General features: G+C 44.0%; 1 protein-coding gene across 1 annotated transcript; it reads right to left on the reverse strand.

Annotated features, from left to right (window-relative positions):
- Positions 1-15104: 15104 nt before the first annotated feature.
- LOC123447951 (O-fucosyltransferase 9-like) lies at positions 15105-33012 on the reverse strand. Its single transcript, XM_045124691.1, has 10 exons — positions 32671-33012; positions 31801-31873; positions 31603-31670; positions 31045-31133; positions 18742-18939; positions 18437-18641; positions 18178-18345; positions 16121-16288; positions 15746-15936; positions 15105-15481 (listed from the first exon to the last, which is right to left on the reverse strand). Exons 1-10 carry the CDS (start codon positions 32995-32997, stop codon positions 15346-15348), a joined length of 1623 nt encoding a protein of 540 aa, XP_044980626.1. The 5' UTR covers positions 32998-33012; the 3' UTR covers positions 15105-15345.
- Between the last annotated feature and the right edge of the window lie 39077 nt (positions 33013-72089).

The following is a 72089-nucleotide window of genomic DNA, read 5'->3' on the forward strand; positions in this document are numbered from 1 at the left end:
CAGAGAAACTATGCTACTGCGGAGAAGGAGTTTTTAGCAGTCGTGTTTGCGTGTGAAAAATTCAGGTCTTACATAGTTGATTCCAAAGTCACTATTCACACTGATCATGCTGCTATTAAGTACCTCATGGAGAAGAAAGATGCTAAACCTAGACTTATCAGATGGGTTCTCTTGCTACAAGAATTTGATTTGCACGTTGTCGACAGAAAGGGTGCTGATAACCCTGTAGCACATAACTTGTCTAGGTTGGAGAACGTTCTTGATGACCCACAACCTATTGATGATAGCTTTCCTGATGAGCAATTGAATGTCACCAATGCTTCACGTAGTGCATCGTGGTATGCTGATTATGCAAACTATATCGTTGCCAAATTTATACCACCTAGTTTCACGTACTAGCAAAAGAAGAAATTCTTCTTTGACTTGATACATTACTTTTGGGATGATCCTCACCTTTATAAGGAAGGAGTAGATGGTGTTATTAGACGTTGTGTACCTGAAAATGAACAGGGACAGATCCTACAGAAGTGTCACTCCGAGGCCTAGGGAGGACACCATGCGGGAGATAGAACTGCACACAAGGTATTGCAATCAGGTTTCTATTGGCCCACTCTCTTCAAGGATGCCCGTATGTTTGTCTTGTCTTGTGACGAATGTCAAAGAATAGGTAATATTAGCAAACGTCAGGAAATGCCTATGAACTATTCACTTTCCATTGAACCATTTGATGTCTGGGGCTTTGATTATATGGGACCTTTTCCAAAATCCAACGGGTATACTCATATCCTAGTTGCTGTTGATTACGTCACTAAGTGGGTAGAAGCTATGCCCACTAGTAGTGCTGATCACAACACCTCTATCAGGATGCTGAAAGAAGTTATCTTCCCTAGATTTGGAGTCCCTAGATATCTAATGACGGACGGTGGTTCACACTTCATTCATGGTGCTTTCCATAAAACGCTTGCTAAGGACGATGTCAACCATAGAATTGCGTCTCCCAATCACCCTCAGTCCAGTGGTCAAGTAGAGCTAAGCTATAGAGAGATTAAACTAATTCTGCAAAAGACTGTCAACAGGTCTAGAAAGAATTGGTCTAAGAAGCTCGATGATGCACTGTGGGCTTATAGAACTGCCTATAAGAATCCCATGGGCATGTCTCCGTACAAAATGGTGTATGGGAAAGCATGTCACTTACCTCTTGAGCTAGAGCACAAAGCTTATTGGGCAATCAAAGAGCTCAACTTTGATTTCAAACTTGCCGGTGAGAAGAGGTTATTTGACATTAGCTCGCTTGATGAGTGGAGAACTCAGGCATATGAGAATGCCAAGCTGTTCAAAGAGAAGGTTAAGAGGTGGCATGATAAGAGGATACAAAAGCGTGAGTTCAATGTAGGTGATTATGTCTTGCTATATAACTCTCGTTTAAGATTCTTTGCAGGCAAGCTTCTCCCGAAATGGGAAGGTCCCTATGTTGTTGAGGAAGTATATCGTTCCGGCGCTATCAAGATCAACAACACGGAAGGTAATTGTCCGAGAGTGGTAAATGGGCAAAGAATCAAGCATTATATCTCAGGTACTCCCATAAATGTTGAAAGCAATATTATCAATACCATAACTCCGGAAGAATACCTAAGGGACATTTATCAGCCTGTTTCAGACTCCGAAAACGAAGAGGTATGTGATTCGGTAAGAAAACAGAGTCCAAAACTTTTCCAGTAAGAAATTTTTTGCGTTTTGGAATATTTGAAAAAATACAAAAATTGGAAGTAGTCCGAAAAGTGCGCGAGGAGGCGACAAGCCTGCACGGCGCGGGCCCACCCCCTGGCCGCGCCGTGAGGGCTTGTGGCCACCTCGTGCGCCTCTCGGACTCCCTTTTCGTGCAGGGTACTCCTTTTGGTCTGAAAAAAATCATTATATATACTTCCGTTTGGTCTGACCCCTGCATCACGCAGATTTCCTCTGTTTTTCATTTCGAGCCTGTTTCTATTGCAGATCTAGATCGCTATGACTTCCCCAAAATCTCCAAAGGACAAGATCTTCGAGAAGGTCATCAATCCCTACCTCACAGAAGTGCTGCAACACCCTCAATCTATCGAGATGCGTGAGGGGATGTTGCACATCCGTGATGTTGAGGGGCCTAAGAAGACCGGAAGCATGGAGACGAGGCTCGAAGCAATGGAGCAACAAGTCTTCAAGTGACAGGGGATGGTGGAGCGTGGACTCAACGCCAACCACATGATGATCACGGAGTTCACCAACAAGCACAGGATTGATGCCAATGACATTGGGAAGCACCTCTCCAGGCTCTATGACAGGGTTGATCAACTCCAGGGCCAGATCTATGACCTGCAGAACCAAAACTGTGAGTATGAGTATAGATTTAAATCAATAAGGTTGGCTGCAAATTTGAGGATTCTGGAGACTCGTTCATCTTTCCATGGTGGAGCACCTATGCCTTGGAAGGCGGATGATCAAATTCATGTTGCAACAACTCCACCATCACCACCAAAGGAAGACAACTGAGCATTGGTATGGGCAATCCCCTTGGCTTGTGCCAAGCTTGGGGGAGTTGCCCTGGTATCGTATCACCATCACATCTTTTGCCTTTACCTTTGTTTTAAGTTTTCCTTTTCAGTTTTCTTTTTCTCTAGTAGTTTAAAAGTCTTAGTGTTTTAGTTTTGAGTTTTGCTTTGTGTCACCCCCGATGTATTCTTACTCGTGAGCCATATAATAAAGAGTGTCTTAGTTGAAGGGCTCTGCCTCTTGCCATGATCAAAAGAGTGAGAATAGAACAAAAGCATGAAAGATCATGTAATGATCTTATGGGAAGTGATGGCTTCACATATAAAAAGAATGAGGATTGAAAATTGTTGAGGGTAGGCAAACGTAGACCTTGGTCATGGTTGCAATTAATAGGAAGTGATAAAGAAGGAGAGGTTCACATATAAATATATCATCTCTGACACCATCTATGATTGTGAACACTCACTAAACTATTGCATGCCTAGAAGTAGATGTTGGACAAGGAAGACAACGTAATGAATTGTGTTTGCTTGGCTCCGAACAATGTTATATGATTAGAGATCCCTTAGCATGTGACGATTGCTTCCACCTCATATTAGCCAAAACTCCCGCACTAAGTAGAGATACTACTTGTGCATCCATAAACCTTCAAACCAGTTTTGCCATGAGTGTCCACCATACCTACCTATGCATTGAATAAGATCCCTCAAGTAAGTTGTTATCGGTGCAAGCAATAAAAATTGATCTCCAATATGTATGATCTATTAGTGTGTGGAAAATAAGCTTTATACGAACCTGTGATGAGGAAGACATAAAAGCGACACACTCCATAATAAAGTTCTTTATCACAGGAGGCAATATAAAGTGACGTTCCTCCGCACTGAGAGGACACGCATCCAAACCTCAAAAGCGCATGACAACCTCTGCTTCCCTCCGCAAAGGGCCTATCTTGTACCTTTACTTTTTTCCCTTGAAAGATTCATGGTGATCTTCACCAATTCCCTATTTCGCCTTTATCTTGGCTAACGTCATATGATTGGGAAAGATCTATATTCATATGTCAACTTGGAGGTAAGTATTCATGAATTATTATTGTTGGCATTACCCTTGAAGTAAGCAGTTGCGAGGCAAAACTGTAAGCCCCTATCTTTCTCTGTGTCCAGCTGAAACTTTGATCTCATGAGTACCACGTGAGTTGTAGCAATTGTAGAGAACGAAAGAATGATTGAGTATGTGGATTTGCCTTACAAGCTCTTATTTGACTCTTTCTGATGTTGTGATAAATTGCAATTGCTTCAATGACTAAAGGCTATCGGTTGTTACTTCTCGGTAAGGTTCTTGACCCATGCTTTACTTTGTGAAGGAATTATCACTTTAGCATGAGAGATTATATGTTGGTATTGCTGTTCTGATCTTGATCATGATGCATGCATGTTCGTATCTTGTTCTGTCGACACCTCTCTCCCTAAACATGTGGACATATTTATTGAGCTCGGCTTTCGCTTGAGGACAAGTGGGGTCTAAGCTTGGGGGAGTTGATACGTCCATTTTGCATCATGTTTTCATGTTGATATTTATCGCTTCTTTGGCTGTTATTTCACTTCATGGTACAATTCTTATGCTTTTTCTCTCTTATTTTGCAAGGTTTACATGAAGAGGGATTATGCCGGCAACTGGAATTCTGGCCTGAAAGTGGAGCAAAGTTGAGATACCTATTCTGCGCAACTCCAAACGCCATAAAAATCAACGAGGGTTGTTTTCCCGATTTATCAAAAATACTGGGCCGAAGAAGTGCCAGAGGGGGCGTGCAGGTGGCCACAAGCCTGCACGGCGCGGCCACCCCCCAGGTCGCGCCATGAGGGCTTGTGGGCACCCTGCAGGACCACTTGCACCCCTCTTTTTCTATATGAAGGGTTTCGTCGAGAAAAAAATTAGGGAGGAGCTTTTTTGTGGTTTCGCCGCCGCCACGAGGCGGAACTTGAGCACAACCAATCTAGAGCTCCGGCAGGACAATCCTGCCGGGGAAACTTCCCTCCCGGAGGGGGAAATTGTCGCCATCGTCATCACCAACACTCCTCTCATTGGAGGGGACTCGTCACCATCAACATCTTCATCAGCACCATCTCATCTCCAAACCCTAGTTCATCACTTGTAACCAATCTCCGTCTCGCGACTCCGATTGGTACTTGTAAGGTTGCTACTAGTGTTGATTACTCTTTGTAGTTGATGCTAGTTGGGTTATTTGGTGGAAGAGTTTATGTTCAGATCCTTGATGCTACTCATTACCTCTCTGGTCATGAATATGATTATGCTTTCTGAGTAGTTACTTTTGTTCCTGAGGACATGGGCTAAGTCATGCTAATAGTAGTCATGTGAATTTGGTATTCGTTCGGTAATTTGATATGTTGTATATTGTTTTTCCTCTAGTGGTGTTATGTGAACGTCGACTACATAACACTTCACCATTATTTGGGCCTAGAGGAAGACATTGGGAAGTAGTAAGTAAATGATGGGTTGCTAGAGTGACAGAAGCTTATACCCTAGTTTATGCGTTGCTTCGTAAGGGGCTGATTTGGATCCACTAGTTTAATGCTATGGTTAGACTTTGTCTTAATTCTTCTTTCGTAGTTGCAGATGCTTGCGAGAGGGGTTAATCATAAGTGGGATGCTTGTCCAAGTAAGGGTAGTACCCAAGCGCTGGTCCACCCACATATCAAACTATCAAAGTAACGAACGCGAATCATATGAACATGATGAAACTAGCATGACAGAAATTCCCGTGTGTCATCGGGAGCGTTTTTCCTCCTATAAGACTTTGTCCAGGCTTGTCCCTTGCTACAAAAAGTATTGGGCCACTTTGCTGCACCATTGCTACTTTTGTTACTTGTTGCTTGCTACGAATCATCTCACCACACAATCACTTGTTACCGACAATTTCAGTGCTTGCAGATATTTCCTTGCTGAAAACCACTTGTCAGATCCTTCTGCTCCTCGTTGGGTTCGACACTCTTACTTATCGAAAGGACTACGATTGATCCCCTATACTTGTGATTCATCAGGGCACTCCGCCTCCTCCCCCTCCTCCTCCTCCGGCGAGTGATCAGGGCACTCTGCCTCCTTCTCTGGCTCCTCCGACGCATGAGGGCACTTCGCCTACTCCGGCGCGTCAGAGCAGTCCGCCTCCTCCTTCGCCTCATCGGCAACGACGGAAGACAAATGTCGCCGCTCTGGCTCCTCTAGCGCGTTAGAGCAGTCCGCCTCCTTCTCTGCCTCGTCAGCAATGATAGAATAGAGACGCCGCCGCTCCCGCGGCTAGCAGTACAAGCAGAGGTGAGAGGTAATTCAGATATGGTCCATCTCTCAAGCCTCTAGAAAAGTTGTCATATGAGAGGACCAAGCAAGAAAATGAGGAAATATTTCATGCCCAATTGAGGGACCATTTTGCAAAGAAAAATCCACCTCCGAAGGAGAAGCTAGATCCGGTGAAAGTGACCTGCACTATCAATGCCCTGAAGTGACCACCACCGGCTCCGCTGGATTCCAACTATGATCGCATTCTTAAAAAGACACACGCAGCAGTGTGGCGATCGGGAACTACTTCCAGTGATGCAAGGTTAGCAAAACGAAGAAGTGGGAAAACAATTCCCCAGCTCGGCAAACAGGAGAAGTAATCATGCCCCCCCCCGCTCAAGGTGTCTAGCGATATCGTCGCTAATCCTCCGGGGATGGTGCCCGGTACCAATCCTGGTGATTACTTGGGGGATGATGTGATTTTTCAAACGGCTGAGGTAACAAAAGAACAATATAAATACGTGCACGGGAAGCCTCTCGTCCCCGTGATCATCCTCCTCTAACAACGATGATGCACAAATTGCATGAGTGGTACATGAAAACCTGCAGGGAGTCTGGGAAAGACACTTTGTATGTGGTAGTGAAACCAGAGCACGAATTCATTGGACTTCCCGTGATGCCTATTAAATTTGTGGAGTTATTTCAGTTATACAATCAACTGGACCTCGATAAACAACTCATGACTTCCTACTGTCTGTAAGTATTACTTCTATAGTTAAGTCTCTAGCTCAGCTCATTCATTGCATGTATATATAATTATCCTCACTATATTATGCAGATTGAAGATCGTCGAATGCAAAAAAACAGGAATCTTCGACGTTGGGTTCATTAGCCCAGATGTCGTAAATGAATGGTCGGTACGAAATACAATCAAAGAGACCCAGAAGAACTTGCTAAAGTCGTTACTTATACATCAAAACAAAAAGGAAATACTCTTTCCTTACAACTTCAAGTGAGTCTTGTTGTCTTCTCTGTATACTCGGTTTCGCTTACTCGAGGTTAAGTAATGTAATTGATGAGTTATATATGCGTGCGCAGTTTCCACTTTATTCCGCTATCCATTAAGCTTGACGAGGCATTAGTAATTGTCTTAGACTTGAGACGTAAAAAACCAGAGGATTATGCGGACATGACTGCAATGCTCAAGAAGTAAGTTCAGTCAATACCGGGACCATATCGGCATGCAACTTTCATTAATTTCCTGATATCAAGTAATCATTTTCTTTGCTTGGCAGGTTTTGAAAGAAGTTCACCAAAAAGGCTCCCGGTATACCCAAAGATTTCTGATTTAAGATCCCCAACGTAAGTAGTACTAGCTAGTTCCGTGCATCTCTAATTGATTCAAATTTTCATCAATATATCATTACCATGCTTGTTTATCAGTTTGATTGAACTCTATTCTCGTAAAGTGCATGTACCGGGAAGGTGGGCATGTTTTATGTGCATAATATGTATGCGAGTTCATTCGCCTCTCGACCTCTGAGAGGGACTTATCTGAGAAACAATACGTAAATAATATTCACAATTTTATTTTATATATTACCATCAATTGTGTTGAGTTTTATTCATATATATGCATGTATTGACCCCTTCTTTAAATTAGATCTGGCAGATGCGGGATGAACTCCTACCACATGATCGCATACGAGCAATTCAAGAGGAATTGGCGGGATTCTTTCTTAACCATGTCATACCTAAAGACGGAGAATACCATGTGGATTTATGATTGGATCTTAGGTAGATGATGTTAGGGATTGTAAAAGATGTTATATTGTATATATGTAGTAGCGTCGGATAGATATACGAAAACTTGTTGTTCGACCAAGCACGGAGAAAGAGATGTCACTTCTATTTATATATATGTTCAGCATGACGATCTTGTGTAATTAATGGTTTCTTTCATTTTCTTATTAGCTAGCGTCGAGTTCTCTCTATATGTATAGTAGCTACTGTTGACCAGACACGGAGAAAGAGATGACACTTCTCTCTATTACCTAGCTAACACAATATGAGACCCCTAAATTAACCCTCCAAAACCCCCAACCCCCCCCCCCTACCACCACCCATTCAAAAAAAACCAGCTCTTGTCAGATGCTGACGCGTGGATGCCCTTTGGTCCCGGCTGGTGTGACCAACCGGGACTAAAGGCCCTCCTGCCTGGGCTCCCCGCAGAGGCCACGTGGAGGCCCTTCTGTCCCGGTTGGTAAGGGAACCGGGACTAAAGGTTTTGGGCTTTAGTCCCGACCCTTTAGTCCCGGTTCCAGAACCGGGGCTAATGGACCTCTGGAACCGGGACAAATGGGCCATTTTCTACTAGTGGTTCTTTCACGAGCGTCTTTTCGACTTTTGTCAACATACCTGTTGGTGAACAGTTTTATGGTGTTCTCAAAACTGGACTATCTGGGTTCGTCCCGTGAGTGACGGCCGGTTTCCCTCGGTGGCGATTCGTTGGGTGACCGCATCGGAGCTAGGTTTTCCGTGCGCCGCCGCCGTTCGCTCCTCCGGCAAGGTCCTCGGGCGTCCCGGCTCCCAGCCGTCCTCGATAGCGAGCCCTCCCCTCCCCACCACCATAAGCCTTCCGTGTTTCTAGGGCACACGGTCGAACACCACCAAACCAAATCCCTAGTCCTCATCTGCGTTTTGGCCGGTGGCGGTGGACAGGATGGAAGGTCTGATGAAGAACCTGAAGTTGTCAGAGATGGAGAGCAAGGGCAGGAAGATTATTTGGGAGGAGGGGGAAAAGTGGGGATGGTGGAACCGCAAGCAATAGCGAAGCTGATGTCTGAGAAGCCGGCACATGCGGAAGCAGTGGAGAATGCCCCTGCCAGAGCTTGGTGCCCATTAAAGGGGCTGGATTGCAAGGACATGGGCGAGAACACCTTCTTGTTCACCTTTCATCAACCCTCTGGAAAGAGGAAGGCAATTGAGGACGGACCGTGGGAATTTGGTAAATCTCTGCTGGTAGTGGAGGAGTTTGTCCCTAGTAAAACTCTGAAGGAATATGAATTTAGATGGATTCCAGTATGGGTAAGGATCTTCAACCTCCCGCTTGGAATGATGTGTCGTGAGGCGGGAGAGGCCATAGGAGGCTTCATGGGGGAAACTCTGGAGGTGGATGTCGGGCCGGATGGAATGGTAATAGGGAGCTATCTGCGAGTGAAAGTGAAGTTGGATATACAGGAGCCACTTATGAGAGGGTTTACTAGAGAAGAGGATGAAGAGGAGAAGAAAAGGAGGAGGAATAAAAATGATGGAGACAATCGAGTGGAATTATGGTGCAGATTTGAATATGAATTCTTACCTGACTTTTGTTATACATGTGGGAGGCTGGGCCATATTGACAAGGAGTGCGGAATTAAGCTAAAGAAGGGGGAGGACGCTCAATACGGGGCATGGATGAAAGCCTTTATCCCACGAATTAGTAGTGACGGATACCGCTCTATTCGGAATGAGGAGAGGAGTGTTTGGGGTGGCAGAAGTGGTAGGGGCGGTGGGAATATGAGCAGTGGGGCATACAGGAGTAACTCTAGAAGCGACAGTGGATCATGGAGGAAGAATGTAACATTGGCAGTTAAGGATGGAGGACAGAAGAATCATGTAGAGGAGGAGGTGACTAGTCCTTTTGAAGGAGGTGCCATCAGGAGAGAAGGGTACAGGAAACCACGATTCTAGTAGAAAGCAGTTGTCCTTTAGTACTACTACAGAGATCGATGGCGAGACAAAAGATAGCAAGAATGGTGAGGCGGCTGGGGAGAAGGTGGATGAAACTGACATTGTTATGCTTGAGCAGGGGGGCGATAGTGGGAAGACACAAGTAGAGGAGCTGCGTGTAGAGGGTCAGGATAAGAAGGAGGCGGACGAAAGTATTCCAAATAATAATCTAACAGGGAAGCAGGGCAGCAAGTTTAAGAGGCAGAGGAGGGATGGAGTGAAGGGTAACCAACAGAAAATGGACGTCCATGTGGGAAGGAAGAGACAAGGGGAGGATATGGAGGTGGAGGGAGGGGTGATGGAGAGTTTGAAGAAGAGCAAGGTAGAGGAAGCAGCAATGAAAAGCAACGAGGCGGGGATGTCGGAACAGCCCTGCAAGCACCAATGAAGCTCACGGCTTGGAACTACCGGGGGCTTGGGAACCCCACAGCGGTTCGTAATCTTCTGGAGCTGCAGAAGGTAGAAGATCCCGATGTGCTCTTTCTCTCGGAAACAAAGCTCTATGAGAGGGAGATTGAGCATTTGAGGTGGAAACTGGGTCTGCCTAACATGGTGGTGAAGGAGCCGGGGCGGGCTTGCGCTCTTTTGGCGGAGAGGGGTTGATGTGAAATTGAGATGGAAAGACAAGTATTACATAGATGCAGTGGTGGTGGAGAACAACGGAGTGCAGTGGAGGTTGACGGGCATATACGGGGAGTCCAAAGCAGGTGAGAAGGGGAAGACTTGGGAGGCTTTGAGATCTTTGCAAGGTCTGGTAGATCTTCCATGGATTTGCCTTGGGGACTTTAATGAAATTCTGTTTGCGAATGAGAAGGAGGGTGGACCAGCTCGAAGTCAAGGTTGTATGGATGCGTTCCGAGATACTTTGGAGGTGTGTGGTCTGGAGGATTTAGGCTTTGAAGGTGACCCATTTACCTGGCGCAACAACTGGCATCAAGTGCAGGGCTACACGAGGGAGCGCCTTGACCGAGCAGTGGCGTGCAACCATTGGAGGGGGGTCTTCCCTCTGTACAAGGTGATAAATGGGGACCCTCGTCACTCTGATCATCAACCGATAATAGTTATGGCTGACGGTATGGGAAAGGAGGCTGGAGTGAAACAGGGAGGTGGTGTGTTTCAGTTCAAAGCAAAATGGTTGCTGGAGGAGGATTGTGCGCGGGTGGTTGAGGAGGCATGGAATGCAGCTTTCGAGGAGGGGAGCGGTTCGGTTCAGGAGCGTTTAAACAAGGTGGGTGGCGAGCTGACAAAGTGGGACCGGGAAGTCCTTGGAGAACTGAAGGAACATATTAAAAAAGCAAGGAGAGAACTTGAGCAGTGCAGGCGTGGCCGTCTGGACCAGCAGCAAATTAATCGTGAGCATCTTCTACGCTATAAACTTAACAGATTGGAGGATCAGCACAATTTATATTGGCGCCAAAGGTCTCACGTGAACTGGTTGGAAAAGGGTGACAAGAACACAAATTTTTTCCATGCGCAGGCGAATGAGAGGAAGAAAGTTAACATGATAAAGAAGTTAAGGAAGGATGGAGGAGAAGTAGTGGAGGGAGAAGTGGAGATAGGGAATTTTATTACTAACCACTACAAAAGTTTGTTCACTTCTTCTGCAGGTCTCGCAAATGATGATGTCTTATCATATGTTCCCTAGTCGGTCACTCCAGATATGAAGTCTCGTCTCACAAGCGAGTTCAATGAGCGGGAAGTTAAAGAGGCTTTGGACTCTATTGGCGACTTGAAAGCACCAGGACCTGACGGGATGCCGGCTATCTTCTATAAAAAGTTCTGGGAGCTTGTTGGAACGAAGGTGAAAGAGGAGGTTCTTGAGGTGCTGAATGGTGGACCGATGCCTGTGGGATGGAATGAGACCACGATTGTGCTTATACCGAAGGTGAAGAACCCGGAAAGAGTGACTGAGTTTAGACCTATAAGCCTCTGCAACGTACTATACAAGCTGATCTCAAAGGTACTAGCAAACCAGCTCAAGGAGATCCTACCGGAAATTATCTCGCCAACACAATCAGCGTTTGTCCCGGGGAGAATGATCACTGACAATATTCTGCTAGCGTATGAGATCACACATTTGATGCACAAAAAGAAGGGTGGCAGAGAAGGATTGGTGGCGGTAAAACTCGACATGAGCAAGGCCTATGACCGGGTTGAATGGTGTTTTTTGGAAAGAATGATGATCAAGATGGGCTTTGCGGAACAGTGGGTGAGCACTATCATGAAATGTGTTCGGTCTGTCTCTTACCGGGTGAAGTACAACTGTAGCCTATCGGAGGTGATCCTTCCGCAGAGAGGGCTCCGTCAAGGGGATCCTCTATCGCCATATCTATTTATCATGTGTGCAGAAGCTTTCTCTTCTTTGCTAAAGCACGCAGAAGTTGAGGGTACTATTCAAGGGGTTCAGATCTGTAGGGAGGCACCGAAGATTAACCACCTCTTCTTTGCCGACGACTCTCTAATTGTTATGAAAGCGACGGTTCAAGGTGCTGCAAAGCTCCAACAGATTCTGGCGCTTTATGAAGAGCAGTCCGGGCAGATGATCAATAAGGAGAAGTCCACAGCAATGTTTGGCAAAGGTACAAAGGCAGCCACAAAAGCGGCGGTCCTCGCTGGGTTGGGCATTGCAACAGAATCGTTTAATCAACGATACTTGGGACTGCCAGTACACATTGGGGCCTGCAGGCGAAAGGAGTTTGAATATCTCAAGCAAAAAAATTGGCAACGCATACAAGGGTGGAAGGAAAAGCTATTGTCCAAAGCCGGAAAAGAGGTGTTGATAAAGGCAGTAGCACATGCAATACCTACATACGCTATGTCGTGCTTTGATCTCACTAAGCAACTTTGCGAAGAGATCAGTGCGCTCATTGCGAGGTAGTGGTGGAGCCAACAGGATAAGACCAACAAGTGCCATTGGGTGAGCTGGGAGCGGATGACAAGATCCAAGAAGGATGGCGGATTGGGCTTTAGAGACCTCCATATTTTCAACCTCGCTATGTTATCTCGACAGGGCTGGAGGCTCATTGAAGCACCGGACACGCTGTGCGCGCAGGTGCTTAAAGCACGCTACTTTCCGAACTGTTCACTTCTTGAAGCCACAGAGAAGGACGGCATTTCATATACATGGCGCAGTATCCTAAAGGGAGTTGCACTTCTAAAGGAGGGAATTATTTGGCGTGTCGGTTCGGGTGAAAATTTAAACATCTGGGAAGACCCATGGATTCCACGAGGTGATACTCGTCGTCCAACGTCCTTGAGAGGCAACACGATCATCACTAGGGTCTCTGACCTGATCGATCCTGTCACCGAAGGCTGGGATGAGCAACTACTGCAAGATCTTTTCAATGTGGCAGATGTGGCTGCAATTCTGAAAATTCCGATAAGAGCTGAGATGGAGGACCATGTTGCGTGGCATTTTGATCCTAAGGGCAAGTTCTCAGTGAAATCTGCGTACCAAGTGGGAGCCAGGTTACGGGATACGAAGCTGTGTCGCGATGCGGGGACCTCCATGACAAGTGGAAAGGGAAAGGATGAATGGCAGCGGCTGTGGACTTCCAACATGCCGGGCAAGATCCAGATTTTCTTATGGCGATTTGCTCTTAACAGCCTTCCTCTCCGTATGAACATCAAGCGGAAGAATGTTGAGCTTGACACGAGATGCCCGGTTTGTAACCGCTTTGATGAAGACGGCGGCCATCTCTTTTTGAAATGCAAAGCAGTGAGGCAGATTTGGCGCTCTCTTGATCTGGAGGACACAAGGATTGCTATGCTAAGCTGTACTAGCCCAAGGCAAGTGTTCGATCATCTATGGAATTTACAGAGCACAAGGCGGGACACTAGTCTCATCTTGCTTTGGGAGTGGTGGAATGCTAGAAACAAGGTGAATGCAGGTGATAAACTGAGGTCCACAGATGATATTTTACACAATATCCAGAGACACCTACAGGATTACAAGGGAGAGAACAAGGTACAACCTGGGAGAGTGAATGTTCAGAAAGACTGGCAACCACCCCCAACAGATTCAGTTAAGGTAAATTTTGATGCAGCTTTTTATGAGGAGTCAGGAAGGGGTGCCTGGGGCTGTGTGATTCGTGATGACCAGGGTGTTTTCTTGGCAGCAAAAGCGGGCACCCTTGAGCATCTCTCCAGTCCTTTACATGCGGAGGCGCTGGCGTGTGTCAAGGCTACAGAAGCGAGCGCCGAACTGGGCGTCCATAGGCTGGTGCTGGAGTCCGATTGCCAAGTTTTGGTGAAGGCGCTGCACACTGATGAGTATGAGCGAGCGATGGTTGGTGTTCTTCTACGGGAGACACGCAGTTTGTGCCATGCAAATTTTGAGTCTTTTAAATTCTGTTTTTGTAGTCGAGATTGTAATAAGGCTGCCCATGAACTAGCTGCTTACAGCTTCAGGGTAGGAGCTGTTGATCTCTCATGGATTGATCAAGCTCCAGACTTTATTTCTGCCATGGTCGTCAGCGATATGGCTGTGCGGGTCTAGGTTTGGAATGAATTGTTCCAGGTTCAAAAAAAAAAACTGGACTATTTGCACAGAAAAGGTTGGCCATGGGTGTACCGTGCCCGGTGCAAACGTCTTCTCCAGTGTTCCACTTCCTGCTTTGGTCATATTGTTGCTCAAGGGCCCGGTTGGGGTTGGCTGGATGGATCTCGTTAGGTTCTTTAGATGTCTAGGATGATGTAGCATGTGTGAGGGACCTTTGTGGCGGTTATCCCGATCATGTGGCGATGGAGGTAAAAAGGGTGGTAAGGTCGAGTAAGGCTTCTAAAGAGGGATGAATAGCCGGCATTTGATCTAGCAGTGCGAGGTTTGGAACCTCACCCGCGTCACAAGCATGTTGGTATAGAATTCTCGTCCTTGGCAAATTCATTGTCAAGAAAATATGGTATTCTTGTGTTTGGGCCAAAATAATAAACACACAAATTTATTGATGGGGGATGGGATGTGGAGTGTGAGTCGAATGTAGTGATCTACGACGCTTGGCACTGAATTGACTTCTGCCTAGGTGGTACATGAGGCATGGGGGAGGGCATGGACCAAATACTACGGAAAACCAAGCGTGGGGGTTGCGAATTCGTGGAGTGACGCGCTAGTGTTGCGAAAACTTGTTCGATACTTAGGTTGGATTCCAGGCGCAAATACCTTCACTATCCAAACAGCAGCTTCCAGGCTAGACAGATGCCAGATACCAATTTCAAACCCGAATGTCTACATCGGAACGGGCTGTAAGGTTGCTTCCGTAAGTATGTTATATTGTCCAACATATGAAAAAATCTAGTCCATGGATTTTTCATCTAATGGCCCAAAAGCCATTGGAGCACCTGGTGCACAGGATACGTTCCCCGGGCGCAAGAGAGGACGGAGCCATGTCCCTTCGTTTTCCTTTTTTGTAGAGGGGAACATTGAGTAGTTCATTTGTTTGGCACAGTAATCATACCAAGCTACATACTCTACTGTATTAGTTTAGGCAGCATATTGTTTATCTCCATTAACACCAGGCAAATAATTCACAACTCAAAGTTAAGTTTGGGTATTATAGTCAATATAGGCTGTGACATATTCTGAAAAAAAAAAGGCTCTCTTTCATTTCAGACAGCATAACTGCATCTCTGGGCTGGATTTCATATCAACAACCACACGATTTGGCATCTCTATAGCCTACTCTCTTTACTACAGACAAGAAATGTAACGAATTTCTATGCGTAACTGCTACTTACAAGTACATAAATCGGTACTCTAGATCATCATGCTTCAGCTTGCTGACACATGCAGTCGGGCATCGGGAGATTGTATATCGATCCACTCTGTTTCCTGAACTCGAAACCTTTTGATTCACTGTGGCGACGAATATCCTGCATGAGGTGCCTGAACCGATCCCATCTGCAGTCAAAGTAAACAAGTTGGATATCAAAGGTTCCGTTGCAGCCTTACATTCGGCTAAAATGTATTTCAGTGTTTACATATCAAATAATATGGACACTAGTTAAATTCACATTGTTTTCTATAATAATTTATCACTAAAATTGACTGTCCAAATGGAATCTAGCTAAATGTTGATATCCATATTTGATGTGGCAGAATTAAGGCCTTCTCCATCTTCGTCATACACTTAGACATATCGGACAACGGTTACTGAGAGCTGACCTGATATCCGGGTTGTCAAAGAGTAGCACCATTTTCCGTTTATCCGGTTTTATTGTCTTTGCATGCCCGTCATACAAATAACGCCTGTGTCCCATCAGGAAATGAGGGAAATTGCTTCCTTGAGTCGTTACAAAGGCTTCGCTCCGTAGACAGACTGTGTAGTCTAATGCTGCCAGTCTAGATGAATGCCCCTGGATATAGGAATGTGAGTCAAAGGTAGTCTGTCATGGAGATAAGAAATGGCTCCTATCCAACTGTTACCCTCCCTCGAAACTGAACAAGGGTTCTGGATTCTTGTTATGAAATAATGAAAGAATGCATCCTTCCTAACATTTATATGATATAAATGGAGTAACTAAGGGAGGGGGGAAATACCTCGAACTGTGCAAGCTCCTCAGGTGAAGTGAGCGTTTCCTTTGTTTGTAAAAGTGGAAACAACTCGCGAAGAGGATTCATATACTTCTCAGCATTGTATATTTTACCGGAGGCAACATAGAGTGAGGTAGTATTATCAAATCCCATGCCGCGCAGCATCATTCCAACCTGCATAAACCAAACTAGTGAGGAAAAGGTAAAGTTGTACGATGATATCACGTAAATAAGATCTCCTTTTGGCAGCTTGCAGCAAGGCCTATTGGAATGCATCTGAAAATTGTGGTGGCAGGATACATTTACCAAAGCTTTAACTCCAGTTTAACTAATCAGTCCAACAACAACAACAAAGCCTTTGGTCCCAAACAAGTCGGGGTAGGCTAGAGCTGAAACCCATAAGATCTCGAAAACAACTCATGGTTCTGGCATGTGGATAGCTATCTTCCACGCATCCCTGTCCATGGCTAGTTCTTTGGTGATATTCCAATCATTCAGGTCTCTCTTAACGGACTCCTACCATCTCAAGTTTGGTCTACCCCGATCTCTCTTGACATTTTCAGCACGCTTTAACCATCCGCTATGCACTGGAGCTTCTGGTGGTTGCGTTGTATGTGCCTAAACCATCTCAGATGATGTTGGACAAGTTTAGCTAATCAATCCACTGAAAAATAAAGAACTATGATAAGGAATTCTAGAAATGGTCTGAAAACATGACGTCCAGCACTACTTACTGTACTCTGCAATGCAAATGCCTACAAGATGCTTTTGCACTGATGCACAACACCATAGATGCTATTTGGAGTGTCCAGCTGTATTCTTTAACAGTAGATAGCCTGAGGAGTAATTAACATGATGTGAACTAAGGAAAAAATCAGAGTAAGGCTCCGTTTAATACTGCAGTAGCAATTTAAAAGCACATATTATTATTCTTGGATGTGACAGTTAAGAACATCTTTATAGAGCTGTAACAAAAAAATCTTACTAAAATAGTAAAGTTAGTAAATGCGCCCCTAACTGGCCCTAAGTGTTGCAATAGGCAGGGGCGGCGCCACCGTGGGGTCATGTAGGGGCGGCCGCCCCGGGTAAATTTTGGAAACCTAGGTACTCCTACTGCCTTTGGCCAGCGGCCATCATGGGAGGCGAGAAAGATTCAGTCAGAGGTGTGAGTTGAGGTCGACCATGAGGAGAGAAGGAAAGAAACGGTTCGCTGGGAGATAGGCCAGTAAACAATTCGCTTCGAGATGGGCCAGTCAAGTAAGGCCCAGTGGAAGATAGATGCACCCATTATTTTTCGTAGCCGAGCCTGACCTTTTTTTTGAAATTACCCCAGCCTCACCTTGATGCTCCCAGTTCCTATCCAAAACTGACCAGTTTCACTTTCACACGACCACGTTGCATACAGGCGCCTCGCCCTCTTGATCTGACGCCCTCCACTGTTATTCATGCGTCGGCGCTGTTCAGGACCGACCGATAGTGCTGGGTGGAGAAGGAGAAGGGAGTCCACCTTTTCCTCGTGCCATCCGCATGGGAGCAGAACTCCTTGCTAAAAACTGCAAAGTAAATCAGCAAGGAGCAGGTTTGTATGCTCTCCCCTAATCTTCCTCTCTTCAATTATGTCATTCTCTAATTTGTTGTCACACTAATTCTTGAAAGTTAAATAGGAGTACCAAAATTTTAGCTACAAAATCGATATTATCATGAACCAAAAAAGATGAAGTAGATTGATTTCCAGTAAATCAGCCCGGACATTGAGTTTGTGAATCCGAAGAAAATAGAACCATTCTAGAAGCGGGAGTCCAAATTCGACTTTATATGAATCTTCATGTTATATATTTTCTGGTTAGTTATTTAGAATGAAACTACTTTGATCTTGTTGATTGTCTTGCCTAAATGCATACCACTTGGCGAACTAATAATATTGATTGTGTTATTTAATTGTATCATGGCATTCATTTTTTATCTCTATTATTAAAAATTCGCCCCGGGTAACTTTAAATCCTAGATCCGCCACTGGCAATAGGAACATACACAAAACAATTGCGGGGAACTAACATTTCAACCTCTATAGGAGCTAAAGGACATCTCCCATTCCTCCGGTTGGCCTCGGGATTTATCACTCGACCTGGTCGGCGAAACTTCCCTCTCCAGCTCCTTTCGCGAGCATTCTCCATTGCAATATTCTCCTTCCAGTCACCGTCATATATACAGCATGAGAAAGCTACCATATCCTAAAATGCAGCACACGAAATCATCATAAAACTTGGTCTTATTGAAAAGATATCATTACAGGCACCAAGTAGCATGACATTGTGTTTGAACCTCTTCAAAGCGAAGATGAACTGACATGTACTTCCCACCAGTCAAAGAACTCTTCTTGATCATTCGGGCAACCATGATATCTGCAAGAATTCTTATGGGTTCAGAAAATCTCAATGCCTCATAGTTTGCCAAACATCTCAACGCATGGATATTTGATGGAACTGAATTAGCCAATCTATTTGAGAAAGGAGCAATACGCACAGCCCTGTGTCATAGAACAGAAAATGAGCAAAGATATGGTAGTACAGAACGCTTTTAGTCACAAGAACTTGACGCTACATCAAAGGAGCAACAAGAGCACATACCCTAACTCCAACAGTTGCGGAAGCACCTTTTCTAGGTAGTAACTGTGAGACGAGAAGGCTTTGGTTCTCATATTCGGTATACTGCTGATATTATGGTCAAACTGCACAGAAACATTTTCAGGAAGTTCTTTGACAACCCTTACATGTTTACGGAGTGTCTCAATAAAATGGTCTTCATCAAAGATATCACCAAATTTGCTGAAAGAAATCATGCATGAACAAAGAAGAATTATCCTTCTGGAAAAGTGATGAGAAAATCAAAAACTTATAGACGACACGCGCATGAGGGAAATATACTGAAAACATAATAACATATGAAAGAAAACCAAAGCTACATAAAAAATAACAATTCTTTATTCAATCAATTATTTTCATAGGGATACAACTTATAAAATGGCAAATGCAAAGATCGATGTGATACTTTCGACATTATTGAGGTACATTCTTAACAAGGAACAAAACAAGAGTGTTGAAAAATGCATTGTTTTTTTGACGGTGCTACGGCGGGCTTACGCCGGCCTGAACCATACCATTAATAAATCAGAACACATTTACACAGGAAGGGAGGTGTAGAGGAGGGAGGGGGTGTGTGTGTGTGTGGGGGGGGGGGGGGGGGGGGTTACAATGCTCCAAGTTACAATCTCTCAGATAAGTGAAACAACATGGTACACCAGTCCCGCAGAATGAGCATGGGCTGTTCACTCGAGCACCTATTCGACCAGAGCATGACGTCATCGGCCGCCGAGCGAGCGATGAGGTGAATAGGTTGCAGTTCCCCTCTGAAAACCTTGGCATTTCTTCTTTTCCAGATATTCCATAGGATAGCAATGATAATCATGGAGCGAGTCTTGTTGGTGAGGTGTGGTCCCCATAGATGCCAGAAATCCGTTGGCGGAGAAGCAGACAGAGAGGTCAACTCATGCCAAAGGGGGCGAAGGTGACTACAATGAAGGAAAAGGTGACTAGTTGATTCCGGAGCTGGGCAGAACGGGCAGCTGCTGGAGTCTGTTAGCCCTCTGTTGAAGCGTCTTTCGTTGGTGAAGAGGCGATTTTTACATGCCAGCCAGAGGAAAATTCTGCATCTATTGGGCGCATAATTCTTCCAGATGGCTGGGGTGAACTGATCCACGGGTTTGTTGAGCCAGATGGCCTTGTATGCGGAGTTGCAAGTCAGAGGCTTACCATCGATACGCCCCATCCATTTGTCCTGTACCTGCATATTCAAGGAGACAGCAGCCAGCAAAGAACGCAGGTTTTCCAGTTCAAGGTCAGCAGCATGAGAGAGTCTCGAGGCCAAGTCAAGCTGCAGCTCCGGAGTGCTGAGAGCGCGGGCAACGTTGGCCGAAGGCCGAAGAGAGTGGGAGAAGAGAGCGGGGAAAGTTGCTGCAAGGTTTTGAGCGAGGCTGGGGACCCAAAGGTCAAGCCAGAAGGCCGTTGTTTTACCATTGCCAACTTGCACCTTGGTTATGGATTGGAAGAAACTTATCCCCTTGATGTCCCTCCAGACATAGGATTCAGAAGGGTGAGTAGTGTCTAGGTCACGCGAATCTGACCAACTATATTTGGCCGCAAGGTGAGAACTGGATGAAAGAGGGGCAGCAGAGTGTAATTTATTCAAATGAGAAAGGAGTAAACAAGAGTTTAAGTGATGCAGAGAAGAAAATCCTAGACCCCCACGTGCGAACGGCGCACAAAAAAAGTCCCAGGCCACTTTACACTGACCTCCCGACACTTTGTCCTGACCCGCCCAGAAAAAGGCCCTACAGCGTTTATCAACTTCCTGGACAATGCCCAAAGGCAACAGAAGAGCAGTCATGGCATAGATGGGCAAAGCTCTAAGAACTGCCCGAACCAGGATTGCGCGGCCGGCAATGGTTAGAAGCACTCCTCGCCAGCCTGCCAGCCACCGGTCAATCTTGTCAATAATGAATAAGTCTTTAATGTTTAGCTTATGGGTGGAGAGAGGAAGACCAAGGTATGATTGAGGAAAGGAAGCTACCGAACACCCTAAGATAGAAACAAGATTTGAGGCCAGGCCCTGTTCGACATGAATAGAAGTGCTCTTATGAAAGTTGATCACCAGACCAGTGGTGTTTGAGAACTCAAGCAATAAAGATTTTAGCGTTCAAAGTTGATCAAGGTCCGCAGGCAGAATAATCAGAGTGTCATCTGTGTATTGAAGAACTGGGCACGGAATGGTCGAGTCTAATGGGTGGGAGAGAAGGCCATTTGAGGATTTCTGCAGAATAAGGCGCTACAGGACGTCGGCGACGATAATGAAAAGATAAGGAGAGGTCGGGTCTCCTTGGCGAAGCCCCTTTTTGCACTTAATCCATGAACCCGGGTTACCATTTAGAAGCACAGCAGACTGACTGATCTGATTTAGATTTTGAATCCAATCGCCCCAGACCGAAGGGAAACCTTTGGCTTTTAAAATGGCCGTCAAGGCTGTCCAGGAAACAGAATCGAAAGCTTTTCGGAAGTCTAACTTAAGGACAATTGCTGCTTTTTTACGCTTGAAACATGTTTGAACAATATCAGTCGCCTAAGCAAAATTCTCAGCAATACCTCTGCCCTTAATAAAACCAGACTGGTCATGATGAACAATTAAAGGGATTAGAGGTTGTGCTCTCGTGGCCAGACATTTAGAAGCAATCTTAATAAGACAATTTTGCAGAGAAACGGGACGAAAGTTGTCAAGAGTCATGGCACCAATTGTTTTTGGGAGAAGCACAATGAAGGCTTAGTTAATCCTATTTAGGTCGGCAGACCCGTTGTGAAAGTCAAACATGAGGTCAAATAGGTCCTGTTTAAGAAGATCCCAATTAACCTTAAAGAAGTCTGGGCCGAACCCATCTGGTCCCGGACTTGCATTAACGTTCATGCTTAGGATAGCCGATTTAATCTCTTCCATCGAGAAGGGCTTAATGAGCGAGAGGGCTTGAGAAGGGGTGATAGAGGATCCTATCATGAGGTGTTCAAGATCAAAATTGATGACAAGTCCAGATTGAGTTCCTAGAAGAGCTTTGAAAAAGTCATGAAGAACTGCGGCCTTACCGCTATGGGAGGCCGCGTCCGTTCCATTGACAAGCAAACAAGGGATTTGATTTTTGCGAAAACGGACAGAGGCGCACGCATGCATGTAGCTAGAATTTTCGTCTCCGAGAGTGCATTCTTGGAATTTTGCTCGTTGGCGCCAGTAAGCAGCCAACAGCTTGTTATGATGATGCAAGGCAACTTTAGCAGCAATGCGAAGGTTAAGCTCAAGGGAAGAGAGAGGGCGGCTTTCCTCCATTTTGTCCAGAACAAAAATAACAGTAGAGCAGTTGGAGGCCAACCGCCGAGGTGCTTTAGAGTTAATCGACCACTTTTTAGCCATACACCGCACACGCTTAAGTTTTAGACATAAGCGGCCAGCAGAACCCAGCGCCCGATGGCGGTGGCCGACACTATTCCAGTTGGATTCGATTTGCTGGATAAAGTTGGGGTTTGAAAGCAAAAGATTGTTAAGCCAAAAAATGGCTGGTTTTGGGACGTCCGTGGAGGCCGAAAGGACAATGGGAACGTGGTCTGAGGTAGTGAGTGTAAGGGACGTGAGAGTTGAGTCGGGGAAAACAGAAGACCAATCCATGTTAGTAAAAGCTCTGTCCAGGCGAACAAGAGTTGGGGTATCTTGTTGGTTCGACCAAGTGAAAAGCCTGTCTAACAGAGAGATCTCCTGGAGCTGAAGAGAGTTGATCGTCGAGGCGAATAAGATGGCTTCGGCGGAGTTCAAATTAGGCGACGATTTATCGGACGGCCTTAAGATATGGTTGAAGTCCCCCATAATCATCCAAGGCAGCTTAACCACCCTAGACAGCGAAGATAACGAGTCGAGGAAAACTGGTTTCCTGATGTGATCGCAAGGCCCATAGACGTTGGTCACGACAAAAGAAATGCCATTAGCGCGGAGAGAAAACCAGCATGAGATAGCGAAACAGTCCAGCTGCACCTTTGTGCAATCCAAGGTTGCATCGTCCCAAGCCATGAGGATCCCGCCGGAGGCACCCAAAGAAGGAAGAAAGTGGAAAGAGCGGATGTTAGGGGGAAGAAAGGAGCTGGCCTTAAAACTTGAGATTTGGGGAAGCTTTGTTTCCTGCAAGCAAAGGATAGAAGCGGTGGCAGATTGAAGAGCTTTTTTAACATCAATACACTTGTTTGGTCTCCCCAGTCCCCTAACATTCCAAGAAGCGATTTTTAAGTGTCTATTCATGGGACACTAGCGGGACCGTCGGCGGGAAGGAAAAGTGAAGCGGAATAATAGAACAAACACGTTTACATAGAATAACAAGAACGAGGGGAGAGGTATAGCCATAGAAGACACGGTTACAGAAAGTAGCGATGATCGCCCTAGGTAAAATTAAAATGCAGGTAGGAAAAAAAGAAGAGGAAACCGCCAGCATGCAGTAGCGGGCAGGGGCAAAAAATAGGAAGCCAAAAAAGCAACATCCTGAGCCGCAGTTGCACAGAATAGAGGGCTTCGAATACGGTCGCCGCCGGCGACAGAGCAACAGGCCGTCACACATCGGAAACCTCCGGAGCAACCTTGTTGAGGTCGATCTCCGGAGCAACGGGGCGAGCGTCGAGAGGCACAGCGACAACCAGGGGCTTGTGGTTTGCCATCATGGTCCTCCCACCAGGTAGCTGCACCACACGGTCAGGGTGGTGAAGATCGGAGGCAAGCGGCGGTGACGGAGCCAAGTCCGCGTCCATCCCGGCCGAGAAGTCACCACCCCCACCGCCGAAGTGGTCGTCATCACCACCACCACCATTGGAGTTGTCGTCGTCGTCGGTGGTGACTGGGAAAGACGGATCCGAAGGAAGCTCCTCGGACCGTACAACCATGACCGAGGCGATAGCCCCAAGGCCAAAGAAGCCATGCACAGGATGGTGTGAGGGACATCAAAGAGAGATCGGCTTTTGATAGAGATCAAAACGGCCGAGTAATCAACCCCTGTAAGGCACACCTGGTCAATCTGGATAGGAGAGGCGAAAGGAACGACGGAGTTTGTAATGGTGTCAGGGAACCAGTATTCAATAGGAAAATCCTCTAGGTTCAAGGCTGAGATCGAGCCAAGGTGAAACAGGAAGCGATTGTCCGTGTCATCGTGTCGAATCAAGTGCACGGAGTTTAGAGGACAGTGGAAAGGGCTAGAAAGCACAGAGATTTCCCTCTCATAGGCCGAGCCGAAAACAACCAGGCCCGCACCTTGAGAGGATGCCCTAATGGCCACCTGCGGGTTCCCGGCCCCGGAAAGCAAGGCCCGACGGATCATGGCTTGGGGAGAGGGGTGAGGCGGGTTCACATTGTTAGGAAAGCAACTTATCTTTGCTGAAGGCCCAAGGGGCATATATATATTACACAAGACTTGAGATGCAATGAAAGTAAACATAGACTAATAAGGACTCCTAAACCAATACTAATACTTCCTAACACCCCACCTCAAATGCGAAGCGTATGCAATAGCATTGCATTTGAAGAAGTGTAATACTAAAAAAATGATAATCCAAATCCGCGTCTTGAGAGTGTCGTCGTAGCATGAAGAGTCTTCAAAACCTGTCAAGTCGGCGAAGGGGATAACGAAGAGATAGCGCATCAGAGGAAGACACCGCATCACTTGAAGATACAACATAAGTATCAAGAGAAGATGTGTTGTCAAAAGAAGATGGCACATCAAGAGAATAGAGCATTGCACAGAAAATCATAGTCCATGACAACCGACGGCGAAAGAAGCTCGACGGTTAAGGCACGATGGACATAGATCGACAATGCAAAAGAAGTCCAGAAAATCCTATAGAAAACAACAAGGGCAAATAGGCCACAAAAGTTGTATAGAAAGGATCAGGACCAAAGAAAAGGCCGACGGACAAAGGTATGGTGGACTCGCATGACGTGAGAAACACAAAATAGCAACGGATTTGGTGGACACAGCGGAAAACAAAGAAAACTAGAAAACACACACTAGACTAGGGATGATGGCAGCGGAAGAGAAAAAAAATATCATGGCGGCAAAGGCCAAAACCAAGCTCCTAGCTGTGAAGAGGGTTGTCTCTCTGAGCTAGACGAGTCAACAACAAGACCAACAGAACCTGTTGAAGAAGAAACTGAAGCTGCAAGCAGATGCTTAAGTCGCACAATATCCTCCTCAGTCAGACACACTGCCGAAGGAGTCGGGGTAGAAGTGCGAGTCCCTGAAGTCTCTGAACGTGCCTGGCGTATATGTCCTTTCTTCAAGTAGCAATCAGGCTCAGGGTGACCATCCGTGTTGCAGTAGCCACAATGAGTACGAGAGCGATCCTTACCACCACCAGAAGAAGTGGGGAGGACTGGCGGGCTAGAGCGAAAAGTTGGTGTAGCAAACGACGTAGCAGGAGCACGAGCAGCGAGAATCGAGGGGACTTCAAGTAAACCAGCACCACGAAGGCGAGTCTCCTCAGCTCGAATCTTATAAAGTGCCTCCATAAGAGTAATACGGCCACGAGCAAACAACTGAGCGCGTCGTGGCTCAAATTTCGGACGAAGTCAAAACAAGAACTCATAGACGCGATGAAACTCCAAGTCAGCCCGCACAGCCTGACAACACTTGCAAGTACGACAACCAGCAGTGCGAAGAAAGTCGAGCTGACGCCTAATGGCAGAACTCTGGGTATAGAAATCGTCAACGGTGGATTCACCCTGCTGAAGAGCATGCTCCTGACGAACCACGGATAAATATAAGGCATCACCAGAGGGCTGATAGCGCTGGCAAAAACATGTCCACATGGCAAAGGCGGTAGCGCATAAACTCAGAGGCAAACTGAGGCAAAACACTGGATGTGAGAACAGCCGCAGCACAAGCATCATCATCACCCCACTGAGTGTAAGTAGATAGAGCATCACGATAAAAGTGAAGAGACTCCTCATAGATCAAAACTTGTTGCTCATAAGCACGAGCTGCAGACTTATCAGCAAGCTTAGCTGCATCCTTAGCAGTCTGAGGAGCATCCGCAGCAAGAGACGAAGACTTAGGCGGAATAGGAGCCACAGGAGAAACCGGGCACGACGGACAGGAAACCTCGCTAGATAGAACACCCCAGAGACGAATACCACACATATGAATGCGAAAGAAACCAACAAACTCACTGTAGTTTGTACCATCAAAAGTCACCTGACAACGAGGAACAAGGACATAGTCTGACGACATTGGACCTGCTTTTTTTTCCGGATGAGGTAGCCACGATCCAGTCCAGCCAAAGGAACAAAACACAGCCGAACAGTTGCAGACTTGCAGTCAACCGTATCCAGAAGGCCAACGAAAACTAGTCAAGGAATAACCAGCCAAAACGTAGACATGGGCTGCTCACGAGGACGTGCACGCGAGAATCAGCAGGCTGGTGTGCATGTGAGCGAACAGATCTGGCAAGATCCATGCACGGGAATCGGCTGGGAGGACGGGCGGACGCGCAGTCAACATAGAGGGATCGGGCGGCGGGCTTGACGAACATGGTGGTGGGGTGGGAGGGCAGCAGCGAGCCGACCAGAGGAGAGGGTCGGTCGCGCAGGATAACAACGCCAGCCGAGAGAAAACGGCGGCGGCGTGGGATTGGATCAGAACGAGTTGCGCGTGCGAAAAAATAACCTAGGGCTCTAATACCATGTTAGGAAAGCAACTTATCTTTATTGAAGGCCCAAGGGGCATATATATATTACACAAGACTTGAGGTGCAAGGAAAGTAAACATAGACTAATAAGGACTCCTAAACAAATACTAATACTTCCTAACACACATAAGCAAAGGCCAGGTATTGGAAGTGCTCCAGAGGAACGAAAGGCATGAACACATTGGTGTGGCTCCTACGATGCGTCGGTGGGGACGGAGGAAGCATGTAGGGGGTTGAATCCGAATCTGTTGATTCCTCCCCAGATTCAAACTCAATCTCCTCAGGATCCTCCTCCTCATCATTGTCAGCCTCAGCGGCATCCACTTGCTCAGGGAAAGCAAAAACACACTCAGGTGGAGAGTTGGGTGTGGGGGAGAGGGGTTGTTCCTCCTTGGATGAGGAAAGCTCGATCGGCACAGGGATAAAATTGGCCATGGGAACGGGCTGCGGGGCAGGCAAAGGAGTCGAGGGGAGGGGATGAAGGCGCTCTGGAGAAGGAGTTTGAGAGATGTGAGAATGGTTGGGGGAGATCTTGGGGCTTGGGGTGTTTAAAATAGCCAAGCAATGGCGTTGAGTGTGGCCCGAGTGCCAGCAGCGACGGCAGGGAATGGAGTAGCGATATTGCTTGGCCTGGTGGTCTAGAGCTAGGCATCTGTGACAACGATTCATGAAGTTAGGGTTTTTTGGGGGAGAGATGGCTTGAGTAGGCGGTCAAGGTGGTTCCTGCATGCTAAAAGGAGAAGAGGAGAGGGCACGGGCGTAAGAAACCCTTGGTTGACCCGAGGAGAGAGGAGGGGAGCCGCTGCAAAGCCGAGACGCCAGCAGCGAAAGAGGCAGAAAGTTTTTGGGGGCCGCGTTGGGACAAAATCACTGTTCTGACCTTATAACTGAAGATGTGCACAAAATGAACTCGTCAGGAAACTATTTCACGATCTAACCCTTTTTAGAAACGCCGGAGTCTGCGGCGTTGTAGGTAAACTATGAAACGTCGTTCAACTGTGGTGTTTATTGCCACAACTACAACGCAGTCTAATGTGGCGTTTCCGGCCACGAACTCGTCAGGAAACTATTTCACGATCTAACCCCTTTTAGAAACGCTAGAGTCTGCGGTGTTGTAGGTAAACTATGAAACACCATTCAACTGTGGCGTTTACTGCCACAACTACAACGCCAGTCTAATGTGGCGTTTCCGGCCACGACCGCAACGCCAAGCACCCTGGCGTTTCTACGGCCAATATCTGCCTCGGGCCGCCCCATCGCCCACCACCCACCCGTTCTTCCTCCTCTCTTCCCTGCGAGCAGAGGCGAAAAACTCCTCTCTCCTCCTCCCGATCCCCCTCCTCCCTCAACCATTTTCTCAGATCTTTGGGGCAAATCGAAGAGGCCGGTAAGCTCTTCCAATCCCTCCAATTACTTTTTGTAATAACTTTGTATTTGTGGAGCTTTTTTTGGCACGAGGTGTAACCTAGGTTATGATGTAAAACCAAATTTGTGATGGTGAATGCCTAGGTTTTCAAGTAAAAGAAAATTTGTGATGGTGAATGCCTAGGTTTTTGGCACTAGGTGTAACCTAGGTTTTTGGCACTAGGTGTATCCTAGGTTTTCAAGTGTGATGGTGAATGCCTAGGTTTTTGGCACTAGGTGTAACCTAGGTTTTCAAGTGTGATGGTGAATGCCTAGGTTTTGGGCACTAGGTGTAACCTAGGTTTTTGGCACTAGGTGTAACCTAGGTTTTCAAGTGTGATGGTGAATGCATGTCCTAAAAGTATTTGTTCATATTATTTAGGATCTTTCAGCCGGATAAATATCTGGGCCTTGATGATTTCTACGAGCAGAAGAATCGTGTGGTGCTAGTGGAAAGAGGGGAGGTAATTATCAGGGCCTTGATGATTATCTTTCTATATTGGTTGATTTTCATATTGTGACAAGTTGACAGAAGTAACAAATTATGCGTTTGTTTGTTTAGGTTCCTCCACTACTGCGGTTGAGGGGCACAACCCGAATGAATCTCTCTTATATGACCCTCGGTACGAGCCTTATTTTAGAAGAATGGATCTTCTTCAGTTTGTGCTCAACTTTAAAGGCACACCACCATGGTTGAACTCCACGGCCCTTACCGCCCTTACGGACCGTTGGAGGCCGGAGACGCACTCTTTTCACCTTCCTCTTGGTGAGATGAACATAACTTTGGTGGATATTGCTATGATCACCGGGCTTCCGATCGAGGGCAGGGCTCTTAGAGGGAAGGTTAGGTCTAATGGGTGGCGACAACGGGTTGCAGCATTGGTTGGTGTTGAACCTGAGCCGTGGACTCATGAAACCAGGAAGGATCCTAGGCCATCCGGCGTGTTGTTCTCGTGGATACAGAAACATTTTCGCAAGTGCCCAAAGGATGCTAGTCCGGATGTTGTGGAGAGGTACGCCAGGGCTTACCTATGGAATCTTTTGACCCAAGTGGTGTTTCCGGATGGCACGGGGGACACAGCCTCGTGGATGTTCTTGGATCCTCTCCGTGACTGGGATGTTAAGTGGAATTGGGTTCCGCGGCACTAGCCTTCTTATACCGTCAGGTACTGCTTAATATTATGCATTTTCATTTTATTAAATGGGTATATGATGCATTTTCATTTTATTAAATCTGCAATTGGATGGAGCATGTATGAGGAGTAAGCCGACGTCCACTCTTAGAGGTTTCGATTGGGCGCCGCCCCATCATTTTGTGCACATCTTCAATTATAAGGTCAGAACAGTGATTTTGTCCGCCGCATTGTCAAATCTCGTGAACAGCAGCGCAGTTGGTTGTAGCGGCTGGTCTTCGCCAGTCACCGAGCGGGTGACGAAAGTTGACTAGGGCAAAGGGCCCACAGGCCTTGGTAGAATTCCAGCGCTTAGTAAATTTAAAATGGTAGCCGGCCTCCGCCGATATGGCTTGGACTAGTGTCCGAGCATGGCTGGATGCATGTCCGAAACCATGCAGCACCCAACATCGGATGGGCCGGACGCACAGGGAGACCCGGGCAGCGGACTTGCTGGCCTCGGGGGAAGGGAGACACTACAGACATCCAGTACGGGGGCACGCCTAGCAGGAATCTCTGAACTGATCAGGCACGCCGAATCGCGATCTGCAGCGATTAAATGGCCTTGGACAAGCGGGCTGTCACCGGGACGGGGGGGCAACAGCTAAAAATGAACTAGCAGCCGTGCGCTCCACGAGAAGAGAGGAGGCCACAAAAAAACCGGGGATGCTAGCCGAGCCAAGATGAGCAGATAACGCAGCAGCAAAGTGTGGCAGCATGGCATTTGCAGAAGCAGGGACAACATCAGCACAATGAGGTGAGACAAAGGGCGTGGAAATTTGAAAAGGCGCGCTGCAGAAGAGCTTTCGCACCGATGGCCGGAGGAGCAAGGTGAAAGGAAATCGCAATTCCTTTGTAGTTAATACCTTCAAGAGAGACAATGAACTGGGCGACCTGCTTACTAGCAACTGAAACTGAGAATAAGCAAGAACTAAGCTGGCGAATGTAAGGAGTTTCAAAAGCAGAGCCAAGCCAAGACTTAATCAACGCAGCGATAGCAGATGCATTAGGCGCCGGCGACGGCAGCAGCACCTGAATCCAAACCACAACCGAAGTCGCCAGGGCAAACGTCGGGGTTATGGGAGAACATACCGGCGACGAGAAGAAGTTGAGGGTGTAGTGAAGCAGCGCATCACTAGGCGTCTTCAAGAACGAGGTGAAAGGCCCCACTTTAAACCGGCGAAGCATCTCCGGCGTGGATGCAACAAGAAAACCCGCTCTGATGGTGGTTGCCAGCCGGAGGTCCTCGGCCACCGCAAACGAGATTTTCGGCGGCCCAGAGCCGCACAGCTGAGGCCGCCCCACAACCAGCGTCCAGAGGACGTTGCAAGACGGCGTGGGAGAACCGGCGGCAGCTGCGGCAGCCGCCAAGGCGGTAGCAGGCGGGGGGTGGAGCGCCAAAACCAGAGCCGGTGGTGGAGGAAGAGGAGAAGACGATATCAGGTGCTCCGCCAAGGCCATAGGCGGCGGCAACGCGGAGCTGGCAGATGGGAGGATGAGTGTGGCAGCCGCGCTCGGGAGGGACCGCAAGGGGTCTGCCGCCGCCGTCGAAGAGCTCCTCATGGAGAGGGCGACGCCCACCTCCGACGGCGAGGCGCCTGGCAATGGCAACGAGGTCGTCACCGCGGCCGGAGCGGCCGGCGGTGCGGAGTTCGCCATCCTGTGCCGCCTATCCCACTGCATGTATCATGGATTGAAAAATGCATTGTTAAATCGGAAGCACAAGATAAATGACACAACAGAAAATAGTGACTTGATAGTACCAAAGAAAAACTGCAAGAAAGGCTTGAAAAGACATAATGAGATTTCTCTTTTCCAGAAAAGAAAAGGATACTGATCTATTACTTATCGAGAGCAGATACAACAATGGGCAAAGAAAGAATCTTCACTAATATAATATACAGAAAATCCTAACTGAAGTAAATTTGTAACTTAATTATGCAAACGACGTTTTTACAGCAATAGTTCTCAAGAAAGTGACCCAGGGACGCATCTGCTGTATACCTGTTTCTCCAAACACATTTCTACAAATAAGCAAAATAGTTACCTAGAATCACGCCAAACACTATTCAGATGAAAAGCTGGGCTGACAAGAGTTGCATTAAGTAAGCTTGCCACAGCAACAGCATCACAAATCTGTATTGGGACATCTCTGTTAGACTCAGATAAGCACTAAAGATCAAACATGTTGTGAAGTTTGAAATTCAAGCTGGCAGTTGAGACACTAGAGAAAATAAAGAATTCTACATATAAAGATCAGTGCAATGCGTAATGACTTTTGAACGTGATGAGAATTTAGTGGGAGATAAAAGGGTAACCTGCAACAAAACATGAAATAGCATGTTCAGGTAAGAAATAAGTTCAAAACAAATCAAAGGGAGACTGCGAACCAGGAATCCAGGTACCATAAAGGGTTTGGACTTTGGATAGCTATAATATGGATCCATGTCTCATTATACTTTTAATGTTTAGAATATACCATTAAAGAAAGGTATTTCGGTACCAACAGTGAGTTTTGCTTCAGCAGGTATGTAAAATGAACATGACTCTGAGGGAATATATCTAGTTGGTCCACGTTCAGTAAGAAATTGATCATGCAACTTACAGAAATGCGCTGCTGATTCAGACCACCATTTGCTTCAATTACGAGAAAACCATTTGAAGGTGGTAATGCTGGAAAGTGTACATCAATAAAAACTACTTAGCTATGTCGCCTGTTACTGCTTATACTAAAGCTGATTCTAACTGGGCGATCTTGGTACGGTTAGTATAGACATTCATAAAGAGCATTTCAAATTTGCACCTGATTGTGTCAGCCTCTTCCTGATGCAAGGTACCCATCTCTTTCCAGACTTTTTAGAATGGGATGCCATTAACTGCAATTACACAGCACAATCATGTTACATATGTGCGAAGAGTGTATGTAAACTAAAAGAAAAAAATGTTGTTGGCCACACACAGTGATCATAGGCATTGAACATGTGTTGTGATTGGATAATTGGCACTATAATACTAAAAATGATGATCACCATGACACCATTGTTAGATTGTTACAATCAACAACTGACAGAAAAAACCTCTTTCACCTTTACAAACCTCCTAATGCCAAGCATCTCCCAAGTTGCAGAACATATTATAGGCCTGCTCCATGAAGAGCTATCACCTTTTTGGCATATGAACATGAAGCAGAATTCACATGCTAGAGTCTTACAAGTACATTATTTATGTCATATGTATTGCCATCTCAAGGTGCCAAGTATCTTCATTGGCCTGCAATGGTGTATTATGTCGTATAAACAAATGATTCAATGACTGTCTCTTCCTACAAGCAGCCAAAATGCCAAATTCAGTGTTACCAGTGTCACCACCAGTTTCACTAGAGAATAGTATAGTGAGCTATGTAGCATTGGACAAGTATTTGTATCACAAACAGCCAACAAGAAACTAGCATGCAATGTGTGGTGGAGCTACAAACAATTTTGGGACGATTTGTAATCAAACTATGAGCATTGAATGGCAAATCAAAGAGTAGACGAGAAAAAAATCATCCGACGCACATGACGGGAAGAAATTTCCCACCAGTCTTTTTAAGCCAATCGACTCATTCCGCCAAGAATAGATCGGATAACACAAGTCCCTCGGACACAGGCCAAGAAACATCTCAGGCACTCACCAGACTTGGACGAGAGGCGGAGACGCGCATTTCCGGCAGGAGCCGCTCGAACAGGAGGTGGCTGCGGTACAATGACCCGGGCGGAGCGGGCGCCAGCGCCCCCCGGCGAAGTGCGCCTGCCACAAGGCCGCCACCGCTGGTGCCCAGGCCCGCGCCGCCACCGCCCAGGAAGAGCACGGTCACCGCCGCAGCGTAGGCTAGAGCGAGGATCAACACGGCAGCTCGCCGCCGGCGCCCGGCCAGCAAGCGTCCTGGGCGCCGCGCCGCGGCCTTCGCGCCTTCGCCGCCGCGCATCGACGCTGACGCCACGGCCACTGACGGCGGCATCACCGGAGCACTCCCGTGGGATCATGCGACGCATAGAGGAGGAAGTGATGGAGGCGAGCACACGAAAGGAGGGCGAGATCAGGAACTAACGGGCCGGGCCTGGCATGCCGCCTCAGGGGGGCACGCCGGCACGCCACGTGACGGGCCTGACCCGGCACGCTTTAATCGCACGTCTTGGGTCGTGTTTGAATCTGAAGGTTGGCACACGGGACTGTGCGACACGGCCTGTTTATATTTTTTAATTTATACTCTTAGGGTGCTGAATAAATTACTCTTCATTTGAGATAATCTTACATCAATTTATTAGTAAATTAGATTCAGAATACAAATAGTTACGTTTTCTGTATTTTCTCTCCTAGGGGGCCGGCCTTGGTCCATGTTTTCTGTATTTTCTTTTTATCCTTGATCCCAGGATCACCCATCATACAATGTATTTTTTCCACCTTGCTACCTGCTTCGAAATATATGCCAGCCATCAGTTGGATCTTTTAAAAAATAAATAGTTACATTTATATTGATTCACTACGTAAAATTTAATATAAGAAAAAATATAGGATATAAGAACAGAAAAAATGAATTTATTATACATTTTACATTATTTTTTATGTTTGTAAATTTATGTGACATAAATTATTTTTACGGTGATTATATATTTTCTTACGGTCTCTTTTTTACATATGAAACAAGACAAAATTTAAGAAATATAAATTACGATGTATTGATGTTAAAATAAAGAAAGTGAAGAATAATTATTTCTCACATAAAATGACGAATAGCGCGAGCCATATAAATGTGTATATATATATATAGAGAGAGAGAGATAATGACTATTCATCATACAAGGTGTACAGTAAATTATTCTTTATCCACGATAATTCTATGATCATTTCATAAATAAATTATGTTTGGAATACAAATAGTTACATTCATATTGATTTACTATGTAAAATTTGAGATAAAAAACAAAAAAATTAGGTCATAAGACTACAAAAAATGCATTATATATATTACACTATGTTTTTACCTTTGCAACTTTACGTAACACGATGATTGTATATTTTATTACAGTCTCTTTTTACGTATAAAATAAGACAAAATTTACGAAACGTAAAATTATGATGCATCGATGTAAAAATAGGGGGGTGAAGAATAACTATTTCTATATATGGATTGACTATTTTGTTACCCTGTGTGACGAATAGTTATTCTTTAACATCCCCCCCCGCCCTATTTTAATATCAGCGACCGTATTTTTACGTTTCATAAATTTTATCTTATTTTACATGTAAAAGGGAACGTAAAAAAATATAATCTTTGTAAAAATATTGTATGCTACGTAAATTATAAATGTAAAATTGTACTGCAAAATATACATAAAAAGCTTTTTTCTGATGTTGTGATCTATAAATTTGTTTTCTTATGTCAAATTTTACGTCGTGAATCAATATGAATGTAACTATTTATATATCAAATGCAATTTACGTCGGATGATGAATAACTTATTTTGCATCCTGGATGATGAATAGACATAAAAAACAGCCGAATAGGCCAAAATTGATCCAAAAAACAGCATTCAAGGCTAACAGCCTAACAGGCCAACGGGCCGGCCCACATACCTCCTGGGACATGTGTGGGCTGGAGGAGTCAGCACGCGGGTTGGCACGGCATGGCCCGGTTAATAATCGTGCCATGGCAGGTCGGGTCAGGCCAGTCACGATTATGATGGCCCGGGCCGTGTTGTGTCGGGATGGCCAGCTCTAATCAAGAATGGCAAATGCCGAGAGGCGAATAGGTGTGTGAGAGCCCGTCATTAAGTGCGGGTGGAAATCATGGAGAAAATTTTCGATCTTGGTATTTTACATTTTTCGTTGATGCACGAGCAAAGGGTCACTCGTAGTTTGGGCCACCAGATCGTGGCTAAAAAATTATAAAGAAATTACGAACACGACGAGTAATATTTTAGGTGAGGAAACGAGGATAACCATAAGAGGATGCATCGTAGGCTTTTCATGAAAAATATGTGTCTCAAAGAATAAAATAGGCATGATTTTTTGGTGCATTCATTATTTTAAGTTGACGATGTTGGCAAAAGAGGCTTCGAAGAATCCTACTCTTTATGTACTGCTATTTGAGAGTCAATTAATGATGCCGATTTAATGAACACGAAGTAAAAAAAATCCTCGTTTACGTGACAAATAATTATGACAAACGTGAATTCTTTGAAACATAGTTACATTGGACGAGTTGGAAATAATCTGAATATTAATATTTGGAGTGGCGTGTGGATCCCAAATAGTGCTTCCAAAAAAATTACTCTCAAGGCTAGTCGTAATGCGAGTATCATGTAGTAGTATCATATACATACTAGTGTATGATACTATCTTCATAATGCATAGTATCATAACAATGTATCATAATAGTTTTATTTATTGTCATGCGAGACACATAGTAGTACATCATTTAATATAATATGATATCATATTATGATACTTAATTCCCTCTCTTCTAATTTAATTGTGCGACACATAAGAAAAAATATCTAATTAACATGCATGATATTATCTATAATACTCCTATTGTGACCAGCCTAAAGGGAAGCTTTTATTATATCGGGTTGCAGACTTTATTGATCTGACTTCTATTGAGTGGGATGAAAATGAAGTTAAACAAACATTGTGTCTATTCACAAAGGGTCCTTACTATCCCTCTCCCTCAACACGACATGCAGGATTTTATCACGTGGAATTTTACAGAAAATGGTTTGTTTTTTATCTGATCTGCCTATTTTCTATAATGGATTCATCAACACGAAACGAAACTAAGACATACCAATGGAATGGGACAACCCATTGTTAACTAGATTTGGTGTAAGATGTGGAAGCTTTCGTGTCTCGCAACGGTTAAAAAATATATTTGGCGCATGTTGCATGGTACACTGAGAGGTCGTCTTGCGCTTGCCAATAAACACTTGAAAGTCTCACTGCAATGTATGTGTTGTTTATCTGGTTTGAAGACACAAAACACATGATGTTTCTATGAAAGAAAGCAAAAGAAGTTTGGAGGAGACTGGGCTTATACGAAATCATAACATGCCCTAAGAAGTTGATCGCGTTGGCCATGCGGTTCTGGAATTCCAACTTCTTTTGCCTGAGTAGAGTCTGTTCACAGTGGATATTCATAATATTAGGGATATGTTTGCCATTACTGCCTGGTATTTGTGGTACGAGGCGTAAGATGATCCATGGGGAGAGATTCAGAATAATGTGCTCCGGATCTCTATGGGAATCAATGTGCTCATGGCTAGCTTCGTAATTGCTTCTTCTCCTAATTCTACTATGAAAAAAGGGGTGGTCCAGTCCGCGTGGTGGTTTTGTCAAACTTAATGTTGATGCATCTTTTGATCAAGACCTGCTCAAAAGCACTATGGGTATGGTACTGAGGGATGGCAAATGGAACTTCATTGTGGGGGCTGATCGATTGGTGTGCTAATGTCTTAACGGATGAAGCTTTAGCCTTTAGATTCAGTCTATCTCTTGCACAATGTGCCGGATACGATGGTCTCATCATTATCTCGAAAAAATTGGAGCTTATTGATACCAGGAAGAAAGTACGGCTATCTACGAGCGCGGCAAGAACAATCTTTGATGATTGTTATCATTTTCCTTGTGATTTCTCTATTTATAAGTTTGAGAACTATAATAGAGAAGCTAATAAGATCGCTCACGATCTCGCTAGGTTGGCTAGATTTCAACCGTGTATTGATTGGGTTGAGGAGCCTTTAGATAAAATTGTAACATTTCTCACAAACCATGTACTTGTTATTTCAAATGAGTAAAGTGTTTTGTTTGTTAGTGATATAATTTATTTATTTTCCCAATTATATATCATTCTAAACCAGAAATATATATTAATGTAGCACGACTAATAATAGTTGTAGCAGTAACAGTGATAGCAGCAACTTTGTGACAGTAGTGACAGTGACAACATCAATAGTAAGAATAGTGACAGTGACAGCAACTATAGTAGCTTAGCAAGATTCAATATATGTAACGCGTAGGTTATGGTACATCGATAGAAAGATATGGATGACATCAATCATGTAACAATTACACACTAGAGCGACGCAGAACTAGCTCCAACTTATCAATTGTTATGTCAGACTGAATCTTTCCCTTTGAGAATTGAATCTTGATGTGATGAATTGAATCTTTCCCTTTGAGAATTTGTTATGTTAGATTGAATATTGTATTTGAGATCACTTGATGTATGTCTTGCATGTGGATACCCATGCTGACAATGGGTTTTCTGTTGATTCACTTGATATATGTTTTGGTACTCAACTTGCGGATTCCCGTGGTGACTATGGGGTAATCTATGCATTTGGGTTGATACACATTCTTGTCCTACTTTCTTTGATAGAAATCCTGGGGTACTCTTTGAAGTTCTTTGTGTTTGATTGAATATGGTGAATATGAAATTGTTTGATGCATGTCGAATAATTAACCCATGGATACTTGAGGTGACATTGGAGTATCTAGGTGACATTAGGTTTGATTGATGTGTATCATGGGTGTTATTCTAGTACAAACTATAGGGTTGTTTGTGACACTTATAGGAATAGCTCAATAGATTGAATGGAATGAATAGCTTTGAGGTGGTTCTACTACCTACAAAAAATTCATCTTATGTTCTCTGCTACTTATGAACTTTGGAGTGATTCTTTGTCGCATGTTGAGGGATGATCATATGATTCTGTTATGTTAGCATTGTTGAGAGATTGCACTAGTGAAAGTATGAACCCTCAGCCTTATTTGCAAGCATTGAAATACCGTTTATGCTCACTTTTAGTACTTGTTACCTTGATTTTTTTGTATTTTCATATAACAAAAACCTATATATATACTATCCATACTACACTCGTATCACCATTTCTTCGCTAAAATAGTGCACCTATACAATTTTCCATTGTATTGGGTGTGTCGGGGACACAAGAGATTTCTTGTATGTGATTGCATGGTTGTTTGAGAGAGACCCTCTTCATCATACACCACCTACGGATTGATAAACCTTAGGTCATCCACTTGAGGGAAATTTGCTGATGTCCTACAAAACTCTACACTTGGAGCCCCAAGAACTTCTACAAGAATAAAGTTGTGTAATAGACATCAAGCTATTTCTCGCGTCATTGCTGGGTTGAGTGACTGAAGGTATATCTTTAGATCTTGCAATTGAATCTTTTAGTTTCTTTATTATCACTGGTTTTGTTTATAAAAGAAAACTACAAAAATGGAATTAAGGTGGCCTCAAATGCTTAGCCTTTATAATGTCTTTCGTGAAAATGATGGTTCAAAAAATTGCACCGAAGTGTTAGAAGAAGAGTTCAATAAAATGTTTGGCATTAAATCCTTGAATGATGAGCATGATAGCAATGTTGTTAGTGTTAATTCTATGAATATACGTGATGCTAATGATATGCAAAGCCAGAAGCTTGGGGATGCTATGTTTGATGAATATGATATTTTTAGTCCCTCAAGTTTTGATGAGCAAATTTATTATGATGAAAGCATGCCTCCTATTTATGATGATTATATTTATGAAAGTGGGCTTGGAATAGTGTCGACTCTAGGTACTAATGATCCCACTATTTTGGAGGGTATTGGATCTTGTTGGAATAATGATACAAGTAGATTTGGAGAGGTCATGACTTTATTTAGTGATGAGTCCACTATTTTGGAAGAGGTTTCAACTGACTATGAAAACAAAGTTGTTATCTATGATGATTATGGTGATGAAATGTATTATATAAAGAATTATAATAACCCTGAAACTTGTCATCATGATTTTAATTTTCAGTTGGATTATTCCACTCAAATATCACATGATAGTTATTTTGTTGATTTTTGCTCCCACTACTATGAATGGGAAGAAAATTTCTTATGAGGAGAGTAATAAATTTCCTATGCTTGCATATCATGAAGATAATGCTTTATGTCATAGTTATATTGTTGAATTACTTCATGATGCTACTTAAAATTATCATGAGGGAGCAACATATGCTTGTAGGTATCGCAATAATATCAAGTTTCCTCCCTAAGTGTTCACAGTTTTGAAGTCATGCTTGTTTTGCCTTCCTATGCAAGTTGATCCTTGCTACACTAATTTGTTTGCTTGTAAAAATCCCTATGCATAGGTGATTACCCACAAGTCTAGGGTATCTATCGTAGTCCTTTCGATTAGTAAGAGTGTCGAACCCAACAAGGATCAGAAGGAAATGACAAGCGGTTTTCAGTAAGGTATTCTCTACAAGCACTGAAATTATCGGTAACAGATAGTTTTGTGATAAGGTAATTCGTAACAGGTAGCAAGTAACAAATGTAACAAAGGTGCAACAAGGTGGCATAATCCTTTTTGTAGCAAAGGACAAGCCTCGAAAAACTCTTATATAAAGCAAAGCGCTCCCGAGGACACATGGGAATTTCTGTCAAGCTAGTTTTCATCATGCTCATATGATTTGCGTTCGTTACTTTAATAATTTTATATGTGGGTGGACCGGTGCTTGGGTGCTTCCCTTACTTGGAAAAACATCCCACTTATGGCTAACCTCTCTCCCAAGCATCCTCAACTAGAAAGGAAGAATTAAGATAAATCTAACCATAGCATGAAACATATGGATCCAAATCAGCCCTTACGAAGCAACGCATAAACTAGGGTTTAAACTTCTGACACTCTAGCAACCCATCATCTACTTATTACTTCCCAATGCCTTCCGCTAGGCCCAAATAATGGTAAAGTGTCATGTAGTCGACGTTCACATGACACCACTAGAGGAGAGACTGTTGGGAACGTCGCATGGGAAACAAAAAATTTCCTACGCACACGCAATACCTATCCATGGTGATGATTATCTATGAGAGGGGAGAGTGAATCTACATACCCTTGTAGATCGCTAAGCGGAAGCGTATATAACGCGGTTGATGTAGTGGAACATCTTCGTGATCCAAATCGCAGCCCATCCCGCGATCTCATCATGATCTGTCCCGCGATCCCATCATGATCCATCCCTGATCTAGTGCCTAACAGACGTCACCTCCGCGTTCAGCACAGGTACAAATCGATGACGATCCCTGCCTTCTTGATCCAGCAAGAGGGGAAGAGAGGTAGATGAGTTCTCCAGCACGGCGTCGTGGTGGTGGTGGTGGTGAACTAATCCAGCAGGGCTTCGCCTAAGCACCGTCGAAACTAGACTAGAGGAGAAACAGATCTAGAGAGAGAGGGCAGCACATGGTTGTTTTTCTGTGTCTTAAAAACCCTCAATACCTCTAGTATATAAAGGAGCGAAGGAGGGGAGGAGTAAACCTCAAACCCTCAAGGTTTGGCCGAAATTGGAGGTGGATGAGTCCTACTCCAATCCTACTAGGAGTAGGATTCCTCCTTTCCACTTGGAAACCCTTTCCACCTTTTCCACCTTTGGGTTTTGGCCTCTCAAACCTCATGGGCCTTAGTGGGAGCTTATGTCAGCCCACTAGGGGCTGGTTTGTATCCTCCCACATCCCATAAGGCCCCTTGGGGCGTGACACCCCTCCCGATGGTCCCTGGTACCCTCCCGGCACTCCCGGTACACTACCGATGAGCCCTGAAACTTTTCCGGTGACCAAAACAGGACTTCATATATATCAATCTTTACCTCCGGACCATTACGGAGCTCCTAGTGACATCCGGGATCTCATCCAGGACTCCAAACAACTTCCGGTTACGAACACCTATAAATCAACTATACCGAAACGTCACCGAACCTTAAGTGTGCGGACCCTGCGTGTTCGAGAACTATGCAGACATGACATGAGACACTCCCTAGTCAATAACCAATAGCAGGACCTGGATGTCCATATTGGCTCCTACATATTCTACGAAGATCTATATCGGCTGAACCTCTGTGTCAAGGATTCAGTTAATCACGTATGTTGTTCCCTTCATCCTTCGGTATGTTACTTGCCCGAGATTCGATCGTCGGTATCTCTATACCTAGTTCAATCTCGTTACCGGCGAGTCTCTTTACTCATTTCGTAATACAAGATCTCGTGGCTAACTCCTTAGTCACATTGCTTGCAAGGCTTATTATGATGTTGTATTACCGAGTGGGCCCCGAGATACCTCTCCGTCATACGGAGCGACAAATCCGAGTCTCGATTCACGCCAACCCAACAGATACCTTTGGAGATACCTATAGAACACCTTTATAGTCACCCAGTTACGTTGCGACATTTAATACACACAAGGTATTCCTCCGGTGTCTAGGAGTTGCATGATCTCATGGTCATAGGAACAGATACATTGACATGCAAAAAACAGTAGCAATAAACTGACACGATCATATGCTACGTTTATAGTTTGGGTCTTGTCCATCACATCATTCTCCTAATGATGTGATCCTGCCATCAAGTGACAACACTTGTCTATGGCCAGGAAACCTTGACCATCTTTGATCAACGAGCTAGTCAACTAGAGGCTCACTAGGGACAGTGTGTTGTCTATGTATCCACACATGTATTTGAGTTTCCAATCAATACAATTCTAGCATGGATAATAAACGATTATCATGAAGAAGAAAATAAAATAATAACCAATTTAGTATTGCCTCTAGGGCATATTTCCAACAGAGACAACATATATCTCATCAAAATATCGAACGAATACCAAATTCACATGATTACTTATAGCAAGACTTATCTGACGCCATGACCTCCAAGACAGGGTTATCGTACCATTCTGGAGCAGTACGTGAACTTTCGACCTACTAGTTTTATAGTAACTTGATCCAAAGCTTCATGATCGCTATCATTAGCTTTCACTTCGATTGGAATAGGCGCCACAGGAACAACTTCCTGCGCCCTGCTACATTGTGGTTGAAGTGACGGTTCAATAACCTCATCAAGTTTCCACCATCCTCCCACTCAATTCTTTTGAGAGAAAGATTTTCTTGAGAATGATGTGTTTCTAGAAAAAAACACTTTGCTTCCGGATCTGAGATAAGAGGTATACCCAACTGTTTTGGGTGTCCTATGAAGATGCATTTATCCGCTTTAAGTTTGAGCTTATTACGCTGAAACTTTTTCACAAGGGTCGCAGCCCCAAACTTTTAAGAAACGACAGCTTAGGTTTCTCCAAACCATAGTTCATACGGTGTCATCTCAATGGAATTACGTGGTGCCATACTTAAAATGAATGCGGTTGTCTCTAATGCCTAACCCAAAAACGATAGTGGTATTTCAACAAGAGACGTCATAGTATGTGCTATATCCAATAGGGCGCGGCTATGACGTTCGGACACACCATCACACTATGGTGCTCCAGGTGGCATGAGTTGCAAAACAATTTCCACATTGTATTAACTGTGTACCAAACTCACAACTCAAATATTCATCTCTATGATCATATCGTAGACATTTTTATCCTCTTGTCACGACGATCTTCACTCTGAAATAGCTTGAACTTTTCAATATCTCAGACTTGTGATTCATCAAGCAAATATTCCTGTATCTACTCAAATCGTCAGTGAAGTAAGAACATAACGATATCCACTGCGTGCCTCAACACTCATTGGATTGCACACATCAAAATGTATTACTTCCAACAAGTTACTTTCTTGTTCCATCTCACTGGAAAAACGAGGCCTTCAGTCATCTTGCCCACGTGCTATGATTTGCATGCCTCAAGTGATTCCAAATCAAGTGAGTCCAAACGATCCATCTTCATGGAGTTTCTTCATGTGTTTATACCAATAGGCATGGTTTGCATGTCTCAAACGTTTCAAAAATGAGTGAGTGCAAATATCCATCAGCATGGAGCTCCTTCATGCATTTTATACCAATATAACTCAAGCGTCAGTGCCGCAAGTAAGTGGTACTATCATTACTACTTTGCATATTTTTCCATTAATATTATGAACATGTGTACCACTAGGATCGAGATTCAATAAACCATTGAAGGTATTTATTCAAGCAAATAGAATAACCATTATTCTCTTTAAATGAATAATCGTATTGCAATAAACATGATCTAATCATGTTCATGCTCAAGGCAAACACCAAATAAAAATTATTTAGGTTTAACACTAATCCCGATGGTAGAGGGAGTGTGTGATGTTTTGATCGCATCAACCTTGGAAACACTTCCAACACATATCGTCACCTCGCCTTTAGCTAGTCTCCGTTTATTCCGTAGCTTTTATTTCGAGTTACTAACACTTAGCAACCGAACCGATATCTAATACCCTCGCGCTACTAGGAGTACTAGTAAAATACACATCAATATCATGTATATCCAATATACTTCTATTGACTTTGCCAGCCTTCTCATCTACCAAGTATCGAGGGTAGTTCCTCTTCAGTGATTGTTCCCCTCATTACAGAAGCACTTAGTCTCGGGTTTGGGTTCAACCTTGGGTCTCTTCACTAGAGCAACAACTGGTTTGTCGTTTCATGAAGTATCCCTTCTTGCCCTTGCCCTTCTTGAAACTAGTGATTTTACTAACTGAAAAGACCTCGATGACGCCTAGAGGGGGGATGAATAGGCTATTTAAAAACTTCTTCGGATTTGGCTTGAAACTAATGCGGAAATAAATTAAGAGGGTACTTGTCAAGCACAAATCCTAAATGCACTAGGCACTTCAACGTGTATCAACAACACGATCTACTAAGATGGACACAATGCAGTTACTAACAAGCACAAGTAAGTTACACAAAGTTACTTGAGCTATGTCACACGACAAGTAGGTGAACAACACAAGATACTAGATCACACTATATCACACGATATATCAAGGGGTGCAAGTATGTACGTGTGAATATAGAGGGTATGCTTGAATGGTTAATCTTGTACAAGAAATGGCCAACACAATATAACGAGCACAAGCAATATGCAATGTATGTATGCTCAAATAACACAAGTAAACCACAAGTAAGGAGTTAGGGTTAAGGATAACCAAGGTCACTGAGACGAAGATGTATCCCGATGTTCACTTCCTTGGAGGGAAGCTAGTCACCGTTAGAGAGGTGGATGTTACCACGAAGGCACACCAACGCCACCAAGGCTCACCCTATTCTCCCTTTGAGATAACACCACGAAGGCGTTTCTCAACCACTAGTGGTAAGCCTTTGAGGTGGCTTCCAAACCCTCACAAACTTTTCCGGGGGAAATCACACGGATTGATTCCTCTCCGAAGAACTCCTACCGCCTAGGAGTCTCCAACCTCCAAGAGTAACAAGATCACGGGGAATGCTCAAAACTTGCTCAAATCACAAATAGCTTGGGTTGAGAGAAGGAGAGGGAGAAGATCTATCTTTTGATTGGAACAACTCTCAAAGGGGCTCACAAATGCTCTTGGGATCTAAGATTTGGAGTGAGAAAATGTGTGTGAGGTGGAAATGTGTTCTTATGAGGATAAGGCTGTGTTGGGCAACCCTCTCACGAAGTGGGAGGGGGTTATTTATAGTGGGGAGAGAAAAAGAGCCGTTGGGGACACTTTAAGTCACACAGGGTCCGGACGTCCGACAGTTGTCGGAAGTCCGGGCGTCCGTGAGGGGCCGGACGTCCGACCGGGGTCGGACGTCCGAGACTTTTAGGCATGACTGGAACTCTTCTGAATTCATCAGCGGCCGGACGTCCGATAGGGGTCGGTCGTCCGAGGCCTGTAGATGTGCGTGAACATATTTGAATTCATCAGCATACGGACGTCCGGAGTGGCCCGGAAGTCCGTGTTATATAACTCAACTTCTACTGGTGGTAGGTTCCGCATTTCCGACGTGTGTCGGACGTCCGGCGCTCGGTGATCCGGAGGGAGCCGGATTCCCGAGATATAGAACTCAACTTCTACTGGTGGTAGGTTCCGGATTTCCGACGGGTGTCGGACGTCCGGAGGGAGCCGGAAATCCGAGTTATAGAGCACATGTTCTTCTGGTGCAGGGCTCCGGATTTCCGAAGCCTGTCGGTCGTCCGAGCCTTGACCGGCCCTCGGACGTCCGGAGGGAGCCGGAAGTCCGAGTTATATGGCTCAAGTTTCTGTGGTGCATAGTTCCGGAATTCCGAAGCTGGTCGGCTATCCGGGCCTCGGACGTCCGGAGAGAGCCGGAAGTCCGAGTTATATGGCTCTGATTTCTCTGGTATAGGATTCCGGATTTCCGAAGCTGTCGGTCGTCCGGCCCTCGGACGTCCGGAGGAGGCCGGATGTCCGAGGCACTGGTTCTGTTTTCAGATAAAAGCAGATCAGTGGAGATGTGGCGTGAACAGAAAGTGAAGATGTAGTTTCAGCAAGTTCATCGCAAAACCTGTGATCCCCTCTTAATAGTGCGGGATCCCTAAGGACTCAAGAATCATAAAAGAGTACTCATGATCCATACTTGAGTGTATACTTTTATTCGCTGATCATCACTCCGCACAACTAACGTCAAAGGAACTGATACCTTTGAGTTAGCCCTTTCACTTGAGCTTGATGTTGTTGTTCCTTCTTGGCTCAAGTTGAAAGCAAGACATGATGAAGTCTTCAAGTAGCTTTCCCATACACAATGCGGAAAGCCTAGCTTATGTATTCATCTTCATTTGTCCACCATGTGAACATCCACAATAATCAAGCATGGAGTTCTCAAGAACGCTTATCTTGATCTTGTCCTGTCCACCATGTGAACATCCACAAGAAGCAAGCATGTAGTGCGCAAGAACGCTTATCTTGATCTTGTCCTGTCCACCATGTGAACATCCACAAGAATCAAGCATGTAGTGCTCAGGAATGCTTATCTTGATCTTCTCCTTGTTAGCACATGAGGTTGTCCTTGTCAGCACATGATCATTGACAATAGTTTCAATGATATATTCGTGCTGATCCGCTTGAACTTGCACACCACAATCTTGATGACGATCACCACTTGACGTCATCCTTCATGGGTTGTATGATATCTTCCTTTTGACGCAAGCCCAATGGAAGCACACCTAACCCCCACATAGGAGTCTCACAAAGACCATGGGTTAGTACACAAACACGTAATGGACAATGCTTACCATACCATGGGATCACTTGATCCCTCTCGGTACATCTTGTACGCTTTGTGTGTTGATCATCTTGATTTACTCTTTGTCTGAGATCTTGATCAACCTAGTGTTTCTATGACCATTCTTTGGATAATACCTTGAATAACATCTTGGTCATCATATAGACTCCTTGAACCCAACAGATGGACTTCAAGAAGTGTCTATGGACAAGTCCTATAAATATAACTTAAAGCAACCATTAGTCCATAGGAGTTGTCATCAATTACCAAAACCACATATGGAGATATATGCTCTAACAATCTCCCCCATTTTGTTAATTGAAGACAACCACTTCAAGAGAGTTTATATAAGAAGATAAGCATAACCAAGCGCACACATACAAGGTAATAATGCATGTGTGCAAGATGTAAATTCTTACGCAATAAAAGCAAAACCCTCTAAACATATCCAAAGTAAACTCTCTAAACTTCTCCCCCATTGGCATCGATTGCCAAAATGGACGACAAGTTCAGAAAGCCAAAATAGTAGGTGGTCCTCCAAAAAGTGTGTACTTCTCAGCAAATGAGTGCAGAAAAATACACAAATACAATGACAAGTAGTTGGAAGAAAACAAACTATATTGAGGACCCAAAGATTGCAAATAAAAGGATCGTATGCCACAAAGACATACAAAGATGGAGGCAAGCAATCAAAGAATTCCAGATGGAACAAACAATCATATGGCCCTTCGAACCACATGAATAAAAGATATTATGATAGAGGCAACATAGTGCTTTATCAAAAACTAGAGAAGCTCCCCATGATTTGTGCACTAATATGAGCTTTTTGTATTTGACACAGGTGCACAAAATAGGATCGTTGCTCCCCCAGAATTAATAGACACACACAACGAGTGCAAGAAGATAGATGGGACAATAGGCATATCAATTTCACAAAACTAATGGTTGAGCAATATGTAAACGAAGCAACTTAAGAATAAGCTCAACCAAAGTAATGTGTGTGAGTCATGGCAAAGCACTTGAGAAGACTTTAAGATAAGGATGAGCATTGCTCATCAACATAGTCTTGATGAATATGAGATACAAAGTGCAAGACATATCATTCCCACACACACATACTAGAAAATGGGTTCACAAGCTTACTAATAAACAAAATAAGAACCAACGCTTGTGACAACCCATTGTGAAGATAGGAAGTAAGAATCTTGTCAAGAGGAGGGATACTAATTGAAAATGGCAAAACCCTCATCAAGACAAGCATGAGGAAAAATAATCTTCACGGCCAAAGAGTGCACCAAGATGTAGGAAAATAAGATACGCACTCAAAACAAATCCTTTCACGTTGCCACCAAAACTGAAAAAAAGAAATGCAGCAGTGGACGTGAAAGAAAAGAGGATATCAATTAGAGATGTAACTTCTCTCATGTGACCAAGATTCTAAGTAGAAGACAATCATGATGATATATATATCCACAAAGAAGGATGTACACACGAAATGGTTACAAGAAGGAAGAACACTAGATATCAAAAAAGGGAAGTCATAAATATATCAATGAGATCTTTTGCTTTGAAGCATAGCACATGGCCTAATATTTTCTTATTGTATAATATGAACTTCCAACACACGAACATCAAAGACATCCCAACTAGCAGTAAGACATCATCGTTCGGATGCTTTAAGAAAGCAAACAAGTACTACGAGAACAAATCAAGAGATTCATGCCATGATGCAACCTGGAAAAGAAAAGACAGGTTGGGTCCTTTGCAAGAAAAGAATGCATGAAGCGGATACTTGTTACCGAGACAACATTGGATTGATGTAGTAGATAGTTGTTCTTTGATCATCCTAACTTGGCTCCAATAATCACATGGTCTCAACATCTTCCTTATAGGTGAGCCGAGCATCCAATGCATCTCCAGTTATTCCTGGAACAATAAAACAAACAAAATGGTGCCCAAACTCATTGGGACCAAAGAGTTAGAAAACCAGCAATACATAGGACAAACTCCACACACATATGTGCATATAGATATGAATTTGAATTTTATGCACACTTTAGCCAATTTATGACAGGGTGGAGTTTCCCTTATATATTGGGTCAAAGGAGGAAAGCAAGCAAAAGAAGTTGTATATAGTAGCTAGATATGCATGCTCAAGACTCTCAAGAATCAACTCAACACAAAGTTGATAAGTCATCAAAAGACAAGATATCAAGTGACAATAAGATCCTAAAACAAAAGAACTATCACTTGAAAGATATCAATTGAAAGATACATCAAGGAATGAGATATCCATTGACACATGTCAAATAGAAGGCAACAAGAAACCAGTTGAAGGAAAGCAAGCAGAGGTATCTAGTTTCTAAGAGAGAGCTAGGTTCCAACAAACAAAGCCCTCTACAAATTTTCATGATGGCACAAAGCATCATAAAGAGCAAGACTTGCCTCCCATCAACACACACTTGATGGGGATCAAATGATTTTATGATGGGTGAATAAAGAGAGTGTTTTTTTAAAGGGAATAGGATAGCTCCCCCAAGGGACGTGCATTATATAGAATTTGCATTTGAATACAAAACGCACACGATGGGATCATCACTTTCTCTATATCTATAACCATACTAGACATGTTAAAAATAGATTCATAAGAGGCAAGAAAGACAAACGAACACAAAATCCAATGTAAAGATGATTATCAATTCCAATCATATGATGGGAATACCAATTGTCAAGGACAAGAAGTATTTTTGAAATGATACTCATTGGTAGATCACAAATATATCCAAGATCATCTTTACCCATAAAACGCAAGCAAATGACACTTGTAGAGCTAACATGCCACCTAGGAACAAGATAGTTTACAATATCAACGCTAAGTGGCAATACGTCAAATGTACACATTTTCTAGGTTTGTAATATGCACATAGCATATTACTCCCCCATAATGTGATAGACCAATAACATTAACAAGTGGCAAATTAAAACCAACAAGAGATACTTAATGGACCATATAGAATTTGAATTTCTCATGAGTAAGACATACCACATAGACACTAGATAATCTTGAAGCATCAAAACTAAGTGGTATTCCCCATGTATACACATTTATAGGATTGTGAGGTGTGCAAAGCACATCACTCCCCCACAATGGGATAGTCCATTAATCTCTCACAAGGGCCAACAAAAATACAGACAAGATGCAAATAGGCTCAATACAAGACTCACATGTACATGATGTGCAAACCAACATACACATACTCGATTACTCAAGATAAGCAAGTTGGAAGCACAACATATACAAACGCATGCAAGGTACAAAACCACAACATGCAAAGGGGCAAGCACCTAACAATGTAAACAGTTTAAGTATAAGTTACCGTAGGAGGCACATTGGATATAAGATAGAAACTTGATAATCCAAATGACTTGGCTTGAGATAATATGAATGATGAAGACCCCTTAATTCTTCATTATGTATACAAGTCTCGAATGTCCTCCAAGGTCACCTATTGATCAAGTTTGAGCTTGTCGGTCCCCAACTACGTTGGGTACTAAGAGATTAATCACAATAGGCTTGGCAACCCAAATGGTTCTTTTCTTGACACCATTTTGAGTACCAACAAACTTGGCAAACACATTGCCAACCTTATCCTTCCCAAGGGAATATGTATCATTAATAGTGATTGGGTTGGATAAGTTACCTTTTGTGCAAGACGAAGCGACGTGACCCTTCTCACGACATAAGTAGCAACATCTACCCTTTGTTTTCTTCCCAGTTGATTTCTCACCTTGGGGAGTGTTGGCTTGGGTCTTATTGGGAAGAGGCCTTCCTTCAACTTGTAGTTGAATATGTGATTGAGTTTGTGGCCGCTTCCCTTGTTGCTTGTGACTTTGAGACTTCGTCTTCAGAGGGCAAGATCTAACATGGTGCCCTTTAACTTTGCACTTGAAGCAAATGATTTTGGCCGAATTCTTGACTTGTTCTAGGCCCCTCTTGTTCTTGTTTGAGTTTACTCCAAACTCATTTTTGTCATTCGGAGATGTTTGCTCACATAGGACGTTGTTGAGTGTGGGCATCCCTTCATGACACTGTTCCAAGTCTTTCTTCAAAGAAGTGACTTGGGCCTTGAGCTCTTTGATTTCCTCTGCACGGTTAGTATCAATGCAAGTACTAGAGGAAGTGTAGGCTTCAATGTTAGAGCAACAAGGCAAGAAAAGTAATTCATCACATGAGGTAGCAACATTATGAGTAGACGAATTACGAGGACTAACATATGGAAATATAGTACTTTGACCAGAAGTAGTGCCATTGTCCACATGAGGCTCGCTTGATGTTACCTTGGTGATGATAGCCTCATGAGCTAACTTTTGCACATTATAGGATGTTAGAAGATCGGCATGAGAGCTTGTGAGCATTACATGGTTTTCTTCCAACTTCCCATAATTGCTAGTTAGTAAATCAAGTTGAGCACGTAGCTCAACATTCTCCTTCAATGTTGATACTTCAAAAGAGGTAGAGTTAGATGTACAAGTATCATCAACAATATGAGAGGAGTAAGTAGCAAATAGAGACTTCTCATGAGTAGATTGAAGCTCCTCATAGATCTTAGAGGTTTTGATGAGCTCTCCCTTCACATTATTGCATTCAAGGAGAAGGACCTCAAAATCCCTTTTAAGTTTATCATGAGCAACTTCAATCTCTCCTTTTGAAGATCTTAAGTCTCTACATGCTTGATGACTCTTCTCAAGTTCATGTTCAAGTTGTTCACTTTTAGCTTGTTCATGATTAAGTGAATCATTACAGTTTTCAAAGTAAGCAAGAACATCTTGGAACCTTTGAAGAGAGTTATTTTTAGCTTTATGAAGAAATTTACTGATCACATAGATATTTTCAGTCAAGTCATCATCATCATCCTCATCGCAAATATCATCGTTATTGCACATGGAAGATGATACCTCATTATTACCTCTTTCCATGAGGCACATGTGAACTGGAGGAGTTGATGATGATTCTTTTGGTGAATCAGATTCTTCATTAGCCAAAAGTACTTCATATTTCTTGATTTCCCCTAAATGGTTAGTCATAGAGCAACTAGGGAGAAACAAGATATTTTGATCAAGAGGACACGAGGAAGCAGACATATCACCACATACATTTGTCAAGGAATCTTTAGGTGAAATGCATGACCTATCAGCACAATAATTTACACTATGTGTGGTGCTAGATATGCTCGTGTCCATAGAGGCTATGCCATTTTCATCAACATATATTTCTTCACTCACCATGTCATTACCTTGTGAGATTGAAGATGCTGAGGTGTGCAAGCAATCGGATATGGGAGTAGTGGTGGACTCTTTAAGATCGAAAAGAGTGAAGAGCTCATGCACCAACTCCTTCATCATAATACCGTCTTCATCAAGATTGGACCCACCATATATCTTCAAGTTTAGTCCAAACTTCATGAGCTGACTTGCAAGTCGAGATAGACTTGAACCCTTCAGGACTTATGGTTCGATGAATGGCAAGAAAGGCCTCACAATCAAGATACATTTCATTAGTAGATGAAGATGCATCATCCCTTTTGTCGGCAATCCCTACAAGAACAATTCGTAAAGTATTTGGTCCCATGGCCCGAAAGTGATGAAGCATACGAATTCTCCATAGGGTATAATTTGTGCCATCAAAGTCAAAGATGCCATTGTGCACTAATCCAATAGTTGACATCGATACTCTCTAGGTCGTGAAACCTAATTAAAGAGAGACCTAGCTCTGATACCAATTGAAAAGACCTCGATGACGCCTAGAGGGGGGGGGGTGAATAGGCTATTTAAAAACTTCTTCGGATTTGGCTTGAAACTAATGCGGAAATAAACTAAGAGGGTACTTGTCAAGCACAAATCCTAAATGCACTAGGCACTGCAACGTGTATCAACAACACGATCTACTAAGATGGACACAATGCAGTTACTAACAAGCACAAGTAAGTTACACAAACTTACTTGCGCTATATCACACGACAAGTAGGTGAACAACACAAGATACTAGATCACACTATATCACACGATATATCAAGGGGTGCAAGTATGTACGTGTGAATATAGAGGGTATGCTCGAATGGTTAATCTTTTACAAGAAATGATCAACACAATATAATGAGCACAAGCAATATGCAATGTATGTATGCTCAAATAACACAAGTAAACCACAAGTAAGGAGTTAGGGTTAAGGATAACCAAGGTCACTGAGACGAAGATGTATCCCGATGTTCACTTCCTTGGAGGGAAGCAAGTCACCGTTAGAGAGGTGGATGTTACCACGAAGGCACACCAACGCCACCAAGGCTCACCCTATTCTCCCTTTGAGATAACACCACGAAGGCGTTCCTCAACCACTAGTGGTAAGCCTTTGAGGTGGCTTCCAAACCCTCACAAACTTTTCCGGGGGAAATCACACGGATTGATTCCTCTCCGAAGAACTCCTACCACCTAGGAGTCTCCAACCTCCAAGAGTAACAAGATCACGGGGAATGCTCAAAACTTGCTCAAATCACAAATAGCTTGGGTTGAGAGGAGAGGGAGAAGATCTATCTTTTGATTGGAACAACTCTCAAAGGGGCTCACAAATGCTCTTGGGATCTAAGATTTGGAGTGAGCAAATGTGTGTGAGGTGGAAATGTGTTCTTATGAGGATAAGGCTGTGTTGGGCAACCCTCTCACGAAGTGGGAGGGGGTTATTTATAGTGGGGAGAGAAATAGAGCCGTTGGGGACACTTTAAGTCACACAGGGTCCGGACGTCCGACAGTTGTCGGAAGTCCGGGCGTCCGTGAGGGGCCGGACGTCCGACCGGGGTCGGACTCCGAGACTTTTAGGCATGACTGGAACTCTTCTGAATTCATCAGTTGCCGGACGTCCGACAGGGGTCGGTCGTCCGAGGCCTGTAGATGTGCCTGAACATATTTGAATTCATCAGCATACGGACGTCCGGAGTGGCCCGGAAGTCCGTGTTATACAACTCAACTTCTACTGGTGGTAGGTTCTGGATTTCCGACGTGTGTCGGACGTCCGGCGCTCGGTCGTCCGGAGGGAGCCGGATTCCCGAGATATAGAACTCAACTTCTACCGGTGGTAGGTTCCGGATTTCCGACGGGTGTCGGACGTCCGGCGCTCGGACGTCCGGAGGGAGCCGGAAATCCGAGTTATAGAGCACATGTTCTTCTAGTGCAGGGCTCCGGATTTCCGAAGCCTGTCGGTCGTCCGAGCCTTGACCGGCCCTCGGACGTCCGGAGGGAGCCGGAAGTCCGAGTTATATGGCTCAAGTTTCTGTGGTGCATAGTTCCGGAATTCCGAAGCTGGTCGGCTATCCGGGCCTCGGACGTCCGGAGAGAGCCGGAAGTCCGAGTTATATGGCTCTGATTTCTCTGGTATAGGATTCCGGATTTCCGAAGCTGTCGGTCGTCCGGCCCTCGGATGTCCGGAGGAGGCCGGATGTCCGAGGCACTGGTTCTGTTTTCAGATAAAAGAAGATCAGTGGAGATGTGGCGTGAACAGAAAGTGAAGATGTAGTTTCAGCAAGTTCATCGCAAAACCTGTGATCCCCTCTTAATAGTGCGGGATCCCTAAGGACTCAAGAATCATAAAAGATTACTCATGATCCATACTTGAGTGTATACTTTTATTCGCTGATCATCACTCCGCACAACTAACGTCAAAGGAACTGATACCTTTGAGTTAGCCCTTTCACTTGAGCTTGATGTTGTTGTTCCTTCTTGGCTCAAGTTGAAAGCAAGACATGATGAAGTCTTCAAGTAGCTTTCCCATACACAATGCGGAAAGCCTAGCTTATGTATTCATCTTCATTTGTCCACCATGTGAACATCCACAAGAATCAAGCATGGAGTTCTCAAGAACGCTTATCTTGATCTTGTCCTGTCCACCATGTGAACATCCACAAGAATCAAGCATGTAGTGCGCAAGAACGCTTATCTTGATCTTGTCCTGTCCACCATGTGAACATCCACAAGAATCAAGCATGTAGTGCTCAGGAATGCTTATCTTGATCTTGTCCTTGTTACCACATGAGGTTGTCCTTGTCAGCACATGATCATTGACAATAGTTTCAATGATATATTCGTGCTGATCCGCTTGAACTTGCACACCACAATCTTGATGACGATCACCACTTGACGTCATCCTTCATGGGTTGTATGAGATCTTCCTTTTGACGCAAGCCCAATGGAAGCACACCTAACCCCCACATAGGAGTCTCACAAAGACCATGGGTTAGTACACAAACACGTAATGGACAATGCTTACCATACCATGGGATCACTTGATCCCTCTCGGTACATCTTGTACGCTTTGTGTGTTGATCATCTTGATTTACTCTTTGTCTGAGATCTTGATCAACCTAGTGTTTCTATGACCATTCTTTGGATAATACCTTGAATAACATCTTGGTCATCATATAGACTCCTTGAACCCAACAGATGGACTTCAAGAAGTGTCTATGGACAAGTCCTATAAATATAACTTAAAGCAACCATTAGTCCATAGGAGTTGTCATCAATTACCAAAACCACATATGGAGATATATGCTCTAACACTAACCATCAACAATTGATGCTCCTTTTTTATTTCTAATTTCGTGGTGTCAAACATCGCGAATAGCTCAAAGATCACCATATCTATCCCTGATCTGTTATAGTTCATCATGAATCTCTAATAGCTTGGTTGTGGTGACTTTGGAGAACCATCACTATCTCATCTGGAAGATCAACTCCCACTCGATTCAAGCGATTGTACCACTCAGACAATCTGAGCACATGCTCAACGATTGAGCTTTTCTCCCTTACTTTGTAGACAAAGAATCTTGTCGGAGGTGTCATACCTCTCAACAAGGGCACGAGCATGAAATCCCAATTTCATCTCTTGGAACATCTCATATATTTTGTGACGTTCAAAACGTATTTTGGCACCTGAATTCTAAGTCGTTAAGCATTAGGCACTGAACTATCACGTAGTCATCAAAAACATGTATGCCAGATGTTCACAACATCCACAGACGATGCTCGAGGTTCAGCACACCGAGCGGTGCATTAAGGACATAAGCCTTCTGCGTAGCAATGAGGACAATCATCAGTTTATGGACCCAGTCCGTATAATTGCTACTATCATCTTTCAACTAAATTTTCTCTAGGAATATATGAAAAACAGTAGAGCTACAACACAAGCTACACCATAATTTGCAAAGACCTTTTGACTATGTTAATGATAATTGAGCTTAGCTAATCATATTACTAATGACTCCCACTAAAATAGACATCCCTCTAGTCATTCGAGTGGCGCATGATCCAAATTCACTAACTCAAGTCCGATCATCACATGAGTTGAGTACAGTTTCAGTGGTGAACATCTCCATGTTGATCATATCAACTATATGATTCATGCTCAACCTTTCGGTCTCTTGTGTTTCGAGGCCATGTATGTACATTCTAGGCTCGTCAAGTTTAACCCGAGTGTTCCGCGTGTGCAACTGTTTTGCACCCGTTGTATGTGAACGTTGAGTCTACCACACCCGATCATCACGTGGTGTCTCGAAAGGACGAACTGTCGCAATGGTGCACAATCAGGGAGAACACAATTTTATCTTGAAATTTTAGTGAGGGATCACATTATAATTCTACCGTCGTCCTAAGCAAAACAAGGTGCATAAAAGGATTAGCATCACATGCAAATCATAAGTGACATGATATGGCCATGAACTTGTGCTTCTTGATCTCCATCACCAAAGCACCGGCATGATCTCCATCGTCACCGACGCGGCACTAGTGCACCATGATCTCCATCATCATGATCTCCATCAACGTGCCGTCATCAATGTTGTCGCGCTATATATGCTATTACTACTAAAGCTACAACCTAGCGATATAGTAAAAGCATCTGCAAGCACAAACGTTAGTTTAAAGACAACCCTATGGCTCATGCCGGTTGCCGTAGCATCAACGTGCAAGTCGATATTTAACTATTACAACATGATCATCTCATACATCCAATATATCATATCATGTCTTTGGCCATATCACATCACATGCATACCCTGCAAAAACAAGTTAGACGTCCTCTAATTTGTTGTTGCATGTTTTACGTGGCTGCTATGGGTATCTAGTATGATCGCATCTTACTTACGCAAAGCCACAACGGTGATATGCAAATTGCTATTTAACCTTCTCCAAGGACCACCTCAGTCAAATCTGATTCAACTAAAGTTGAAGAAACATACACCCGCCAGTCATCTTTATGCAACAAGTTGCATGTCAGTCGATGAAACCGGTATCTCATAAGCGTACGAGTAAAGTTGGTATGGGTCGCTTCAATCCAACAATACCGCCGAATCAAGAAAAAACTAAGGAGGGCAGCAAATTGAACATCAACGCCCACAAACTCTTTTGTGTTCTACTTGAGATTTCATCTACGCATGAACCTAGCTCATGATGCCACTGTTGGGGAATGTCGCATGGGAAACAAAAAAATTCCTACACACACGCAATACCTATCCATGGTGATGATCATCTACGAGAGGGGAATGTGAATCTACATACCCTTGTAGATCGCTAAGCGGAAGCGTATATAATGCGTTTGATGTACTAGAACTGTTGGGGAACGTCGCATGGGAAACAAAAATTTTCCTACGCGCACGAAGACCTATCATGGTGATGTCCATTTACGAGAGGGGATTTCCGATCTACGTACCCTTGTAGATCGCACAACAGAAGTGTTAGTGAACGCGGTTGATGTAGTGGAACGTCCTCACGTCCCTCGATCCGCCCCGCGAACCGTCCCACGAACCGTCCCGCGATCCGTCCCACGATCTAGTGCCGAACGGACAGCACCTCCGCGTTCAGCACACGTGCAGCTCGACGATGATCTCGGCCTTCTTGATCCAGCAAGAGAGACAGAGAGGTAGATGAGTTCTCCGGCAGCGTGACGGCGCTCCGAAGGTTGGTGATGATCTAATCTCGGTAGGGCTCCGCCCGAGCTCCGCAGAGACGCGATCTAGAGGTAAAACCGTGGAGTTATGTGGTCGGGCTGCCTTGGAAAAGTTGTCTCAAATCAGCCCTAATTGCTCCATATATATAGGAGGAGGGAGGGGAGGCTTGCCTTGAGGCTCAAGGATCCCCAAGGGCTGCGCCACCAAGGGAGGAGGAGTCCTCCTCCAATCCTAGTCCAACTAGGATTGGAAAGTGTATTCCTTCTCTCCTTTCCCACCTCCCTTTTTTTTCTTTCTCTTTGATTTTCTATCCTTGGCGCATAGGACCTTCTTGGGCTGTCCCACCAGCCCACCAAGGGATGGTGCACCACCCCCAAGGCCTATGGACTTCCCCGGGGTGGGTTCCCCCCCCCGGTGAACACCCGGAACCCATTCGTCATTCCCGGTACATTCCCGGTAACTCCGAAAACCTTCTGGTAATCAAATGAAGTCATCCTATATATCAATCTTCGTTTCCGGACTATTCCGGAAACCCTCATGACGTCCGTGATCTCATCCGGGACTCCGAACAACATTCGGTAACCAACCATATAACTCAAATACGCATAAAACAACGTCGAACCTTAAGTGTGCAGACCCTGTGGGTTCGAGAACTATGTAGACATGACCCGAGTGACTCCTCGGTCAATATCCAATAGCGGGACATGGATGCCCATATTGGATCCCACATATTCTATGAAGATCTTATCGTTTGAACCTCAGTGCCAAGGATTCATATAATCCTGTATGTCATTCCCTTTGTCCTTCGGTATGTTACTTGCCCGAGATTCGATCGTCACTATTCACATACCTATTTCAATCTCGTTTACCGGCAAGTATCTTTACTCGTTCCGTAATACAAGATCCCGCAACTTACACTAAGTCACATTGCTTGCAAGGCTTGTGTGTGATGTTGTATTACCGAGTGGGCCCCGAGATACCTCTCGGTCACACAGAGTGACAAATCCCAGTCTCGATCCATACTAACTCAACGAACACCTTCGGAGATACCTGTAGAGCATCTTTATAATCACCCAGTTACGTTGCGATGTTTGATACACACAAAGCATTCCTCCGGTGTCAGTGAGTTATATGATCTCATGGTCATAGGAACAAATACTTGACACGCAGAAAACAGTAGCAACAAAATGACACGATCAACATGCTACGTCTATTAGTTTTGGGTCTAGTCTATCACATGATTCTCCTAATGATGTGATCCCGTTATCAAGTAAAAACACTTTCCTATGGCCAGGAAACCTTGACCATCTTTGATCAACGAGCTATTCAACTAGAGGCTTACTAGGGACAGTGTTTTGTCTATGTATCCACACAAGTATTGTGTTTCCAATCAATACAATTATAGCATGGATAATAAACGATTATCATGAACTAAGAAATATAATAATAACTAATTTATTATTGCCTCTAGGGCATATTTCCAACAGTCTCCCACTTGCACTAGAGTCAATAATCTAGTTCACATCACCATGTGATTCCAACAAATCCAACACCCATATAGTTATGGGGTCTGATCACGTTTTGCTCGTGAGAGAGGTTTTAGTCAACGGTTCTGAAACTTTCAGATCCATGTGTTCTTTACAAATCTTTATGTCATCTTATAGATGCTGCTACTATGTGCTATTCGGAAATACTCCAAATATCTACTCTACTATACAAATCCGTTTCACTACTCATAGTTATTCGGATTAGTGTCAAAGCTTGCATCGACGTAACCCTTTACGACGAACTCTTTAACCACCTCCATAATCGAGAACAAATCCTTAGTCCATCAGTTACTAAGGATAAATTTTGACCGCTGCTAGTGATTCAATCATGGATCACTCTCTGTACCTCTCAACAGACTTTGAGTCAAGGCACTCATCAGGTGCGGTACCCAGCATGGCATACTTCAGATTCTACGGCCAAGGCATAGAAGACGACCTTCGTCTATTCTCTTTATTCTGCCCGGGGTCGGGTTTTGAGTCTTACTCAAATTCACACCTCACAACGCAACCAAGAACTCCTTCTTTGCTGATCTATTTTGAACTCCTTCAAAAACTTGTCAAGGCATGCATCTTGTTGAAACTTCTATTAAGCGCTTTCGATCTATCTTCATAGATCTTTGATGCTCAATGTTCAAGTAGCGCAATCCAGGTATTCCTTTGAAAACTCCTTTCAAACAACCTTGTATGCTTTACAGAAATTCTACATTACTTCTGATCCACAATATGTCAACCACATATACTTATAAGAAATTCTATAGTGCTCCCACTCACTTCTTTGGAAATACAAGTTTCTCATAAACCTTGTACAAACCCAAAATCTTTGATCATCTCATCAAAGTGTATATTCCAACTCCGAGATGCTTGCACCAGTCCATTGAAGGATCGCTGGAGCTTGCATACTTGCTAGTATCTTTAGGATCGACAAAACCTCCTGGTTGTATCACATACAATGTTTCCTCAAGGAAACCGTCGAGGAAACAATGTTTTGACATCCTATGTGCAATATTTCATAAATAATGCAGCAACTACTAACATAATTCTAACAGACTTTTAGCATCGCTACGAGTGAGAAAGTCTCATCATAGTCAACTGTTTGATCTTGTCGGAAACATCTTTGCAACAAGTCGAGCTTTTCTTAATAGTGACTTATCACCATCATCGTCTGTCTTCCTTTTAAAGATCCATCTTTACTCAATAGTCCTATGACCATCAAGTAGTTCTTCCAAAGTCTACACTTTGTTTTCATACATGGATCCTCTCTCGGATTTCATGGCCTCCAGCCATTTGTCGGAATCTGGGCCCACCATTGCTTTCTTCATAACTCGTAGGTTCACTGTTGCTCAACAACATGACCTCCAAGACAGGGTTACCGTACCACTCTACAGTAGTATGCGACCTTGTCAACCTACGAGGTTTGTAGTAACTTGATCTGATGCTCGATGATCACCATCATCATCTTTCACTTCAATTGGTGTAGGCGCCACAGGAACAACTTCCTGCACCCTGCTACACACTGGTTGAAGTGATGGTTCAATAACCTCATCAAGTTCTACCACCCTCCCACTCAATTATTTCGAGAGAAACCTTTCCTCGAGAAAGGATCCGTTTCTAGAAACAAACACTTTGCTTTCGGATCTGAGATAGGAGATGTACCCAACTATTTTGGATATCCTATGAAGATGCATTTATCCGCTTTGGGTTCGAGCTTATCAGACTGAAACTTTTTCACATAAGTGTCGAAGCCCCAAACTTTCAAGAAATGACAGTTTAGATTTCTGTAAACCTCAGTCTATACTGTGTCATCTCAACGAAAATACGCGGTGCCCTATTTAAAGTGAATGCGGTTGTCTCTAATGCATAACCCATAAACGATAGTGGTAATTCGATAAGAGACATCATAGCATGCACCATACCAAATAGTGCGTGGCTATGACGTTCAGACACATCATCACACTATGATGTTCCAGGTGGCATGAACTGCGAAACAATTTCCACATTGTCTTAACTGTGTACCAAAACTCGTAACTCAGATATTCATTTCTATGATCATATCGTAGATCGTTTATCCTCTTGTTACGACGAACTTCACTCTGAAACAGAATTGAACTTTTCAATATTTCAGACTTGTGATTCATTAAGTAAATACTCTTGTATCTACTCAGATCGTCATTGAAGTAAGAACATAATGATATCCACTGCGTGCCTCAGCACCCATTGGACTGCATACATCAAAATGTATCACTTCCAACAAGTTACTATCTTGTTTCATCTCAATGAAAACAAGGCTTTGCTCATGTGGTATGATTTGCATGTCACTAGTGATTCAAAATCAAGTGAGTATAAAGATCCATCAGCATGGAGCCTCGTCATGCAATTTATACCAACATGACTCAAGCGGCAGTGCCACAAGTAAGTGGTACTATCATCATTACCTCGTATCTTTTGGCACCAATATCATGAACATGTGTAACACTACAATCGAGATTCAATAAACCATTGAAGGTGATTATTCAAGCAAATAGAGTAACCATTATTATCTTTAAATGAATAATCATATTGCAATAAACACGATCCAATCATGTTCATGCTTAACGCAAGCACCAATAACAATTATTTAGGTTCAATACCAATCCCGATGGTAGAGGGAGCGTGCGACGTTTGATCATATCAACCTTGGAAACACTTCCAACACGTATCGTCACCTCGCCTTTAGCTAGTCTCCGTTTATGCCGTAGCTTTCATTTCGTGTTACTAATCACTTAGCAACCGAACCGGTATCCAATACCCTCATGCTACTAGGAGTACTAGTAAAGTACACATCAACATCATGTATATCAAATATACTTCTTTCGACTTTTGCCAGCCTTCTTATCTACCAAGTATCTAGAGTTGCTCCGCCTCAGTGACTGTTCCCCTCATTACAGAAGCACTTAGTCTTGGGTTTGGGTTTAATCTTGGGTCTCTTCATTAGTGCAGCAATTGTTTTGTCGTTTCACGAAGTATCCCTTCTAGCCCTTGCCTTTCTTGAAACTTAGTGGTTTTACTAACCATCAACTATTGATGCTCCTTCTTCATTTCTACTTTCGCAGTGTCAAACATCGCGAATTGCTCAAGGGTCATTGTATCTATACTTGATATGTTATAGTTCATCACGAAGCTCTCACGGCTTGGTGGCAGTGACTTTGGAGAACCATCACTATCTCATCTGGAAGATTAACTCCCACTTGATTCAAGCGATTGTCGTACTCAGATAATCTGAGCACACGCTCAACGATTGAGCTTTTCTCCCTTACTTTGTGGACAAAGAATCTTGTCAGAGGTCTCGTACCTCTTAACAAGGGCACAAGCATGAAATCACAATTTCATCTCTTTAGAACATCTCTTATGTTCCGTGACGTTTCAAAACGTCTTCGGCGCCTTGCTTCTAAGCCATTAAGTATTTTGTACTGAACTATCGTGTAGTCATCAGAAACGTGTATGTAGGATGTTCACAGCATCCACAGACGACGCTCGAGGTGCAGCACACCGAGTGGTGCATTAAGGACATAAGACTTCTGCGCAGCAACGAGGACAATCCTCTGCAAAGTTTGCTACTATCAACTTTCAACTAAATTTTCTCTAGGGACATATAAAAATAGTAGAGCTATAGTGCAAGCTACATCGTAATTCGCAAAGAACATTAGACTATGTTCATGACAATTAGTTCAATTAGTCATATTACTTAAGAACTCCCACTCAAAAAGTACATCTCTCTAGTCATTTGAGTGGCACATGATCCAAATCCACTATCTCAAGTTCGATCATCACGTGAGTCGAGAATAGTTTCAGTGGTAAGCATCTCTATGCTAATCATATCAAATATACGATTCATGCTCGACCTTTCGGTCTCATGTGTTCCGACGCCATGTCTGCATATGCTAGGCTCGTCAAGCTTAACCCGAGTGTTCCGCGTGTGCAATTGTTTTGCACCCATTGTATGTGAACGTTGAGTCTATCACACCCGATCATCACGTGGTGTCTCGAAACGAAGAACCATCGCAACGGTGCACAGTCGGGGAGAACACAATTTCGTCTTGAAATTTTAGTGAGAGATCACCTCATAATGCTACCGTCGTTCTAAGCAAGATAAGGTGCATAAAGGATTAACATCACTTGCAATTCATAAGTGACATGATATGGCCATCATCATGTGCTTCTTGATCTCCATCACCAAAGCACCGGCACGACTTCTTGTCACCGGCATCACACCATGATCTCCATCATCATGATCTCCATCAATGTGTCGCCATTGGGGTTGTCATGCTACTCATGCTATTACTACTAAAGCTATGTCCTAGCAATATAGTAAACGCATCTGCAAGCACAAATGTTAGTTTAAAGACAACCCTATGGCTCCTGCCGGTTGTCGTACCATCGACGTGCAAGTCGATATTAACTATTACAACATGATCATCTCATACATCCAATATATCACATCACATCGTTGGCCATATCACATCACAAGCATACCCTACAAAAACAAGTTAGACGTCCTCTAATTGTTGTTGCATGTTTTACGTGGTGACCATGGGTATCTAGTAGGATCGCATCTTACTTACGCAAACACCACAACGGAGATGTATGAATTGCTATTTAAACTCATCCAAGGACCTCCTCGGTCAAATCCGATTCAACTAAAGTTGGAGAAACCGACACTCGCCGGTCATCTTTGAGCAACGGAGTTACTCGTAGCGATGAAGCCAGTCTCTCGTAAGCGTACGAGTAATGTCGGTCCGAGCCGCTTCGATCCAACAATACCGCGGAATCAAGAAAAGACTAAGGAGGGTAGCAAAACGCACATCACCGCCCACAAAAACTTTTGTGTTCTACTCGAGATTACATCTACGCATGAACCTAGGTCATGATGCCACTCTTGGGGAACGTCACATGGGAAACAAAAATTTTCCTACGCGCACGAAGACCTATCATGGTGATGTCTATCTACGAGAGGGGATTTCCGATCTACGTACCCTTGTAGATCGCACAGCAGAAGCGTTAGTGAACGCGGTTGATGTAGTGGAACGTCCTCACGTCCCTCGATCCGCCCCGTGAACCGTCCCTCGAACCGTCCCGCGATCCGTCCCACGATCTAGTGCCGAACGGACAGCACCTCCGCGTTCAGCACACGTACAGCTCAACGATGATCTCGTCCTTCTTGATCCAGCAAGAGAGACGGAGAGGTAGATGAGTTCTCCGGCAGCATGACGGCGCTCCGGAGGTTGGTGATGATCTAATCTCGGCAGGGCTCCGCCCGAGCTCCGCAGAGACGCGATCTAGAGGTCAAACCGTGGAGTTATGTGGTCAGGCTGCCTTGGAAAAGTTGTCTCAAATCAGCCCTAATTGCTCCATATATATAGGAGGAGGGAGGGGAGGCTTGCCTTGAGGCTCAAGGAGCCCCAAGGGCTGCGCCACCAAGGGAGGAGGAGTCCTCCTCCAATCCTAGTCCAACTAGGATTGGAAAGTGGAGTCCTTCTCTCCTTTCCCACCTCCTTTTTTTTCTTTCTCTTTGATTTTCTATCCTTGGCGCATAGGACCTTCTTGGGCTGTCCCACCAGCCCACCAAGGGCTGGTGCGCCACCCCCAAGGCCTATGGGCTTCCCCGGGGTGGGTTCCCCCCCCCCGGTGAACACCCGGAACCCATTCGTCATTCCCCGTACATTCCCGGTAACTCCGAAAACCTTCCAGTAATCAAATGAGGTCATTCTATATATCAATCTTCGCTTCCGGACTATTCCGGAAACCCTCGTGACGTCCGTTATCTCATCCGGGACTCCGAACAACATTCGGTAACCAACCCATATAACTCAAATACGCATAAAACAACATCGAACCTTAAGTGTGCAGACCCTGCGGGTTCGAGAACTATGTAGACATGACCCGAGTGACTCCTCGGTCAATATCCAATAGCGGGACCTGGATGCCCATATTGGATCCCACATATTCTACGAAGATCTTATCGTTTGAACCTCAGTGCCAAGGATTCATATAATCCCGTATGTCATTCCCTTTGTCCTTCGGTATGTTACTTCCCCGAGATTCGATCGTCAGTATTCGCATACCTATTTCAATCTCGTTTACCGGCAAGTCTCTTTACTCGTTCCGTAATACAAGATCCCGCAACTTACACTAAGTCACATTGCTTGCAAGGCTTGTGTGTGATGTTGTATTACCGAGTGGGCCCCGAGATACCTCTCCGTCACACGGAGTGACAAATCCCAGTCTCGATCCATACTAACTCAACGAACACCTTCGGAGATACCTGTAGAGCATATTTATAGTCACCCAGTTACGTTGCCACGTTTGATACACACAAAGCATTCCTCCGGTGTCAGTGAGTTATATGATCTCATGGTCATAGGAACAAATACTTGACACGTAGAAAACAGTAGCAACAAAATGACACGATCAACGTGCTACGTCTATTAGTTTTGGGTCTAGTCCATCACATGATTCTCCTAATGATGTGATCCCGTTATCAAGTAACAACACCTGCCTATGGCCAGGAAACCTTGACCATCTTTGATCAACGAGCTATTCAACTAGAGGCTTACTAGGTACAGTGTTTTGTCTATGTATCCACACAAGTATTGTGTTTCCAATCAATACAATTATAGCATGGATAATAAACGATTATCATGAACTAAGAAATATAATAATAACTAATTTATTATTGCCTCTAGGGCATATTTCCAACAGGAACATCTTCACGATCCAAATCGTAGACCGTCCCGCGTTCTCATCATGATCCGTCTCGCGATCCCATCACGATCCATCTCGATCTAGTGCCGAACGGATGGCACCTCCGCGTTCAGCACACGTACAACTCGGTGACGATCCCCGCCTTCTTGATCCAGTAGGAGGGGCGGAGATTTAGATGAGTTCTCTAGCATGGCGGCGTGGTGGTGGTGGTGGTGAACTAATCCAGCAGGGCTTCGCCTAAGCACCGCCGAAACTAGACTAGAGGAGAAACAGATCTATAGAGAGAGGGCAGCACGTGGCTGTTTTTTTGTGTCTCAAAAACCCTCAATACCTCTAGTATATATAGGAGGGAGGGAGGGGAGGAGGAAGCCTCAAACCCTCAAGGTTTGGCCGAAATTGGAGGTGGAGGTGTCCTACTCCAATCCTACTAGGAGTAGGATTCCTCCTTTCCACCCGGAAAACCTTTCCACCATTTCCACCTTTGGGTTTTTGCCTCTCAAACCTCATGGGCCTTAGTGGGAGCTTATGTCAGCCCACTAGAGGCTGGTTTGTATCCTCCCACAGCCCAAAAGGCCCCTCGAGGCATGAGACCCCTCCCGATGGTCTCCGATACCCTCCCGGCACTCCCGGTACACTACCGATGAGCCCGAAACTTTTCCGGTGACCGAAACAGGACTTCCTATATATCAATATTTACCCCCGGACCATTCTGGAGCTCATCGTGACGTCTGGGATCTCATCCGGGACTCCGAACAACTTTCGGTTACCAACACCTATAACTCAACTATACCAAAACGTCACCGAACCTGAAGTGTGCAGACCCTGCGGGTTCGAGAACTATCCAGACATGACCTGAGACACTCCCTGGTCAATAACCAATAGCGGGACCTGGATGTCCATATTGGCTCCTACATATTCTACGAAGATCTATATCGGTTGAACCTCTATGTCAAGGATTCAGCTAATCCTGTATGTTGTTCCCTTCATCCTTTGGTATGTTACTTGCCCGAGATTCGATCTTCTATATCTCTATACCTAGTTCAATATCGTTACCGGCAAGTCTCTTTACTCATTCCATAATACAAGATCTCGTGGCTAACTCCTTAGTCACATTGCTTGCAAGGCTTATTGTGATGTTGTATTACCGAGTGGGCCCCGAGATACCTCTCCGTCATACGGAGCTACAAATCCCAGTCTCGATTCACACCAACCCAACAGACACCTTTGGAGATACCTGTAGAACACCTTTATAGTCACCCAGTTATTTTGCGACGTTTGATACATACAAGGTATTCCTCCGATGTCCAGGAGTTGCATGATCTCATGGTCATAGGAACAGATACATTGACATGCAGAAAACAGTAGCAATAAACTGACACGATCATATGCTACTTTTAAGTTTGGGTCTTGTCCATCACATCATTCTCCTAATGATGTGATCCCGTCATCAAGTGACAACACTTGTCTATGGCCAGGAAACCTTGACCATCTTGGATCAACGAGCTAGTCAACTAGAGGCTCACTAGGGACAATGTGTTGTCTATGTATCCACACATGTATTTGAGTTTCCAATCAATACAATTCTAGAATGGATAATAAACGATTATCATGAACAAGGAAATATAATAATAACCAATTTATTATTGCCTCTAGGGCATATTTCCAACAGAGACAACATACATCAAAATATCGAACGAATGCCAAATTCACATGATTACTTATAGCAAGACTTATCCCACGTCCTTAGGAACAAACATAATTACTCACAAAGCATATTAATGTTCATAATCAAGTAAGTATTAATGATCATTAAGGATCTGAACATATGATCTTCCACCAAGTAAACCAACTAGCATCAACTACAAGGAGTAATCAACACTACTAGCAACCCACAAGCACCGATCTGAGGTTGACATAAAGATCAGATACAAGAGATGAACTAGGGTTTGGAGAGGAGATGGTGCTCATGAAGATATTGATGGAGATTGACCCCCTCTCAGTGAGAGGATTGTTGGTGATGATGATGGCTTCGATTTCTCCCTCCGGGGGGGGGGGGAGTTTCCCCGACAGAACAGCTCCATCGGAGCCCTAGATTGGTTCTGCCCAAGTTCCGCCTCAAGACGGCGGCACTCCCCCCCCTGAAAGTTCTGATATGATTTTTTCCAGGTCAAAACCCTTCATATAGCAGAAGATGGGCACCGGAGGCCGGCCAGGGGTCCCACAAGCCTGCAGGGCGTGCCAAGGGGGGTAGGGCGCGCCCCCTTGGCTTGTGGCCACCTGGTGTATTTCTTTCACCCAATATTTTTTGTATATTCCAAAATAATTCTTAGTAAGTTTTCAGGACTATTGGAGTTGTGCAGAATAGGTCTCTCAGATTTACTCCTTTTCCGGTCCAGAATTCTAGTTGTCGGCATTCTCCCTCTTCATGTAAACCTTGTATAATAAGAGATAAAAGGCATAAGTATTGTACCATAATGTGTATTAACAGCCCATAATGCAATAAATATCGAGATAAAAGCATGATGAAAAATGGACGTATCAATAGGAAGTGGGTTAGACTTAAATGTGCTTGCCATGTGATTCATGATGCTCTCTTGCATGTTTCAATTACTATTCTTATGTGTGCATCATTGAAATCATCATGCCTAGCTAAAAGACCTTAAAGAAAAGCGCTTGTTGGGAGACAACCCAACACTTCTATTTTCTATTTTTTGAGTTCAAACGATTAAGCCAATGTATTAATCATTTATGTGTCTTTTATTTCAATAATGTGCCAAGTAAATACTTTGATATAGTATGGATACTTGTTGATTTGATTATGTGCAAAAGCAGAAACTTTTGCGTCGAGTATATGAATTATGTGATTTTATTGGATAGTCAAAAATTCTAAAAAATTTACGCAGTATTTCTATGCAAATTATATGCGCTTTTCTATTTTTTCAGAAATTTTAGAGATAAGGAACTATGGTTTAAGTTCAGATCTTTAAATAGTGTTCTATTTTTGACATATTTTTTTTTGCTTGCATAGTTTGCTTGTTTCAATTTTTCATAGATTATATTTAGTGATATAAATTATGGGAATGATATCATAGAGTTGTTAGAGCATATTTATCCATATATGTTTTGGTAATCGATGACAATCCCTATGGACTAATGGTTGCCCTAAGTTATATTCGAAGGATTTGTCCATAGGCACTTCTTGAAGTCCATCTGTTGGTTTCAAGGAGTTTATATGATGACCAAGGTGGTATTCAAGGTTTTATCCAAAGATTGGTCATAAAGACACAAGGTTGATCAAGACTAATTCAAATAGTAAATCAAGTTGATCAACACATAAAGCGTACAAGATGTATCGAAAGGAATCAAGTGATCCCATGGTATGGCAAGCAATATCCATTACACTTTGTGTACTAACCCATGGTCTTCGTGAGATTTCTGTGTGGGGTCAGTGTGTTTCCATGGGCTTGTGTCAAGAGGAATATCTCATTCATCCCATGGAAGATTGCGGTGTGCAAGTTCAAGTGGAGCATCACAAAGAGATCGTGCTTGAAGCTTGTCGTCCATTGTGGTGGCAATGGACTTGTGAAGATGTGCTGAAGAGTGGCTCACCCATAGTGGAGTATGGGGGAGAAATTTACAAGTCTTCATCGAGCCGGCGCAATCAAGAAAGGTGGTCCATCTTGAGGAGGACAAAATCATCATCATCTAGCTCAAGTGTATGACAGGAAAGGCAAAGGTTTGTCCTTGATAGGTTTTCTATTTTACTGGTCTCGGTGTGTTAGTTGCGAGACCGGGTTATAGGATACATTGTCGTGCTATCAACGGGGGCTCTCAAGTGAGTAGCTTGATCAGATCGTTTGTTCAGATCTCAAAGCATTGCATTCTTGGCATCATCATTTTTCTTGGTTCTTGGTTGGTTTTTCTCTTTGTGGGTTATTCAGCTAATGGTCATCATTTTTCTTGGTTCTTGCTTGACAAGCTCAAGTTCATCAAAAAGGGAGTTCATGTGCATCTTCTATGCTGTTTTCAATGTTGGAGTTTTTTCGGTTCTTCTTTCATAGAGGTTTCACATCTCTATATCATTGGCATCATCGCGTGCTATGCAACAAGCTTGAGTTTGCTCAATTCGGAGCTCGTATGCAAAAGTTATGGCAGTTCTGGGCAGGTTTTCTCTCTCAAGCGGAAGTACCGTTGGGCAGAGTGGTAGTACCGCTCTGGTGGTACTGCCGCCCTCCCCTGTCGGCCTCTACTCTACTTATAATTTCTCTCTGGCTTCATCGATGCATTCTTCCACTTTGAGCAGAAGTACCGCTTAAGGAAGCAGTACTGCCGCGTGATGACGAGATGATGTATATACTTCTCGCTCCTCGTTGGTTACCCCAAGTGGAAGGTTGAGATGTAGTGAGCAGCAAGTTTTCCCTCACACGGAAACTGTAAGGTTTATCGAACCAGTAGGACTCCTAGGATCAACAAGTAGGTGTCCGATGCCCCTGTCCAGCAGAAGACGTGGACCTGCACACAGAACAAATAACTTTTCTCCCAACGAGTACAAAGAGGTTGTCAATATCTCCGGCCTTGTAGTTTGCAAAGGATCAAAACACAAGCGGGGAAAGTGATAGTGATTGCAATGGAAAAGTAAATGAAAATAGTAAATGATGGAGGTGTAAACAATGGTGGTGATATGCACGGGAGTCACATGATGTTCACTAGTGATGTCTCTCTCCCAAAAGACGATAAACAACTATGCTTGGGTAAACAAATTACAGTTGGGCAATTGATAGAATTATGAACGCACCGCAATGCTAATTATGCTAATTGAAAGATAGAGGCTCAATAGTAATGGGCTGTACGCCCAGACAAGTAGACCGTTTATTCATCAGCATCTACTTACTAATCATCCACCTTGAGATATCTATCCAGAACATCTTGCTGGTATTAAGTAGCGAGTCCCACCCAAAGTGTAAACTCAAAGCAACAGACAACTGCATTAACGAACTATGTGTAAGGTAAACAATTCTTGCAACCATGGTCACAGGCACCGTTGTTTTATCCCTTATGGCAACAACACATCCCCTAGTCTCATGTTTCTGTCACTCAAGCTAGACATCGAGGGGCATGAACCCACAATCATGCATAACGCTCCCTCTTGGAGTTACAATCTACTACTCAGCCAAAGCAATAAGTAGCAACGGAGAACATGCATGAATCACTAAGGAACATAATATAAAAGGATAATCAAATATATAACTCATAACAATCTGAACATAATCGATCCATCGTATCCCAACAAACCGAGCATAGCAATAGAAAGAGAATTACATAGATGCCTTGATCATGTAGGGCAGCTCACAAGGACTAACCATTGAAGCACAAGATTGGAGAGGAGACATCACATAGCTACTGGTCATGGACTCATGGTCCAAGGAGGACTACTCACGACACGTTCGGGAAGCGTCCATGGCGGCGGCGAATCTCCCAGAGGTCAATCCTCCATCCGACAGGGTGGTGGGAAGAGGTCACCTGACGCTCCCGATCTTGGAAGCGTTGCAGCAGCTGAACGATGGAGAAATTCGCGATTCTCGATGTGTTGGAAGGGTTTCCTCGTGAAGGAGTAAATATAGGCCAAAGGAAGGCACCGGAGATGTGGGACCCACCCAGGTGGCCTGTGGGCGGGGCTAGGGTGTAGGATGCGCCACGAGGTCGCCTGGACGACCCCTGGTCCCCCTCTGGCCCATCTTCGGTGATCTGGAAGCTTCCATTTCGCTGATCTTTATATATTTTTCTCAGGATTTTTTGGTCTTCGGAAAATTGGGTAAAAGCCCGTGCAAAATAGACATCAGCAGACAAAAACTGGCACTGGGTGCACTGAGTTAGTAGGTTAGTACAAATATATGTAAAATGATATAAAAGTTTAGCAAAACATATAACAATGTCACCCAAAAGATCATGGAACAAGCAGAAATTATAGATATGTTTGGGACGTATCAACATCCCCAAGCTTAATTTCTGCCCGTCCTCGAGTAGATAAATGATAACACAAACAATTTATGTGGTGACATGCTAACACACATATAAGAACTTCAAAGTAAAGCAAGTAAGATATGCAACTCAAGTCAAGATAATAACAAGCAAGAGTCTATATCTAGTATTGAAATTAGCAAAGTAAGAACATAAAGGTGCAAGAGCTCTCGCTGTCCGTGACTCGAATGTCTCCAAATGGTGTTTGCGTGCAAGAAGTGGGAGATGGGTTGAGATCACAAAATATTTTTTAATTAAGAACTCAATCTACTAAACCTCACACTTGGTCTCCTTCAGAATCTTACTTTGACTCATCCCTAGACCACTAGTCAGGCACAAGTCAAAATTATCCTCTCGCTTTCGATTTTGAGCACTCATGCAATGTATGAGCGTAAGCAAGATATATTGGCACTTAGGATGGCAAAGAGAATAATGATGGGGAAGGAAGAAAAAAAGGTGTGAAAGGCTCACATCAATGAGGACAACCATAGGAGAGAGAAAGCCAAATCATAGATATGATGTGAGGAGTAGGTATTGCCATGCAACGGATGCACATATGAGCTAAGGTAAGCTCTCCAATGGAACTAGTGGGGGTGCATCCAACTTGTTTGCTCATGAAGACCTAGAACTCATTTGAGGAGGCTCATTGATACGTCTCCATCGTATCTACTTTTCCAAACTCTTTTGCCCTTGTTTTGGACTCTAATTTGCATGATTTGAATGGAATTAATCCAGACTAACGTTGTTTTCAGCAGAATTGC

The sequence above is a fragment of the Hordeum vulgare genome, chromosome 4H, assembly GCF_904849725.1.
Source record: "Hordeum vulgare subsp. vulgare chromosome 4H, MorexV3_pseudomolecules_assembly, whole genome shotgun sequence".
Classification (NCBI taxonomy): domain Eukaryota; kingdom Viridiplantae; phylum Streptophyta; class Magnoliopsida; order Poales; family Poaceae; genus Hordeum; species Hordeum vulgare.

What these genes read in the sequence shown, in the direction of transcription:
- LOC123447951 (XM_045124691.1), bottom strand. Translation starts at nt 32,997, where the DNA reads ATGCCGCCGTCAGTGGCCGTGGCGTCAGCGTCGATGCGCGGCGGCGAA. An exon ending in CCGCCTCTCGTCCAAGTCTG is followed by an intron (nt 31,874 to 32,670) that starts GTGAGTGCCTGA and finishes GTGTAATTGCAG; the next exon opens with TTAATGGCATCCCATTCTAA. An exon ending in GAAGAGGCTGACACAATCAG is followed by an intron (nt 31,671 to 31,800) that starts GTGCAAATTTGA and finishes TACACTTTCCAG; the next exon opens with CATTACCACCTTCAAATGGT.